This window comes from Barbus barbus (assembly GCF_936440315.1).
Source record: "Barbus barbus genome assembly, chromosome: 27".
In the NCBI taxonomy this organism is placed as follows: Eukaryota; Metazoa; Chordata; class Actinopteri; order Cypriniformes; family Cyprinidae; genus Barbus; species Barbus barbus.
The window spans coordinates 4,796,082-4,867,848 of record NC_136755.1 but is presented as its reverse complement, the minus strand read 5'-3'; the positions used below and the strand labels follow the sequence as shown (position 1 = coordinate 4,867,848).

The 71,767-nt window shown below is 37.4% G+C and overlaps 5 protein-coding genes across 10 annotated transcripts; 1 reads left to right on the top strand and 4 right to left on the bottom strand.

Moving 5' to 3' along the window:
- Positions 1 to 4,962: 4,962 nt before the first annotated feature.
- Positions 4,963 to 16,595, bottom strand: LOC306847036 (syntaxin-12-like). 2 transcript variants are annotated; one of them, XM_079380774.1, is made up of 11 exons: positions 16,538 to 16,595; positions 15,534 to 15,720; positions 14,029 to 14,098; positions 13,843 to 13,942; positions 13,551 to 13,688; positions 13,202 to 13,245; positions 13,002 to 13,107; positions 12,079 to 12,151; positions 6,119 to 6,201; positions 5,912 to 5,962; positions 4,963 to 5,802 (listed from the first exon to the last, which is right to left on the bottom strand). In XM_079380774.1, the coding sequence occupies exons 2-11, from the start codon at positions 15,628 to 15,630 to the stop codon at positions 5,695 to 5,697; spliced, it is 870 nt and encodes a 289-aa protein (XP_079236900.1). In that variant the 5' UTR covers positions 15,631 to 15,720; positions 16,538 to 16,595; the 3' UTR covers positions 4,963 to 5,694. The 2 variants fall into 2 exon arrangements, with proteins under 2 accessions (XP_079236900.1, XP_079236901.1); XM_079380775.1 differs by having other exon boundaries at positions 5,720 to 5,962.
- Positions 16,596 to 18,335: 1,740 nt separating this feature from the next.
- On the bottom strand, positions 18,336 to 24,306 carry LOC306847004 (tRNA selenocysteine 1-associated protein 1-like; the record flags this gene model as incomplete). The annotated part of the gene is made up of 7 exons (XM_079380738.1): positions 18,336 to 18,444; positions 20,472 to 20,591; positions 20,647 to 20,778; positions 22,789 to 22,841; positions 22,974 to 23,073; positions 24,070 to 24,167; positions 24,283 to 24,306. 7 exons carry the CDS (start codon positions 24,304 to 24,306, stop codon positions 18,336 to 18,338), a joined length of 636 nt encoding a protein of 211 aa, XP_079236864.1.
- Positions 24,307 to 27,179: 2,873 nt separating this feature from the next.
- LOC306847433 (SH3 domain-binding glutamic acid-rich-like protein 3) lies at positions 27,180 to 31,959 on the bottom strand. Its single transcript, XM_079381385.1, has 3 exons — positions 31,758 to 31,959; positions 30,163 to 30,330; positions 27,180 to 29,085 (listed from the first exon to the last, which is right to left on the bottom strand). The coding sequence occupies exons 1-3, from the start codon at positions 31,800 to 31,802 to the stop codon at positions 29,020 to 29,022; spliced, it is 279 nt and encodes a 92-aa protein (XP_079237511.1). The 5' UTR covers positions 31,803 to 31,959; the 3' UTR covers positions 27,180 to 29,019.
- Positions 31,960 to 33,112: 1,153 nt separating this feature from the next.
- On the bottom strand, positions 33,113 to 37,425 carry paqr7a (progestin and adipoQ receptor family member VII, a). 2 transcript variants are annotated; one of them, XR_013782154.1, is made up of 3 exons: positions 37,366 to 37,425; positions 34,054 to 35,592; positions 33,113 to 33,999 (listed from the first exon to the last, which is right to left on the bottom strand). XR_013782154.1 is itself a non-coding variant. In XM_079381384.1 (2 exons), the coding sequence occupies exon 2, from the start codon at positions 35,557 to 35,559 to the stop codon at positions 34,471 to 34,473; it is 1,089 nt and encodes a 362-aa protein (XP_079237510.1). In that variant the 5' UTR covers positions 35,560 to 35,592; positions 37,366 to 37,425; the 3' UTR covers positions 33,113 to 34,470. The 2 variants fall into 2 exon arrangements, 1 of the variants encoding a protein (XP_079237510.1); XM_079381384.1 differs by having other exon boundaries at positions 33,113 to 35,592.
- Positions 37,426 to 44,547: 7,122 nt separating this feature from the next.
- On the top strand, positions 44,548 to 66,451 carry LOC306847699 (NACHT, LRR and PYD domains-containing protein 14-like). 4 transcript variants are annotated; one of them, XM_079381815.1, is made up of 12 exons: positions 44,548 to 44,838; positions 48,350 to 48,431; positions 50,676 to 50,764; positions 50,939 to 52,439; positions 54,525 to 54,692; positions 59,746 to 59,919; positions 60,103 to 60,279; positions 61,324 to 61,512; positions 63,905 to 64,060; positions 64,999 to 65,172; positions 65,495 to 65,541; positions 65,625 to 66,451. In XM_079381815.1, the coding sequence occupies exons 2-12, from the start codon at positions 48,361 to 48,363 to the stop codon at positions 66,248 to 66,250; spliced, it is 3,372 nt and encodes a 1,123-aa protein (XP_079237941.1). In that variant the 5' UTR covers positions 44,548 to 44,838; positions 48,350 to 48,360; the 3' UTR covers positions 66,251 to 66,451. The 4 variants fall into 4 exon arrangements, with proteins under 4 accessions (XP_079237941.1, XP_079237938.1, XP_079237940.1 ...); XM_079381812.1 differs by having other exon boundaries at positions 50,676 to 52,439; XM_079381814.1 differs by having other exon boundaries at positions 44,577 to 45,462; positions 48,291 to 48,431; positions 50,676 to 52,439.
- Positions 66,452 to 71,767: the final 5,316 nt, after the last annotated feature.

The following is a 71,767-nucleotide window of genomic DNA, read 5'->3' as shown; positions in this document are numbered from 1 at the left end:
CTTGGTGCACTCACTGAAGTAGATCAAACAAGCGAGCACTCTGGGCTCATGGTGACAGCTCAGCTGGAGGTTTGGAGCCAGATTAAGCAACAGATGCACATAAGGAGAGCCGAATATCAAAGTCTTGAACCGTATCCATATCCATTAACCAGCCTGATGAATCCCATTCCATTTCCAGGATTCATTTGAGGATGCGGCCCAGCTATGGGGAGCATGAAATGAGGGACATGAGCTATGAGCAGCACTGATGGGAAATCTCAGACAAGGTTGATTAAGGTCTTCCCTGCAGCAGACAGGCTGTGTAACCAAGCCAGGAATTCCCCCTGTTGTATCGTCATTTCACAGCCTTATGTTCTGCTTCATTGAATTTTATCATGTTCATACCTGCTAACCTGACCAACACTTCAAGCAGGGCCAATCATTTAGACCAGGGGTTTTCAATCTTTTTTTGTCAGCTGAACCCCTTTGACATAAATTATTTACTTAAAGTACCCCCTGATATTTATAAGTAAATATTTAAATAATTTAATGGCACATTTGCATGTTTAACTTTAAAAACATTTATTTTTATCAGTTTTAAATTTCAGTAATATTTATATAGCTATTGTTATTATTACACAAATTATAAAAATTCATATTACTTTAATTTAAATTTTTTCCACATTTTTTTAAATAGCAGGTTGTCCAAAAAGATCATTATTTTTATACATTTAAGATTTTACATTTACATGACAATTGTATAAACTTGTAACATTTGAAAAACTTTTAATTTAATTATTATTATTTATTTTTTTATTAATTCGCTAACTCTGCAATTCCCTCACGAACCACCTTTGGGAAACCCTGTTTTAGACAACCGGTGATGCTCTTCGAGCTGTAATCATATCCATCCAATTTATTCACATTGGACAATATATATATATATATATATATATATACATACACATACACTCACCTAAAGGATTATTAGGAACACCTGTTCAATTTCTCATTAATGCAATTATCTAATCAACCAATCACATGGCAGTTGCTTCAATGCATTTAGGGGTGTGGTCCTGGTCAAGACAATCTCCTGAACTCCAAACTGAATGTCAGAATGGGAAAGAAAGGTGATTTAAGCAATTTTGAGCGTGGCATGGTTGTTGGTGCCAGACGGGCCGGTCTGAGTATTTCACAATCTGCTCAGTTACTGGGATTTTCACGCACAACCATTTCTAGGGTTTACAAAGAATGGTGTGAAAAGGGAAAAACATCCAGTATGCGGCAGTCCTGTGGGCGAAAATGCCTTGTTGATGCTAGAGGTCAGAGGGGAATGGGCCGACTGATTCAAGCTGATAGAAGAGCAACTTTGACTGAAATAACCACTCGTTACAACCGAGGTATGCAGCAAAGCATTTGTGAAGCCACAACACGCACAACCTTGAGGCGGATGGGCTACAACAGCAGAAGACCCCACCGGGTACCACTCATCTCCACTACAAATAGGAAAAAGAGGCTACAATTTGCACGAGCTCACCAAAATTGGACGGTTGAAGACTGGAAAAATGTTGCCTGGTCTGATGAGTCTCGATTTCTGTTAGAGACATTCAGATGGTAGAGTCAGAATATGACGTAAACAGAATGAGAACATGGATCCATCATGCCTTGTTACCACTGTGCAGGCTGGTGGTGGTGGTGTAATGGTGTGGGGGATGTTTTCTTGGCACACTTTAGGCCCCTTAGTGCCAATTGGGCATCGTTTAAATGCCATGGCCTACCTGAGCATTGTTTCTGACCATGTCCATCCCTTTATGACCACCATGTACCCATCCTCTGATGGCTACTTCCAGCAGGATAATGCACCATGTCACAAAGCTCGAATCATTTCAAATTGGTTTCTTGAACATGACAATGAGTTCACTGTACTAAAATGGCCCCCACAGTCACCAGATCTCAACCCAATAGAGCATCTTTGGGATGTGGTGGAACGGGAGCTTCGTGCCCTGGATGTGCATCCCACAAATCTCCATCAACTGCAAGATGCTATCCTATCAATATGGGCCAACATTTCTAAAGAATGCTTTCAGCACCTTGTTGAATAAATGCCACGTAGATTTAAGGCAGTTCTGAAGGCGAAAGGGGGTCAAACACAGTATTAGTATGGTGTTCCTAATAATCCTTTAGGTGAGTGTATATATATACAGGTGCTGGTCATAAAATTAGAATATCATGAAAAAGTTGATTTATTTCAGTAATACCATTCAAAAAGTGAAACTTGTATATTAGATTCATTCATTACACACATACTGATATATTTCAAATGTTTATTTCCTTTAATTTTGACGATTATAACTGACAACTAATGAAAGTCCCAAATTCAGTATCTCAGAAAATTAGAATATTGTGAAAATGTTCAATATTGCAGACCCCTGGTGCCACACTCTAATCAGCTAATTAACTCAAAACACCTGCAAAAGCCTTTAAATGGTCTCTCAGTCTAGTTCTGTAGGTTACACAATCATGGGGAAGACTGCTGACTTGACAGTTGTCCAAAAGACGACCATTGACACCTTGCACAAGGAGGGCAACACACAAAAGGTCATTGATAAAGAGGCTGGCTGTTCACAGAGCTCTGTGTCCAAGCATATTAATAGAGGGGCGAAGGGAAGGACAAGATGTGGTTGAAAATTGTACAAGCAATAGGGATAACCGCACCCTGGAGAGGATTGTGAAAAAAAAAACATTCAAAAATGTGGGGGAGATTCACAAAGAGTGGACTGCAGCTGGAGTCAGTGCTTCAAGAACCACCACGCACAGACGTATGCAAGACATGGGTTTCAGCTGTCGCATTCCTTGTGTCAAGCCACTCTTGAACAAGAGACAGCGTCAGAAGCGTCTTGACTGGACTGCTGCTGAGTGGTCCAAAGTTATGTTCTCTGATGAAAGTAAATTTTGCATTTCCTTTGGAAATCAAGGTCCCAGAGTCTGGAGGAAGAGAGGAGAGGCACATAATCCACGTTGCTTGAGGTCCAGTGTAAAGTTTCCACAGTCATTGATGGTTTGGGCTGCCATGTCATCTGCTGGTGTTGGTCCATTGTGTTTTCTGAGGTCCAAGGTCAACGCAGCCATCTACCAGGAAGTTTTAGAGCACTTCATGCTTCCTGCTGCTGACCAACTTTATGGAGATGCAGATTTCATTTTCCAACAGGACTTGGCACCTGCACACACTGCCAAAGCTACCAGTACCTGGTTTAAGGACCATGGTATCCCAGTTCTTGATTGGCCAGCAAACTCGCCTGACCTTAACCCCATAGAAAACCTATGGGGTATTGTGAAGAGGAAGATGCAATACGCCAGACCCAACAATTCAGAACAGCTGAAGGCCACTATCAGAGCAACATGGGCTCTCATAACGCCTGAGCAGTGCCACAGACTGATCGACTGTACATGCTCATACTTTTCAGTTGGCCAACATTTCTAAAAATATTTTTTTTTGCATTTGGTCTTAATTGATATTCTAATTTTCTGAGATACTGAATTTGGGACTTTCATTAGTTGTCAGTTATAATAATCAAAATTAAAAGAAATAAAAATTTGAAATATATCAGTCTGTGTGTAATGAATGAATCTAATATACAAGTTTCACTTTTTGAATGGTATTACTGAAATAAATCAACTTTTTCATGATATTCTAATTTTATGACCAGCACCTGTATGTGTGTGTGTGTGTATATATATATATATATATATACATAAATATATAAACACACACACACACACATACAGCACCTGTATATACACATAATACACTCACCGGCTGCTTTATTATATAAAGTGGCCGGTGAGTGTATACATACATACACACACACACACATATATATATATATATATATATATATATATATATATATATATATATTCATAGTTTGCAGAGTTATGACTATTTTTTTGCAAACATCATTTTTCACTGACAACAAACTAAAAGCAAAAGAACAGCATTTCTATAATAAAACTGAGTGTTTCCATAACTATCAGTCATTTGACTGCAAAGGGCAAGCAACTCCTTGGCATTAACCACTGACGGCTCTACCACAGAATGTGAGCAACACATCCATCATGGGTTCTGGGTTCACGCAGAGGCTCAGTCAGAATAATATTGAGTCAACTGATGAGAAAAATTAAAAGGTTAGTCATTTCGTTAAATGGCAGCAAGTCATTTGGGTTTAAGCATATGCATTTAATTCTAAGAGTTAAGCTGACATTACTATTTCAGGTCCAACAGAAAGCTGAACTTTGTTAGAAGGAATTCTAAAATAATCACACTGGTAGCAGTTTGCTTTGTAACATACTACGTAACTTTGTAAGACATACATAATGGCAATGCTTGGCTAGTACTATGGGTTATACCCTCAGTAGAAGCAATGTCTTAAATCCCAAAAAACTTGTTTTACACTGACATCTGCTGTTGAGTCAATAATATTTCTATTATGCACATGCATACCTGAATGTATATAGCAACTGCATTTGCCATGAAATCAGGGTATTGCCATACATTTGCATGAATGGTTTAAGCAGTTTTTATGCAGCTGCTAAAATGTGCCAGTTAGTTGTTTCTGGGCGGCTTCTTTTTATGGTCCACCAGATGACATTTCTGGATGTCTGATCCCTTAGAAACATGTCCTCAACAAGCCACAGAATTTGTGGTTTCATTCAGGTCCAAAATCAAAACAGTTATGCTAGTTGCCTGGCAAAGTTTGGCTATTTTAATGGTAAGCCTAGAGGGTAATAAAAGCCCTAAACTTTAATTAGCACACACAACCAAAGCCAATCAACAGACTGCAGAGAACACTGGGTTAATATAGTGTACACAGTGTGCTTTCTGAAATATATAGCATATCCTGACTGCTCACATTCACAGTGCTTATTTCACCACTGCTAAATGTGGCTTCAACATTTCTAAGAGAGAATCAGAAGGGCAGGTTTGATTAAGACACATTTCTTTACTCACGTATTCATAGAAGTCATATAAATCAATTTTTAAAAAAGAAAAAGGACAATCATTTTTGCATGTTCTAAAAGTATGGGTGCAAATCTTTACATAATTTTAAATGTACTGCGCAGACATTTAACGTTGTAATATACAAATCAAGTTCAGCCATAATATTGATTACGAGTTCTTATACAACACATTTACAGCTATATGACCACCATACAATAGACCTGTATAATAAAGCTATGAGTTAACACCAGTAACAGTGTTGAAATTGAAGTTGAGACATGTTTGAGCTTTAGAAATCATTGCTGCTTCATATTTGCAGTTCTACTATTCTACTGGTTTACGGTATCAATAACATGGTGTCTAAGGTATGATTAATTTTGTAACATCTAAGCAGTTTGTTGTTAAACTTTGGAGTGACTTGACAAATCTGAAAGAGCCGAAATGTACAAAACATCTAAAGCCAAAATTGTATTACAGTAAGATGTAAAAAAAAAAACCTTCAGTCATCAAAATGTCATTTTTACACCTTATCGCAATCCAATGAAATTCTCAAAATGAAATAACCTGGATTTATTTAGAAATGTAAAGTAGTGTTAGTGCTAGAAATATATCACACGAATCAAAATCAAGTCTTTTATCACTTTTTTCCCCACCCCATCCGTGAGCTCATCCAACATCATGAATTAAAAGGTCCGGAGGGGAGAGTCTAGGGAATGTTACATTCGCTTAAGCCACTTCATACTGTATATAACCCTGCAAAACCACAGAGATGGACCTACAGGTGCTGCTGAGAGTCTTTGACCTCCCTTCCCATGTGGATGGCACTGCGTTTGAGAGCGAGAAAATAAATTAAAGAAATGAGAGAAAAAGGATGAGGGTAAGGAAGGCTCTTCACTTTGTCGACGCCCAGATGATAAGGGCGATAACACCAACCAATAAGGCAAGGACCACTGCCAGGATGCACATCTTCTTACGAGACTTTTGCTACAGTGGAAGACAGAATATATTCTCATTCTCATTCCATTAAATAGCATGCATGCTACATGCGTGGTTTTGGATTCTACCATTTTGCCACATTTTTGATACACATCTAAAATGCCATAGCTATGTTTGGGTGTAATGCTGAAGCTCTTGCTGTACCTGATACTGAGCAGCTGTCTGGAGTTGCTCAGCTCCTCTCTCCACATGCACTTCTGCACTCTCCACATTAGCCTCTATGCTATCTGTAAATCACACAATTACTTGCATTTAGGTTAGAGATTACAGGGTGTTTTAGACAATATGACAACCTTATGTTAAACATGCTCAGTTTAGACTATTAACTTATACTGATATAAGTGCATTTCTTGATTCAGATGCGTTGACAGTAAAGCAAACTCAGTTGTGTCAAAGCAATTTAAACCTGTAATGCCTAAAATGTGAAATAATTTAAAGAAACGGTTCATTGCTCCATGTCGACAAAAAATTTTAATTAAAAAAAAAAAAAAAAAAGTTTGCATGTTTATGGTTGAGAATATGGGGGGGGGGGGGGGGGGGGGGGGGGGACTACCAATTTTTACAGATTAACTTTTTTTCTAAAAATGAGGTATGCATAATCAAGTAAACCTAATTTGCTTCAATCCAGTAAGTGATAATCTTGAAATATTATTAACAATTATATTTACTTTATAAAAATCAGTAACGTTCTCACACAAGACATAAGAACCATAACCTTAAAGTTGAGGAACAACAGTTTTTTTAAATAATTTTTTTTTTTATCATGTTGAGAATTTAGAGGCCTTAGCAATCTGCATATCTACTACAATAATACTACAACGTAATATGATTAACCTGTAGAATGCACAATAAATTTTAAACGCTGCTAATAACCTAAAACTTCTGCCACCATTGTACCTCCATCACCACCACATTGTTCCAAATCCATATGATTGTAGTTTAATCCATTTAATTGTAATTATATGGGAAAAAACATCCAGTATACACACGTGGTCAGAATTGTTGGTACCCTTGGTAAATATGATCAAAGAAGGCTCTGAAAACAAACCTGCATTATTAATCCTTTTGATCTTTTATTTAAAAATAAAACCTTTCGTTGAACTAAAACAATTGAAAATGGGGGAAAATCTCATCATGAAATAAGTGTTTTTCTCAAATACACGTCGGACACAATTATTGGTACCCCTAGAAATTCTTATAAGTAAAATATCTCTGAAGTATATTCCCATTCATATTCACAATTTTGAACACTCCAGCCATGACTTCCTGTTTCACAGAAATATAAATAGGAGGGAAAACAAAGCCCAAATTCACTTAATCATCCATCACAATGAGAAAAACCAAAGAATATATTTCTGATGTGCAGCAAAAGATAACTGAGCTTCACAAATTAGTGAAGTGGCTTTTAGAAAAGAGCTAGAGCAGTGAAAATTCCCATTTCCACCATCAGGGCAATAATTAAGAATTTCCAATCAACAGAAAATGTTATGAAACTGCCTGGAAGAGTTTGGGAGGGTTTCAAGAGAAATTCTCCTAGTTCATCCAAAAACAAACTCCAGCATATTCAGTTATCAGACAGGACTGGCACTTCAAATGGGACTGGCTTCTATGGTCAGATGAAACTAAAAAATGAGCTTTTTAGCAGCAAACACTCAAGATGGGTTTGGTGAACACAGGGATAAAGTACCCCATGTGTACAATGAAATATACTGCTGTATTTGTGATGTTGTGGTCCTATATTTCTGCTGGAGGTCCTGGGCATCTTGTTTAGACACATGACATCATGGATTCTATCAAATACCAACAGATAAAAAAAAATCAACAAGTGACTGACTCTTATCAGGGCTCGCAAAATTTCTAAATCCCTGGTAGTCCTTCGGGCAGGTACTCTTCAGATTTTGGTAGCCCGAAAATTAAATTTAACTAGCCCAAATAAAATAAAGACCATAAATTTCAATCAAAAACATTTTCAATACACAAATATCAACGAATATCAAGGAAAGAGTTTTATTTGACTATTTACAAGGTATTTGCAGAATTCTGAAAAATCTATTTAAGGCAATTTGAAAAATTATTTATTATACCATTTAATGTATTTAAAACTGTCTAAGGCCTTAAAAACTCTTCAATTTAGTTGTATCAAATTTAAGGACCCGTGGGAGCAATGTTCCCTCTCATTTGTTTTTCTTGCTGAGCAAAACTTTTCTCTTTTGGTCAGACATTTCGGTCACCTGAGCAAAAGCATTCTTTATACCAGACCTGTACAGCGCACACACAAAAAAGTGTAACTTTTAACTTTAATGTGCTTTTTTATATTTGATTTGACCCTTGATGTAAATAAATGATGTATATTTTAGGTTAAAGAGAAAACATTTTTACTGAACAATACACTGCAGTTCAAAAGTTTAGATCAATAATGTTTTTTAAAGACGTTTCTTATGCTCATCAAGGCTGTATCTATTTGATAAAAAAATACTGAATATTATTTCACAAAATTATATTGTGAAATATTATTGCAGTTTAAAATAAATGTTTTCTATTTGAATATACTTTAAAATGTAATTAATTCCTGTGAAGCAAAGCAGTATTTTCAGATTCTTTAGAAGTCATTATAATACGCTGATTTTTAATCAATGTTGGAAACAGTTGTACTGCTTTTTTATTTTATTTATTTATTTATTTTTATACTGTATTTTTTGGGACCTGTGATATAAAAAAAAAAAAAAAAAAAGTTAAAAAGAACAGTGTTTAGTCAAAATAGAGATTTTGTGTTACAATTAGGGCCAGGACTCGATTAAAAAAATTAATCTAATTAATTAGAGGCTTTGTAATTAATTAATTGAAATTAATCGCATTTTAATCGCATATAAATATTTGACCTGAGAACAGTGAGAAGTAAGTTTTTTTATATGGATTTTTAAATTTCCCATCCACAGGGCCAACCAAAGCGGTCTCATCAGCTTCTTTGTCCATGTTCACTGTGGTTTGTGTTTGGCTGTTTCTCAATATGCGTTCTTCAGCGATCTTGCGTCCTTGTGTTCTCGTTCTACGTCATCATTAACCGTCGAAGTTCAGTTCCAATTCTCAAGAACGCAAGTACAGAGGATGCATGAAAGTGCCCGGATATGTTCTTGAAACTGAGGATGCATCGAGTGCAGACTTAAGAGAATCGAGCCGTTAGAAATCCCAGAAAACGCTGTGGGCGGCCGGTGTACGGAAGCCTGTAAGCTTTAAAGTCGCTCTCACAAATACTTAACGGCTCTTCAAGTTGAAAGTAAACATTTATCGTTTTGTTTTGGATAATTTTAATAAAGTTATAAGACCCGGAGAAAGTCTGCATTTTTATTGGCATATTAAAATTAATCTTAACAGTAAAACATATAACGCTGTAAAATAAAACAATACAATTATATGAAAGTAATATCTATAATAGTATGAAATGTTTTAATAAGTTATGACATTTTGTAATATTTATTGTTCATTGGCCGTTTCTTATGCTGAGACTATGCGGTCAGTTAAGCAGGAACGCAGTAAGTTACATCTCAGTTCTCATAAGTGTGCGTTCTGTGTTCTCGCGTCCTTCCGAGTTCGTTCTTCCAAGGAAGCTTGGCAAGACCGGTCTCCACGAGAACGCAAGTCCGTTCTGACGCTAGTTGGTGCTCCAGTATAATCGGTCCGCCGAAACTCATCCAGTGAGAAACGTTCCGCGGTGCAAAAATAAGTGCGATTAAAATGCGTTAAAAATAATTTACGCGTTATTTTTGTGTAATTAATTAATCTAAATTAACGCATTAAAGTCCCGGCCCTAGTTACAATATAAACTATTCAAAGGTGTGGGGTCAGATTTGTTTTTCTTTCTTGTTTAAAGATACTTTAAAAAAGTTTAAAGAAAGTTAAATAAACTTTATTCAGCAAGAATGTGTTAAATGGATAAAATTGATGGTAAAGACTTCTATTGTTAGGAAATATTTCTATTTTGAATAAATGCTGTTCTTTTAAACTTTTGATTAATCAAAGAATCAAAGAAAAAAGTAACACGGGTTCCAAAAAATATGAAGCAGCACAACAGTTTCAACACTGATAATAAATCAGCATCTTATTATGATTTCTGAAGGATCATGGGACACTGAAGACTAGAGTAATGATGCTGGAAATACAGCTTTGATCACAGAAATAAATGCTATTTTATAGTATAGGTATTAAAATAGGAAACCAATATTACAAATTGCAATAATTTCACTATATAACCGTTTTTTTCTGTATTTTTGAAATGAATACAGCCGTGATGAGCAAGAGACTCAAAGTCCAAGACTCAAAAACAAGGTCAATTATTTATCAGGTTTATAATATAGCCCTAACATAATATATTATCAAAACAAACTATTTAAATTGATAGAATAGAATACAATACAAACTGAAGCAAAACTTAAGCTGAGATCTGTAAGTTAAATATAAAAACAAGAACATGAATTCTTCCATATCTGTCTAAACATGGTTATGAAGTATAGTTTGTACAATACTCTTGTGTGTGACTGAACATGTCTCAGAGTTTTGTTACCCATCCTCTGCTATTTCCAGCACTTAATCAAGCCACTCTTCTTTAATACATGAGGATGTTTTATTTCACATGTCATTGTGTTTGTGTTGTCTCTCGTGTTGAGCGCACCGCAACCATTGAAGTATTGAGTTTCTACAGCGACTCATTTGGTGCACATCGTTCTCTTTCTATGAAACCGGTTCTAACTCTGTCGTGACATCAGCTCTATAGCGCTTTGCCCGAGCCTTGCTATTCTTTCCCTTTTACTGGCGGCATTCAATCGAATGGCTTCCCAACTCATTTTTTCTGTGCGCGAGGCACATTATTTCTTCTGCGTGGCCGCGGTGGAAGAAGAGCGCGCTCAGCTTAGAGGGAACATTGCGTGGGAGCCCTGTATTTTAAGATAGCCCGTCGGGCAGGACAGTGATACATTTTGGTAGCCCGACTGAAAAACACAATAGCCCCGGGACGTCGGGCTAGCGATTTTGCGAGCCCTGCTTATAATGGGCCATGTTTGGATCTTTCAACCGGACAATAATCCAAACACAAACCTCAAAAACAACACAAAAAAATGAGTCACTGAGCACAAAACCAAGCTTCTGCTGGCCATTCCAGTCCTCTGACCTGAACCCTGTAGAAAATGAGTGAGGTGAACTGAAGAGAAGAAGCACCAACATGGAGCTGGGAATCTGAAGGATCTGGAGTGATTCTGGATGAAGGAATGGTATCTTATCTCTTGTCAGGTCATCAGGTATTATAGGAGAAAATGTAGAGCTGTTAAACTGGCAAATGGAGGTTTCAAAAAGTATTGAATAAAAGGGTGCCATTAATTGTGGCCAATGTGTATTAGAGAAAAACATTTATTTAATAATATTTCCCCCCATTTTAAATTCTTATTCTCCAATGAAAGGTTTTTGTGAATTTAAATAAAAGATCAAAAGGATTAACAATGAAGTTGAATTTTCACAGCCTTCTTTGATCATATTTACCAAGGGTGCCAATAATTCTGTCAATAAGTCATACAGGTTGTGTGAATAATGCATGAATAAATGACAGAATTTTAATTTTTGGCTAAATTATCCCCATTTAAATAGCAGAGGTGTGGAGAAGTATAGTCAGGGATCTCTAACGCTGCTCCTGGAGAGTTAAGGCCTGGGTATACTTCACTTTCCGCGTTCCGTTCCGTCTCGCACACAGCCGCGTCCGCACAACTTTCAAATTTTCACCTCACGCATGCTCTGTTGTACGCACACAATCTGCGTGGTCTCAAAAAATTTCCTGCATGCGGACGGGGTGCGTGGCTGTCTGCGAGCCCTCCTGATGACGAAAATTACGTAATGCGGACGGTGTGCGGACGCGGACAGCCGAAGTATACTTTGGTCTTTACCTTCCTACAGACTTTGGTTTCAAACCTGCTCCAGCACACCTGCTTGTAATTATCAAGTAACTCTTAACACCTTGATTAGCGGTGTTTGAATGGGGTTAGAGCTAAAAATCTGCAGGACGGTAGCTCTCCAGGAGCAGGGCTGGAGACAGCTGGTATAGATTAGAGACAGATTGTACTCACCTATCATTTCACCCTGATCATGGATCATCACTGCAAGATCCTTGAAAATCTGATTCACATCCAAAATGTCCGACTACAATCACAGCAGGGGTACAAAATTACAGACAACAGCACAAATGTGAAATTTATGAACACAGAAAAGCACTGTATTTTAACAGCAGGTGACAGCTATTGAAGACTCTCCCTCTTAAACCTTAAGACGGTATTTTGCATATTACAGGTCAAAAGTTTGGAATCATTTTTGAAAGAAGACATTTTCTGATTTTGGTGCTTAAGAAACATTTCTTATCATTATTAATGCTGAAATTAGTTTTTGCTGCTTAATATTTTTGTTGAAACCATGACACGTTCATAGGTTTGGGATAAGAGAAAGCATTCAATTTAGAAAGCTATTTCAAATAAATGCTGTTCTTTTAAACTTTCTATTCATTACACAATCCTTAAAATATGTCATAGTTTCCATAGCAATATTAAGCAACAAAAACATGCGTTTTCAACATTAATAATAAAAAAATTAATAATTTAGCATTAATAATAACTGACAATAACAGAGCAGCTAATCAGCATGTTAGAATGATTTGTGAAGGATCATATGACACTGAAGACTGGAGTGATGATGCTGAAAATTCAGCTTTGCATTAATTTGCAGCAATTAATTAAATGTAAAATATATATACTAAAAATACAAAAGAGTTTTTTAAATTGTAATTTTACTGTATTTTTCATCAGATAAAATAGAACATAACAGACTTCTTTCAAAACATTAAAATTATTCCAAACTTTCGACCGTTAGTTTAAGCTCTTCAGCACTTTCTGTTTCAAACACAGATACTATGAGACATCGATTAGGCAAAAAAGAGGAAGAATGGAATATGTGTGAATGTGTGTGGGAGGCAGTGAGGGAAGGAAAAGAGGAAACTAACCTCAAGTTGTTGAATGGCAGTTTCTCTTTCTTTAATGAGCTCCAGGTCCTCCTCTGTTATGGCCACGTCCTCTGTCTGAGTGATGGTCTTACTCCAATCATCATTACTGCACACACACACACAGAATGTTTTCAGCTCCAATGCGTTTAATCAATGCTGGGAGCTCATAAACAGGGACTGAGACATGCTCTGAGACATACTTATCAAAGGAGACCAGCTGATCTTCATAAGCTCCATCTTCAGCCTGCAGTAAATCACAACACAAAACCACTTCACTGAAGAGTACTGTATTAATATTTGAAGCATTAAACAGCATCAGCATCCCATTTTACTAAGTGACGTTTCGAAGAATCAGAATAATCATGCGTAAAACGTAATAAAAAAAGTGCAGAATTAGCTTTATCCACTGGATATCATTTATTTTATTTCATTGCGCATAGAGTTGTAAGCTTATCACTGTCACTGTAAAGGATGCTGCCTGTGTAGATGGTTCACTAAGTTTAGGATCAGAGCTAAATGGGGAAACATTAATATTAGAGTGTATCTTACTGAGAGTCGAGACCCTGCTCGGGCTCTGGCCACTGACTCCTTCTCTTTCTCTGCGGCTCGACGCTGCACTGCCTGGAAGTTGTTGAGAGCTGCGGAGAAATCATTCATCAGCCGGTCCTTCTGGATTTTCTGCTGTCTCTGTTTAAAGAACAAATTCACTGAGTAAGGATAGACAATTCAGGTAATATAAGAACTTCAACAAATAACCTTCCCGTGTTATTTTCATTTCCTTATGCGTTATGTAAACACGTTTCTCTGGAGGTTAAAAGTGAGCCTGCACATACAAGCGCACCTGTTCGGACAGGGAGGCGGGTAGAGAGAGTGAGCCGAGGTCTTTCAGGTGTTTGTTGGTCTCCTTGGCCTGCTGGTTTGTGTAGTGCTGCACCTGCTGACTGTAAACAAATCACACATACTGAGAATACACAAGAGCAACAGGAAATGCACAGCCATTAATAAATCAAGAACTAAACACACTCACAGTCTCTCCCGCAGGTCACTGGTGTCTTGTTTTGTTCCCAGTTGGTTTACCATGCTCTTGATTTGTGCCGCTGAAGTAAAAAACACAAATGTAAACTAAAATCAGGCTGTGACGGCAGTGCAGGTTTATCACAGCATGACAATATTGTGAATCTCATGAAGAAATTTCCAAATTATATTTCACATCAAAACAGAAATACAAAAAAAAAAAAAGAAAAGAAATTATAGTTTGTGTAAGAAAATTGAAAGATAGAAGAAAAAGATCAGCAAAATATATATATATATATATTTTTTTGCATAACAGTAATGAGAATAGAGAGCAGCAGTCTGTATAAAAGAAAATAAAAAATAAAAATCTCAATCCCATTTATAATATATTGACCCCCGGTTTCACAGACAAGGCTTAAGCCTAGTCCTAGACTAAAATGTAAGTCTGAGCTGTTTAATCTGAAAGAAACTTGCACTGATTGATCTTAAAACATATCAATGCATTTGTTTCGTCTCAAAAAGCACCACCAGTAATGATTTTTTCTAAGCACATTTATAAAAATTACTATAAAATGTCTGTGAAACCAGGCTTTAGTGATCCATGACTTATGCTGGCATTCAAAAGTTTAGGATCATCCCTTTTTTTCTTTTGAAAAATGAATACTTCTTTCAGCAAACTTGTATTAAATTGACCAATTTGACAGTAAAGACATTTAGAACGTAAAATAAATAAAAACACAGTAAAGACAGTACTATTGTGAAATATTACACCGAAGAATGTTTGTCTATTTGAATATATTTATTTTAAAATATAATTTATTTCTGAGTATCATTACTCTAGTCTTCAGTGTCGCACGATCCTTCAGAAATCATTCTGATATCCCGAGCTCACTTCTTATCAGTCATCAACTCAATTATGAACGATGGTTCTTATCATCTATGTTTTTGCTGCGTATTTTTGTAGAAACTAATTTTCAAGAATTCTTTAATGAATGAACATTTCATTTGTTCTTTTGTAACACTTTAAAAGTCTTTGCTGTCAATTTGCTCAATTTAATGCATCCTTGCTTCATAAAAGTCATCTTTAAGCATGCTTACCCTAAAAGTCTGCACCACAGTTCAATAATACTTTACAATATTACTGTTTTTACTGCATTTTGTTCAAATTAACGCAGTATTGGTGAGCTGAAGAGACATTTTCAAAAACCTTACCAACACTAAACTTCTGAGCAGCAGTGCACGTCTCAACGTGTCAGATTATTATGAGCCACTACATAATCTCAGTGCTGGCTGACTTGTTTCATGGATCAGAATTGCTTATTGAACAAATGTTTGAAATCGCAATGTAGATTATTGTACGGTAGGTTATTTCCGTGCCATAAATAATGCCAAAAATGCCTTTATATAAAATACGAAGCTTCATCATCATGAACCTTCCACTGATTTGATTTGATACTCCCTGCTGATACCGTTATTGCTACTAACTAGCACTCTCAGATCACAGATCCAGACACTCACTGTTCTGTGTGATCTTTTGGATGTTGGAGCTGCATGTCTGGATCAGGCTGCTGAAGTCCTTTGGCGGGGTGCGCTGCTCTGTCCTTCCGTACGACATGACTGCGAGATATTTAGCCGGCTCTGACAGGCGTCTCGGGACAAAGGGTGGAGGAAACTAGATCAGGAAGCGTATCCGTGCCTGAAAATGCTGAGGACAGAGAAATATTTCGTCAGAACATCCACAGTAATATTACAATGACTTGAAGCAGTCAGCAGTTACTATAGCATTATAGTTTATAACACCTTGCCCGCCTGTGCCTTTGACTTCATGTATAAGTGACAGTGTGTAACATCACCTCACATGCTTGGCATTGATCAGATAAACACATCATGACAGTAAACAGCCCAGATCACACAGAGCTAATCTAGGTATGACAGTGCACTTAAAAGCTTACATACTGTAATGTAAATTGACTGAACTCCTCTCACTTGCCGTTACAGTGAGCTAGTATGCTTATTTAGGAATATTGGGAGTAATTTATGTAAGATTAAGCCATTAAATAAGATCATGATATATGTAAATAATCATATTATTAATATATAGAGCTTTTAACGCGACTGTAGTAACAATTAATGGTCTTTTTATGTTATATTACTAGTATGTGTTACTTTTTGTATTTTTTAAGTGAACACACAACAATAATAAAGAAAAACTGTCAATGCTAGTGAATGCTAAGCTAGTACGCTTACTAACTAAACACTCACACTAAAGTAGAATATCACTGGAAACTGCTGCTTCATAATTAAATGATTATGTTTTATTTATTTCAACTCAGCCGACTGGTTTAGTAACTCGTAAATAATAAAGAAAACTACAGTCAAAAACCCGTTAACAGTATTAGCATCACACGCTGAGTCGCATTAAACCTCGTCGGACATCTAAAGACGCTTTCGTAGCCTTTCAGAATATATATATTTAAGCAGTTTTTGCTAATTCTGATGAATTCATATAATGATGATCTTACTTCAGTTCAGGGCCGCTCCTCACTCGGGACTTCCGGTTTGATGTACTTTGTACTTCCGCTAAGGGGCAGAGCCTTCAAGAGCACGTGACGCTCTTCAAACCACAAAAACCAGAGCCGTTGAGACACGGAGTTGCGACACGCTTTGATCTCGCCGCCGCGCGGTCACGTGGTTCATGGAACGCTCAATAGTTCCAAACAATAGGTTTGAATGGGATTAATCGGGTCAGACAACAGCGGCTTTACTTGCAGCATTTCCCGGCAAAAAATTAAGACAAAACGTCCATTGATTCATTCGTTTAATACACTGATAGTAGCATTTTGTCTGTGGAGTTTAATGGAAATAATATTAATGGGTTTATTCCTGTGGATGTGCAGACCAATGAGGAAATAAATTATGTTTATTTAAAGAGTATAAGAAATCGAATTAGTATGTAAAATGTGTTATTGTATAAATATATATTTCTTCATCTATGGTCATCTATTATTCACATTTTAATACAATATAATGTTAAAATATAAGATACAAGTCAATATCAGTGAATGCTAGAAATGGTTTTCAAAAAAAAAAAAAAAACATCTAAAGACCATCTGACTAAATACTAGCACTTACCTATTCTATTTATTTATATTTATTTATAAATCATAGCTATGTGAACTGTGCTAGACTAACTGATACTTGTGTTGCTCTTTCGTTGGTCTGTTTGCAACCAACTGCATTCATCAAAATATTTGATTATATAATATAGCCACGTTATCTAACTGCAAATATAGCATATACTGCCTATTATGTAAAAATAAACATTAACTATAACGCGTTTCATAAAATACAACTACTGGTCAGATTTCCGCGAGGTGAACTAATGCGTTAAAATGGCAAAAAATGCTGTAATTTCCTCAACTTTCTGGCGACTGTGTTTGAGAAGCACTGAAATGAATGGGCTTCGATGCTGAAACTATCGGTTGTTTGGAAGTATCGGCTGCTCCATGACACGCTTTACTTCTGCATTCCTAAGTTCCTGAAGCCTATGAGAGTGTCGCAACTCTGTTTCTCAACAGCTCTGACAAAAACTGTACAGAGTCTCTTTCTCAATCTCTTTAAATGTATATAAATAACTGAAAAATGTAATTCGGTGTCGTTATCTATCAACTCATATTTCATCATGATTAACTTCCATGTAGTTTTGGTGAATACACTGTCCTCAAGCCATAATAAATAAATAAATAGTGGTCAAAATGTGCCTGGTCTTAAATTAAAAGAAGTTACTTAAATGTTTTTGTAAGAAATTATACTACTATTTTTTTTCCTTTAATTTATAATACATAAATGAAACCTTTTTAGCATTTTTATTTAATAACTTTTATAAAATTTGGATTTTGATTTGTTGGATGAATAAATCGACATGGACAAAAAAAAGTAATGTTTTACATTTTTTAGGGGAAATGTTTTTTTAGATTTGTATCCTCTTTGGATGTATGTATAAAAAAAAATATGTAATGCTTTAAATATTGTGTAATGGAAAAACAAGACATTGCTGTTTAAACCAAAACTGTGCGAGAATCAAGTTATTTCAGTTATTTATTTTATTAAACTTATGGTGTACTATACACTTCCCATCAAACAAACCTAAATTCATTTCATTTATACACATCTACAAATCACATACTGCATAAGCTGCATTCTTAAAAGAAAACAAAAAAAACTAATGTTATTATTTTTAATTAATCCTCAGTAACCTTAATAATTGGCCCTTTGTAATATAAACAAATAGTAAATATGAACAAATGAGAATACATATACTCAGTCCATCTCCTCATACTGATAAATTGGCTCTGGGAGGTAACATGTCACGCTATAGGTGACCCCGTCCCATGACTCAGGAGGCTGGAAGAAACAACCCATCAGAGCACTGTAATTATGATGATATCATACTATAATTAAAAGCTGTGGAATATTAATCCCAAAGAGTAAAAAGAAAAACGTATGATCTAATATGCAAATAAAACTTACATTCTAGGCCATCATCTTCTATCTCTTCAACCTGCAATTACAATTGTTTGGTACAAACTTTAAAATATAAATATGTATTAGACATTGAGGCAAATGATACTGGCTATAATTTATGCCAACTGATAAAGAATCGCTGACAGTTAAAGGTGCCATAGAAGGGAAATCTGTATTTACCTTGGCATAGTTGAATAATAAGAGTTCTGTACATGGAAATTATATACAGTGAATCTCAAACACCATTGTTTCCTCCTCCTTGTGTAAATCTCATGCGTGCAAAAGACCACTGAAATATAGGCGAATCCCAACATAACACCAGTCTGGATCATTAATGTTTACGCCCCCAACATCTGCATAACGTATACCAGCCGTGTTGCCAGATATTGCAATTAAAATAAACAAAAAAACTAAATTATTTCAAATCTTTTGCAATTAAGATAAAGATATGGCTGATCCTAAACTGCAATGTGCTACTTTATTAACTTTCTAGAGTGTCAACAAAAGTGGAAAAGACAAGTCCAAAAACCCATATAACAGCTGGATCTGGCAACACAGAGGCTGCGTCCTCGCCCTCACTCACAACTCTCTCTCAAGCCTCGTTCACTCCACCAGCGTCTCGATCGCAGCGATCATGTTCATCCCACGGACGCTAAACATTCTTGCAAAATCTGTATCTTAAGGTTGGACGCCTAATCTCTCCATTGTTCACGCCGGACAGAGATCTGTTTGCTGTGTGAGCTACTGCAATGAGCCACACTGTGAAACAGCCAATCAGAGCAGAGCTCAACATTATTATTCATGACCCTTCCAAATAAGGTAATAACAGACCACTTCATTCTAGGGAGAAATCCTAGGGTTGTAAATGGACATGTAAAACCGTTTCTGGAGAATTTTTGCCCTTACTTAAGCCACATGCCTTCTATGTATACGTAGATATCAGAGAACAATTAAAAATATTGTATCAATGCATTCTATGGCACCTTTAATGAAACAGATTTAACAAGACATGGAAAAGCATGCAGAAATAAAATCACATTCACGCGATGTTCTGGGAAGGATCTACACAGTTGTAATCATAGTTCCAGTCATATGTAGACAAACGGCTGACATACTGAGAGTAATAATACTGGTTCAGATACAAGTTATGGCTGTTGTAGCTTTCTGCTTGGAATTGACAATTTTGGTTCTCAGACGACTCCTTCTTTGTGGATGGAAGGATTGGACATATTAATGTCAAATTTGTGTAATCATATACTGTAAGTATTGCTCAGACAGTACTCAAGGTTAGGGATTTGTTTAAACTCCCAACTCATTCAACTTTTTCTACAGACATTAACTGAGTAATTGTCATACACCATTCAAAAGTTTGAGGTCAGTAAGATTTTATTTTAATGTTTCTGAGAGATGTCTTGATTTGATAAAAATAGAGTAAAATACTATTACAATTTAGTGTTTTCTAAGTTTGAAAAAAAACCTGTTTTCTATTGTAATATTTTTAAAAATATAATTTATTCCTGTAATCAAAGCTGTATTTTCAGCATCATTACTCCAGTCTTCAGTGTCACATGATCTTTCAGAAATCATACTAATATGCTGATTTGCTGCTCAAGAAACATTTCTTAAGTTAAAACAGATATTGTTGAAACTGTGGTACATTTTCTTTTTCAGGTTTCTTTGACAAACAAAGTTCAAAAGAACAGCATATATTTGAAATAGAAGTCCTTTTAATATTATAAATGCATTTTTGATCAATTTAATGTGTCCTTTCTGAATAAGTCTATTCATTTCTTTCAAAACAAACTCTTACTGCGCTCAGAGTTTTTAATTTTATTAAAAGCACAGTTACTGTCAAGAATAAAGAGAAAGGAATGCAACCACACTGATGTAAATGCCCTCGTCACATAAGTTCCTCTCATAACAAACACTCACAATTTATTTGCAGCCAGACTGAGGCGTAAAGGTTTCCTCCCGAGTCCAGAAGCACCCTGGAGTTCTGCCAGAGCCCGTCTCTGCTCTCTCTCACTCTCAAAGCTCACAAAGCCACAGCACCTACAAACTACAGCCATCAGCAGAGGGAAATCATTAATTATTCCTTCATTCTCACTTTGAGTATCCACTGCTGTCCAGAACGATCTTCCCACTGCAGCAGGATGACAAATGATAATGAAAGAACTCATACAGCATGCCATCATCCACATCCGGGGTGAGATCCGCGACGAAGAGGGAGAAAGTAGAGCTGTGGGGACCAGCAGTGATACGGGGCTGAGAACATACATTTAATGCACAGATCAAGCTAAAGAAGCTAATTGAGCTCTTCTGCTATAGCAATTCATTGACCTTCACCTAATTCACTGAACTCTATTTTCACCTGTGGACTGTCTACTGATGACCACTGATGAGAAACAGGTGAGTAAAGACTGACCATCAACTGTTTAATGTTCAGAAATGATTATTTCAAGACATTTATGCTCGATTATGTGTGCCGTCCCAAGCATGGTTGCAATGTGTTCGCTGCTTGTGTTTTCAATGCTTAAAAAACGCCATTATTTTTTATATATATGAAGTGACATACTGCCAAGTATGGTGACCCATACTCGGAATTCGTGCTCTGCATTTAACCCATCCAACGTGCACACACACAGCAGTGAACACACACACACCGTGAACACACACCCGGAGCAGTGGGCAGCCATGCTGCGGCGCCCGGGGAGCAGTTGGGGGTTCGGTGTCTTGCTCAAGGGCACCTCAGTCGTGGTATTGAGGGTGGAGAGAGTGCTGGACATTCACTCCCACCACCTACAATCCCTGCCGGCCCGAGACTCGAACCCGCAACCTTTGGATTACGAGTCAGACTCTCTAACCATTAGGCCACCATATACATAAACCAGTCAAATCTTCTAAATAAATAAGCTTTCAATTGATGTATGGTTTGTTAGGATCGGACAATATTTGGCCGAGATACAATTATTTGAAAATCTGGAATCTGAGGGTGCAAAAAAAATCTAAATATTGAGAAAATCATTTTTAAAGTTGTCCAAATGAAGTCCTTAGGAATGCATATTACTAATCAAAAATTAAGTTTTGATACATTTATGGTAGAAAATTTACAAAATATATTCATGGAACATGATATTTACATAAAATATTTTTGGCATAAAAGAAAAATTGATAATTGATAATGTTTTTGTTATATTGTTTATTTAGTGATATTTAGTGTATATTTTTGATATTTATGAGTGAAAAGTGTCGCCCATTCAGTTAATCATGTATAAAGGGTAGGCATAATAAGCAAGGCTTCTGCCTGCTCCTTTTTCGGTAACAATGTATTTTATTTATTTATTTGTTGAAAATTATAGTTTGTGAGGACCGGAATAAAATTATTATTGATTGATTGATTGATTGATCATTTTGACCCATACAATGTATTTTTGGCTATTGATACAAATATACCCCAACGACTTAAGACTGGTTTTGTGGTCCAGGGTCACATATATTATTTTATTGACAAAATATTTCAGTCTTGTATATTTTTTTCATGAGATCAGATAACATTTTAAGCTGTCATATGGTCATGAAACGTGCCCCTCAGATGTTACAATGTACCCCACCTACGGGGCATGTTGTCACATTTCACTTCCATTTTTTGAGTGTAAATAAAGAAAAACGTAATTACGAAACAAAGTGACATATTTGTACTAGACCAGTGTGAAATTACTGTGGATAAAAAATGATATTCTGAACCCCATGTGGATTTACACAAACTGACAAAGTCAAAAAGTGTTACGTTGTGGCCCGCTCTCCCCTACAACACAGCCAAGAACTTGTCATTTTGGTATCGGAGTTACAAGATACTACTAAAGCCAAAGTTAAAACAAGGATGATGTAAATACATGGCAACATGACACCCTTTTTTGCTTTGGATTTGCAAAGAATCTTAAAAAAGCAACATAGAAATCCAATTCTTATACTAAAATTAAACCCTGAGCTCAAAAGCTTCTGGAAGTAGCACATCAGAATTCATTCTGGCATTGAGAATTATTATTAAAGTAAGCCGAAAGTGTCTTCCATATTCATCTTCTACAGTCTTGCAGTGCTATATTTATATCTAAGCTTCACTTCTTCTTTCTATCCACACAGGATGTTCTTTGAATAGTTGGTTGCTTGCAGCACTAGTTAGCAGCAGTCATTTCAAAAGCTATTTTAACCCATAGCAGTCTACCAAAGAAAGAAACAATGCATTTCTTACCAGCTGTCCCCATGTTTCCCGTAGGTGGCACGACTCAACTTGAACCTCTTAGGCTGTAACATCACATTATAATTAAAGGTTATGATAGTACAGTCTAACATTTTATTGCATGAAATTGTCTGATATATTGCATATGAATTGGTCGACACTTAAGGTGAGCATAATAGTGACTTGTGAATATTTACAGGAGTGGCAAAAGGCAAAGGTTTTCCATTCACTTTGCGGAGGCATCTCTCTACTGATGTTTCATCTATCAGCTCCACAAAGCCATAGCCTGCATTTTGCCTGGAGAGACCAACAACAACCTGACACTAAATGATGCATAGACAGCAGTGCTGGGGGAGTAACTAGTTACATGTAACAGAGTTACGTAATTTAATTACAAAATAAATGTAACTGTAATACGTTAAAATTAATGTGTAATTAAATTACAGTTACTTATGAAAATGTTAACAATTACAAAGGGGGATACATCTGAATATTTTCACCCACACACACACACACACACAGATTTGATTGATTTAATCAAATTGCATTGACTGCTTTAAATTACGAGACAGCATTGTTTCAGGAATTTAGGACACATGCTTATTTGATAACTGTTTGGGTTTATGTATATGCTTTTTTTTTTTTAAGATGAACTGTTTTTCCCAAGGCATTGTTGGATGCCTGTCATAGCTATGCAAAGATTTGATTTCAAAAACAGCATCATAGCTATTAAACGGTTTCTTGTTATGATTTTAAATCTGTATTTAACCTCAGAATGATCTCAAAGTAAAAAAGAGGTGCTGAAGTCAGATTTTGTGCTGCTTTAAATGTTTTAAAATGATTAACAGTTGAAAACATTCATTGAAAATTTAAAAAAGTAGGCCTCATCAAAAAGTAATCAGTTACATTACTTTAATACAGTAATTGAAATAGTTAATTACCCTATTGAAAAAACCAGTTTGAGCTGGTTTAAGCTGGACTTTAGCTGGTCATGAGCTGGTCCTGGAACCAGCTTAGGACCAGCACATGACCAGTTTAAACCAGCTCAAACCAGCACCCATGCTTCAAAACCTTCCTAACACTCACTTACTGACAGACTGACAGACAGACAGACAGACAGACAGACAGACAGATAGACATACAGACAGACAGACAGACAGATAGACATACAGACAGACAGACAGACAGACAGACAGACAGACAGACAGATAGACAGATAGATAGATAGATAGATAGATAGATAGATAGATAGATAGATAGATAGATAGATAGATAGATAGATAGATACTTTACCCAGTTATTTTGTCTCGGATCAGTCTTACACTCATCACTGTTTCTCCCATATGAGCAAAAGCTCTGGAGATGAACTCTTCATCCATGCAGGGCTCCAGCTACACATACACGCATCACAAACATACAGCCTGTTACTGTTTATCTGAGTTCACACTTTAAACAAGTCCTAGTGCTCGTATGATATATAAGAGATTCTGTGTCTGCCGAACTCACGTTGCCCATCCAGATGCTGTTCATTTTTGCGTTCATACGTTCTTTGGGTTTCTTTATTATTTTTTGTAGAATGTGTTTACGGTGCCGTCGAATAATTAATTTGTTTTTCCCAAACCGGCGTCTTTTTTGATTTATTGGTTAGATGCAAAAACAAGTTGAGAGACTCACAGCACGTGCAGGTGTATATAAAAACTCATGCTGTCCTACAGCGACATCTAGAGTCCAGAACAAGAACTGACCTGGCATTAGTATCATTTTCTATATAGCCTCCCCTCCCCATTTATATATTTGTAAAAATAAGACTTAAATGGACAACTGACACATATTTACAAAAATCAAATTCATTACTATAAGAGGCAATATAAAGAAATCATGTAATAAATTATTTTATTTTATGATTATTATTATTATTTTTTTATTCTACATGTTTTTCGTCCCTTTATTCTGTTCATATCATTAATGTCTGTATTTTACTGTCCACACGTGTTAAGATAAAGGCAAATTAAGGTTGAATTGTCAAACCCAAAACAATCAATGCCGAACAATCCATGGTTGGTTTGATATTGGCATATTTCAGCAGTGATATATGATTTATTTTTATGTATAAAAAATCATAGAATTATAATTTTTTTTTACATTTTCTGGTTTGATCTTCAACATCTTACATTTAATGCAATAAAAAGATAAATTTGTATACTAGCTGTATAAACTGAAACATAACCAAGAATAGAAAATAGTTCTGAAATATTCAGCTAATGCAGGGTCCAAAAAGTGTAATAAAACATGCATAAAGATATGTATTTTTTTTTTCTATATATTCTACCTTTTCTGTTGTGTTTCGGTATTGGTCAATTTTGGGGCATTGTTTAACATTTGCAGAAATTGTGAAAAAACATACAAAGATTCTAGTGTTAGTGTTATATACGTCACACAAAGCTGTTAATAAATAGGGATTTTGGCCATGACGTTTTCATGTTTTTAAAACCAGTGTATGACTTCAGCTAGGTCTAAGACACTGCTTTCATCCTTGAATATATCAGATCCATGGAGTAAGTTCCTTTCACCATTGACATTCGCCCTTGAGGATACTTTTCAGCTTCTTTTGTGATGAATGTGTCGATCTGAGTTACTCTGCATGGAGACTGCCATCTAGTTCAGAACAATTTACCTTCACCTTGACAGGATCTTGAAGAAAACCCTTAGAAAGAGCCCCTTCTCAATCTGGTCAGTGGATTAATGGACATTTCAGCATCTATGCAAATACCTGCTCCTTTTTGCCCCCTCTGTGAATCAACCCACTCTTAACTTCACTCAGATTCAGGTAGCTTTACTGGCATGGAAATACCAAGGCTTTCCATTGCCAATGCATTAGTGACTTTAATCACTGGCCATTAGATAATTATTTCATTCATTTGAAGTGGATGGTGGAAAGTGGATATCGCTGTTATCATATAAATGAATGTGCTTTCCCAATCAACCTATCTTTCAATGGAAATGTGCATGAATTTAATTTTTCTAATGTCAAAATAATAAGAGCCTGTCAAATTTGACTTTTAAATTTTAAGCAGTAAAGCAAAGAATGAAACTTTTAAGATCATTATTAAATTAAATTATTAAATTTACATTCAATATCCACAGAGGCATTCATGTGTAATTATCAGGCAAGTGAATCTAATATAATTCTTTTGGCCTGTTTCAGGCCACTTAATACTGTAGTAGCGGCAGTGAGAGTGCAGAGCTGATAGTGGGGATGAATATTTAACTACAGCTCCCTGATCATGTGTCAATATATCCTCCCTTCAGGTTCAGGTCCAAAGATTATATGCAAAGTAAGAACAAACCATGCAGAGTGCGGTGGTATAAGACACTTCATTTAATGTCAGTCTTGAGTTACACACAGTACACTAAACCACTACTGGTGTCTTCAATCCTGATGATCACATTCTCCAGCAAGATTTTACAATGATTCAAAGAGCATCCTGAGCTTCAGTGGAAGCACGAACATCTTAGAGTTTCCCTGATGAGTGCTCAAAAAGCTTTAGTAAGCATTACTTATGCCTTATAATGCATTGTATGACCTCATTAATAACTGTAATCACAGTTATAATACATATCATTTTTTTTAGAAAGTACAGTATAACACATTAACCCACATGACAACCAATTTCAGATGAATCCACAAATAACAATGCATTTTAACTTTGTTTACAATTATTTATGATAAAATATCCATTACATTATTTATAACTTTATAATGCATTATACCGGCTTCAAGCAGTGTTACAAAACTGTTTTACCTCTTTTTTTAAGTTTTATTTTTGGCTTTATTATGACAGAGCAGTGAAACGGGAGAGAAAAAGAGGCGGGATCGGGAAAGGTCCTTGAGCCGCGATTCGAACTCGGGACGCCCATAGCGCAATGGCGCTATATTTTTTAATAAAAATCCTACAGCTGTTTGTTTGTAGGGTTGAACGGCGTTATTTCAGACTTTTGGCTGTATATTTAAAACAATAAATTCAACTGATTCAACACTCACCTAACCTAATGTATTAACTAATACGAACAAACAATGAACAATACATATTACACTATTTATTAATCTTTATGTTAGTTCATAAAAATAGGGTTGTTCATGTTAGTTCACAGTGCATTAACTAATGTTAACAAGCACAACTCGTGATTTTAATAATGCATTAGTAAATTATGAAATTAACTTTAAGATTAATAAATGCTGTGGAAGTATTGCTCATTCATGCAACTAATGTAGTTAATATTAACTAATGAACCTTAAAGTGTTACCAATTTTTTTTTCTGCAGTTTTTGAATGAAAGTATGTTCCCAGCAAATAAATTTAAGCATCCTATGTCATCAATATAAAAAAAAACAATTGAAAAATAATTGTCTTTTGCACTTTTTATTTGACCCATACATCACAATTTCACCATCTTCTTGGAAGACAACAGCGTTTCTTTCCCTAATGATCATTCTTTTATTTTGGCCAAAAGGGGCGTTGATCCAAAAGCAAAGCAGTACAGCACAAAGAGACTACAAGAAATCGATACAAACAATAATGACAGAGGAAGATTCACAATCATTTCATGAGCCAGCTGTCTGTGCGTGCAGGTCCCAAATCCTCAACTTTGACCGCAGAGAACAACAGAGGCATATACTGCAAACAAGGCCAACTGGGAGCAGCAGACATTACCGATGCCAGATTACTGTGCCAAGTATACAGTATAAAAATTAAGTACCAATATGATCAACATAACATGCTAGAGGATAACATGCTGGAGATGTCAATGCTACAACCTCCAGTGAGCTCAATTTGATGGCAATAGACACTTGATGGAACAGCATGTACATGTGAGCTAACGCGTATGGAGTGATTCGGCTACTAGATGATGCATTTCGTGGTTGCAGCTGAAATACTGAGCTAATTAAGAGCTCAGGGAGGGTTTGCATTGCTCATCACAGAAACACCAACATTTAGTGCATTACCAGAATGAAATGAGATTAAGTTCTGCGGCATAACAGGAATGTGTTGGAGTATATTGCCCACTCATTGGGTTAAGCAGTTAAGCAGATCGCTCTCATTATTCTGCTATTAAATTTATGGTTGAGCCTGTCATATTCATCATATTTCATCCTAAAATCAAAAGATGAAAATAAATTATATTTAGCAAAATTATGCCTTTTTTGTTGCATTTTGAAATTATCATCATGACAATTTAGCATAATTATCGTTATAGCAATGCAGATCAATTTAAATGTAAAATTAAAATTATCGCATTTATATGTAATACTAGTATTATATATGCCACTAATACATTAAAGGTTAACGGTCATGAAAGAAATATCACAATGCAAAAATAAATATTTTTTTACGCTAAATATGATTTCTGGTAAAATATGACCAAAACATTGTGGGATTCATCCTTAGATATTTCAGACTTTGGAACAAGGTTTGTACCCAGAGGACCGAGGAAAATGCTTGCATGGAAAACACATTCGTACAGACATTTATTGGCACAGTTTAACGCAATGGAACGTTTTTTCAGTCCCTGAATGTTAAACGGAAATTTGTCTCGGAGAGCATACCTGTGGCTTCAACACTGCTAAAAACACACAACACAAAGCAGTGTGCTTAATATTGTATCCAGTGCAGCTGGTTCACATCATGCTGGAAATTAGGGCCTGTGTTTTTAAGGTACCAACACATAATAAATGTCAGCCCATGGAGAGTTAACCATTTCTAAATGATTCATCAGTACTAAGAGTGGGAATATATGAAGGCTATCTATACAAATTGGCAATCTGATTAAACTACCGGACACAAAATGATTCCCGTGTTTCTTGGAATGTGGATTAGTTCAATCTGGAATAAACATAGGGTCGCTGCCCAGATTAGGTGACCTAATTACTACACATCCAAGCGCTCTGATCCAAACAAGATTAAGACATATTAGAGGCATTTAAGTGTCGGATCCAAAGAGGACACAAGAGAGGAAATAAACCAGATCATTAAAACAAAAGCATGAAGGAATGAAGGAGTGAATGGATCTTAGTTTGAGGGTAAATATGGTGGTACAGATTAAGTTTTTGGCATGTGGCATGGCATTGAGACATCGAAGGCAGGCACCGCCAGCGGAGCAGAGGGGGACAGGCAGGCCTCCCTTTGGGAACGTAGACATGGACCAAGGAAGGGAAGAGGATGATGGTTGCTACCAGGTTTGGCTCTCATGCAATCTTCAGAAACTGTTCCACCGTGTCTGCCTCCACCGCCTCAGAAAACATCTCGTAGTTCTGAAAGAAAGAGAAACACACAAAGTATGAGTTTCAGCATAGCTATGCAGACCTGAAACTAATCTGATCAAAATAAATAAATAAAAAGGAAAAAATACTGTAAGTTTGTTATTGAATATCTTTGAATTCTCATTAAGATGGAAGTCAATGGGAACCAAAACAAACATTCTTGGTTACCAACTTTCTTCAAAAGTTGCAAAGAAGAAATAAAGTCACAGGTGTGGAATGACAAGAGGGTGAACATGATGACAATATTTCTATTTTTCTGTGAGCTTTCCTTTTAACAAAAGCCGTTAACTCAAAATACTCATGCTGTTCCAAGCCTGTGTGGCTTTCTGTGTTATGTGGAGCAAAAAAAAGAAGATATTTTGAAGAATGTTTCGTTCCCCAAAAAAAATGGAAATCAATGGGAACCAATTTTTTGGGGATATCAACATTCTTCGAAATATCTTATTTTGTGTTCAGCACAAGAAAGCAAGTCATACAGGTATAAATAAATAATAATTAATGATGAAATCACATAAATTCACCCATTATATATGAATAAAACGTCAGATTTTAATTAAAAGGATTATTATTGCAGCTTTCCCTAGACAACAGTGTATTTAAGAAACTCACAAATGTCTGCTTTGCGATGTCTGAAACCTAAAATTATTTTACGTAGTTTAAAACACTGAACAGTTGTGATATAGGCTCTGAAAAGCACGGAGCGCGTCTCTGGCTCAACGCCAGGCAAAGTGCGAAAGCACGTTTGATTATAGCAGTGAATGCTCTAAATACACCGGTATTGAACAGTTAAAATCAATGCATTTCGGGGGGTTGGAGGGGGTCAAATTTAATCAGAGGTGGCACAATCAGATCTGAGGGGTATGCCTCGCTCGAAATTGTATTCGGTTTAGATTGCTTTCCACGTTTAAAATGGTATTCCGGGGGTGGAGGAGTGGGTTTCCTTCAGATCATTGCAGAGGGGCTTCAGAACGTCTGCTTGGAGGCAAGAATTTGAGTAAATAATTGCGTAATTCTATTGCTTTAAAGTTTTAAGTTCAAACCAAACCCCCTGCTGTCAGTCCTCCTTACCCCACAGTACTGGTCTTCATTGAATATCTGAGGTGGGATTGCAGTGGGGTTTCCCGATTTACTCCTCATCTCATCCCGAACAGTACTGCCCACCGAGATGTCAATCAACTCATACTTGATGCTCTTACTTTCCAGGATTCGTATCACCTCGGCCTGCTGAGACTTGACCTGAGAAACAAGGAAAACGGTCAAGGTCAGGCAGTAAGTAAATGTGCTTTTCTTTCCTGGCACTGCTCTTATGTTAAATAACTGAACTGAGCTGCTGTATCATTTGCATTTTTCCAAGTCACCGCTAACATTATTCAGATTTAGCTCAAGATTCAAAGACTGCTACAAGATACAGTCTAATGAAATTAAGTGTTTCGGCTATATTAAGGCTAATAGCAATACAAATTTGAACGCATCTTTACACTACTTCCTGAAAAGTCAAGTGATCATGAGAGAACATTATTTAGGAAGTGTATGTACTTGTGTCCATGCAGGAAATGCATTATAAAACAGTTTAGTCTTATCATCTAGTCTTTTAATGTACCAAATCAAACCATGCATTGCATGAATAGGTGTAGAAAACTGTACTTTGCCTTTAACAACTACAAAATGCTTAGTTGATGATTAATAATGAAACCCTATATGACAAAGCTATATTCAGGAAGTTGGGTCATATCTGCAGAAACCACACCTTGAACAAGACAAGTGTTAAACATTAGCCTACATTAAAATGGTCAAATATTATTAAGGCTCAATAGTGGGTTTCAATGCAAATCTCATATATTAAACATGTTTCCGCACTGGGTGACCCATTAATATTTAATACACCGGCCTGCTGTAAACTCTCTCCTTGTTGGCTTATTATAATATTATCCCATTTGCTTTATGTGTGTATTACGCATTGGTTGCAAGCGCTATATTCTTATTTATTGCTATTATGATTAATACTAATAAGTGTAAATTGCAACATGACCGAAAATTCCATGACATGGTTTGTCATGTGATCTCAACATGGTGGCACCCATGAGGGGGCGACCCCACTCCATGTAGAATAATTTATTTTAATAACATTTCTCAAAAGTGTTGTTTAATGTGAAAAAAAACATGCATTTTTATACCGGTGATTATAGAAATACAACAAAATCAGTTGTAAATTTTCTTTATTCATAACAGATGTGCACAGACTCAAAGCTGCAATGCAACTGTAGCGTGCAGCAACTCAAGTATCGATTCAATCTCATTTGCCATTATGTCCTGTACAGGATTTAAAGAGAACGTTTTTAATTACGTGCAAAAACAAATACTTTATAAAGTCACACTAATGCAACATTAGTGAGAGAAGAACTTCATTCAACATGACTTCCGCTATCAAACCAATGCACATCATCGCTACAAAACACTGCGCTTTGCAATCACTTAAAAGGTCACAATAATGCATTTCTACGCGTTCTATGTTGCAATAGCGTTTAAATGTGGCTAGATGCATGGTAACGGAGCAGCTGGGTGTGTCTAGAAGCCTAATCCTCCATTTCAACTCTATTTAACTCTGCTTTCTTCACATGCATTGCTCGCTTACCGGGTCCACAAGGCCACAGGTTTATTCTCACCTCTCTCGATGCAGTGACGGTGGTATAATACAGTTTGATGCCCATTGCGTTGGTCGTAATGTCCCTTTGTGTTTCTGGAGGCGATCAGTCGCTGTTTAACCACAGACACCCGCCAGTCACTCATTTAAAGAGACAGCGACGTATTTCTACATGAGGAAGTACTGAAGATTAACACTGGCATGCTTTTGTATCCCTCATGAACAGTTAGTTTAGCAATACTTATTAATAATAGACAACATATTTAGAAAAAAATAATAAAATGCATTCCATTTTTGTCTTTGTTTACTTTGCTGTTCTCAAATGTTGCTGTATTAGCAAATATAGCTAGTATTTTGCATTTAGAGTATTCTCTGTTATATTTGAATGGACATAATGTTTTATGTAAGGGACAATTCATCATTTTTTTCATCCCCGGGTTTTTCTTCCGTTGAACAAAACAGAAGATATTTATAAGAATGTATTGACTTTCATACTAACGTTACTCTTATTATTAGAAGTCAGTGGGGCCATAAACTGATTGATTACACAAATTCTACAAAATATCTTCAGAAAAATTAATTTTCTTTTTTAGATGATCTATCCCTTTAAGATATGCATCAACCCTGTTACCAAAGTCCCCCTTGTTAAAATAATGTACAATAAACAACAACTCTTATCACTTCATCTCATTCATGTTTTTTGACCTTCTCATATTTGAACCTAACATAAAGCTGACCACTCCAAAGAAAACACAAGAGGGCAGTACAGCCTCACTTTGAGTGTTTACTCAAATCACATGATCATCTCCAAACAACCTGGCCTTTCTTTCATAGACTGTTCTATTGCCCAGATTTGCAAGATATTGGGATAAAAGCACCTACATATGAATTAAGTGATAGAAATGTGTCAGGAATGTGCAGCATTGTGTGTAGCATACCACTATCTCATTAAAATGTGTTTTATTTTTTAAACTGCAACTTTGTTTGCAGGGTTTCCCAAACTATTCTGTCATTTATTCAACTATACAACAGCACAAGTTCACAGTTCTTTGAAGCTAATGGTCAAATGACATGAATAAATATTATTTTCAGTGTTTTATTTGGATTGTTTTTATAATGATTATTTCGTACATTTTAATTTTGAGTAATTAATAATGTAAAAATGAAAAGAAATTATAAAAATACTAATAAAATATTTATTTACAAATTCAAAAGTTTCCTCCTGAACCCTTAATGAGAAATCCAGGTGTTATTTACTGTTCAGTATGTAGTAGGTTAGAATACCATTCAGGAATGTTTTCATTATTATTCGATCAGGATGCCATTATATATACACAAAACTGTGATGCACAAAAATTTGGCAACAAAGTAGGAGTTGGTTTTAAATATTTATTTTTTTATCATTGCATTCTAATTCATATACAATTTAAACTGTAGTAGGCATTATACACTGTGGAACATTATTTAGTCCTTTAATTAAGAACAGACACCGCTGGGTGTCCCTTTTACATAAAAGGTAAACGTAGCAACACTAGAAAGGAGAATACTTAGTAAAAGAGAATAAAAGTGATAAACTTTGACCTGGTGAAAGCATAAATGTGCATCTGCATTGCTTTTCCCTTTAATTCCCAGATAAATTACCCTGGTTTATACTGTAAGTAGGCACTAGTTTGTGCAAAAATCAGTACTGTCCATTCATCAAATGCAACCATCTCAATAATATAGTGCTACTGTTTGTTATCAGTTACACATGTGTGATGAGAATACTGAGGTTCATCTAAAATGCTCATTAAGGCACAGCAGTGATCATGATTGCATTGGTAATACTGGCCCTCTTTATAGGTCATCACTGAGAAATTTAGACCGATTGTAATTATTACGCCACCCCAAAACCAATATGATGATCATGTTATAACATTGTGTTCTGTCGTTTAAAAAAGGACAGCATTCATAACTAAATCTGCAATACTTCTGGGAAGAAAAAAAACACCTAAATATTCATATATTTTTCAAATACTGTATTCTGGCTTCATTAATGTTTGCTGGCTGGTGTGTAACAGACGTACATCACAAGATCAATATTAAAGGGATAGTTCACCCTGACTTAATTTACTCACCATCATCTCATTTCAAACCTGTATGACTTACTTTCTTCTGTAGAAACGAAAGCCAATGGTCAAAACTGTTTGGTTACCAACATTCTTTAAAACCTCTTCTTTCTCAACATTCTTTAAAACCTCTTCTTTCTCAACATTCTTTAAAACCTCTTCTTTCTCAACATTCTTTAAAACCTCTTCTTTCTCAACATTCTTTAAAACCTCTCTTTTTTGTTCCTCTTTATAAAAAAGAAAGTCATTCAGGCTGAGCAAATGATGACAATTAAAATTTTGGGGTGAAGTATCACTTTAACAAAAGCACTTCATTCAAAATACATTCAAGAATACTAACACAAATGCTCAGTTAAATGCATTAAGCATTTACCTAAAGTTCAGTCCTTGAACAGCACGTGTAAAACAAACACTCAAAACATGATCCCTACCTAACACTGTAAAATCTAATTTGTTGATAGGAATGTTGTTATAGCACCAACAAGAATATTGATCCAGAAACATGCAGAATTACTCTTAGTTAACGGCTACATGGGCTTGAATACACTTTTACATCACAAAATGCCCATAACTCTAATGCGTGTCCAGATGCTGACCATCCAGCATTAAGGTGCAGGACAAACTATTCTATTCTTTACTTAGTTTTTCCTTGTAACTGACTAATCTTTTTACTTTCACAAGCATATACAATGCTATCAGAGTAGATGTGAAGAGTGTTAAAATAAAGAGCGCAACAAAGAACAATGCCTCGCCATCGGCATGGAGTTTCATATAGAGGTCTCTGCGGTTGAGGTAGTCCAAATATGAAGCCTGGATCTGGCAGACCGTACACAAAACCATCAGTACGTGGAATACCTGATGACCCTGACCTAAGAAGTCACAGTGACCTGGGAACCAGCGCTCGGGAATGGGCTGAGTGAAGAAAAAAGCACTGGAAAGAAAAAACGCCACTTGGCCGAAGTGAAGGAGCAGAGCAGGACTGCTTCTGAAGTCGCCTCTCGTCCAGGACAGAAACCAGACGATAAAACGATGAAACACAGGACTGGTGTCCCAACCGTAAGCGACAGATGAAGGCACCACTTGGCATACTTTACGAAACCAGGAAGGAAGACTGTAATTGCAATATTTCCCGTAACAGCAGCCGAAGCAAGACAGGCAACACAAGAAGCTAGCAATAGGCATGAAATGACCTCGTACAAGTGTGTGCCAGCTTTCCTCAATGGCGTAGTAGTAGTGCACCACTGCACTGCCATACTGATACAGCGCCACTCCTACGTAATCCAGGTAGAAGAAGCTGTAATGGCAGAGTTCAGATTTCGCCGCAAACAGGTGGGCCACGGTGCTGAAGGTCAAGTAGCTCGCTGAGGACAAGAGCAGGATGAGAAGCGGCCAGGAATGAGGGTCGTTCATGAAATCGACGGTTTCGGTAAACTGTGAGGTTTTCGCAAGGACAACTAGCGTGCCGATTAGGTGCGTCCAAACGTTTATGGTCTCGTTGTGCCGCTTAAAGAGCGACAGGAAGTAGTAGCGCCAGTTCTGCTGGAGCGGCCGATAGCCAGAGTGAATGTAGCGTTCACGGAAAAACCAGGGCACCTCCGTGTCACGCAGGATGTCGGCCGTGGATTGTTGAGTCTCAGTGAGCATCTGGGGAATTCGCCTCACCTGCTGCAGATTAATGAAGAGTCGGCCAATCCGCTCCATAACGATTGTCGCCATGGTGATATCAGAACTGAGGACACACTGGCTTATCTGGGAATTCAAAGGAAAAATATATGTGAAAACATAAATATTGTTTTGGTCAGAGAATTAATATTTTGCTCATTCTTATGCATCATTTAATAGGAAGCTGACAAATAACATCATGATATATATACCAAAAAAAGGTATATATAATAGTCATCAGTGTTTTTTAAAGTAATGCATTATTGTGTTACTCCATGAAAAAGTAACTAATTACGTTGCTTAGTTACTTTTAATGGAAAGTAACGCATTATGTTACTTTTGCATTACTTTTTGTCACCTGGGTTGGGCTTGCTTATTTATTTTTAATAACAGAAAACCTGTAAAGGCCCTTTCACACCAAGAGTGAAATGAATAAACCTCAGGCTGAAGAAAGCGTCTCTGACTCTGCACTTACTCCCAGTTTCTCTCAACACGGAGACAGGACAGGTGTCAGGGAATAAATAGGAAAATTAAATAACTTGCGTTACTTATTTGAAAAAGATATTTTCTTGTTAATTTGAAAGTAATGCATTAAATACTAGTTACCTGAAAAAAAGTAATCTGATTAAGTAAACAATACAGTGAAACAATATAGTTGAAATCACTTTCAGACCATTTTTTCCAGCTGATGAAACGGTAAAAGCATTGACAGCCAATCAGAATAAATCCAGCTTAAAGAGCTTGAGCTTTTATATCCTGACAACATAACTGCAGCGTGTGATAATAATAAAGAGAACGCTTTCATCCGCTGGTGTGGACGCTATAGCCTATCATTATAGTTATATTTAATATTCATTCTTGGAGTGAACAGGCCTTAAGATGGTTTCTGCTTGATTTTTCATGCCATCTACCCAAGCTTTACAATTTCTTCATATGAGGATGTTTCGATAGCAGGCAAAAATAAAGACAAACAGGAAGCATCATTTCCGACAAGGGTGTCAAACTCACTTCCTGAGGGTCCCAGCCCTGCTCCAACACACATACCATGTAGTTTTTAAATAAGCCTGAAGGAGTTGATTAGCTGGATCAGGTGTGTTTAATTAGGGTTGACCCTCCAGGAACTGATATATGACATTCAACCCCACTTCCTGTTAGTCATTGAACTGAGGGGTTTTGGTAAACAGAAACATCTATTTTAACATCTATTATTGCAGATATAAATTAAAACTATCATTAAACGTCTTCTTTCATGTTCCATTTAAAATAAGAAATAGGCACTTTACCGGTTCAGTTCATTAACATTAGCTCTTGCTTTTTTTAAGAAATAACTAAAGAGGAGATCTAAACTTTGAGTTAGTTTGCAATAATTACATGTTCATGTACATAGGCCTACTATAAAAGTGTTAAGTAAATAGGCTAACGGCACAATTTGCATTAGGCTAACTTAACCACACCATTAACACATTTTCCTTTTTCTATGCATTAGCAACAGGTGGTCAAAAAGTTACACTGTTCCTTTATTGATGCAAATCATATTCAGTTCTACATGAAATCACTGGTTCTTGTGGTGAAACACGTTGATAAATAGCCTATATATCTTTTTTTTTTTCTTTTTTTACCTGCTGATAAATATTCCATCCAGCATGTCATTCGTGTGTAAACAAGAGCTGAATACTAACAAAAGCACAGTCATATTAAATCGGGCTTTCTGAGTCCTACATTGCAGTCGGATGAAATGTAAAAAGCAAAACGTTCACGAGAGCTCATCAGGATTGAGATCAAACAAGCACGCAGAAGCGCTAGTCCAGCATCAAAACGACCACAGAATGGAGCGCCCTGCAAGAGGCAAATCATGTTTACCTTCCCTGGTGTCTTCCCGAGTCCGGAGTGGGCTGGATATTATGTGTCCGAGCTGTTCTCTTCCTCCTGTGTTTCTCGGCAGGCACGCCTCTTGGGCAGAGACTGAGAGAACATCATCAACATGTCAGCTCATTTCTGCTGTAATGCATGCTGATGAGATTTCGCTCAAGGTTTACAGAGAATATGTACAAAAAAATATATAAATATATAAAGTGAGAAAGCGTAAACACTACCAATAGCTATAGGTCATTCAATGGGAAATGTCCATTTTTTACTGTCCCTAGCCTTTATAGAAATATTATACTTGAAAAACACTTTCTTTTTTTATTTTAAACTGAAACAATATGTTATTTGAACAATTAGGGGAGAGTGGGGTATGATGAGCCATTTGTGCATAGCCATTATTTTCAGAAGTGAGGGGGACATATATATACATGTAGATGTGTGTGTGTATAAAACACCACAATATGCACATTTCTGTAATATATATATGTATATATATAACCTACCAGTCCAAAGTTTTTGAACAGTAAGATTTTTAATGTGTTTTAAAGAAGTCTCTTCTGTTCACCAAGTCTGCATTTATTTGATCCAAAGTACAGTAAAAGCAGTAATATTGTGAAATATTTTTACTATTTAAAATAACTGTTTTCTGTTTGAATATATTTTAAAATGTAATCTATTGCTGTGGTCAAAGCTGAATTTTCAGCATCAGTCTTCGGTGTCACATGATCCTTCAGAAATCTTTCTAATATGATGATTTGCTGCTCAAGAAACCTTTTTTAATTATTATAATTATCAATATTTAAAACAGTTGTGTGCATTTTTTTTTCAGGATTCTTAGAAATATCTAAAGATCAGCATTTATCTGAAATAAAAAGCTTTTGTAACATTATACACTGTACCATTCAAAAGCTTAATAGACTCGAATTTTTTGGAAAATAAATTATAGAAATTAATAATTTTAATTAGCAAGGATGCTTTAATCAAAAGTGATGATAAAGACGATATAGACATGATATAGTTTCTATACTGTAATAAATGCTATGTCAATTATCACTGCATTGTTCATATACTTTATTTATTACCAGATTACTTGAAAAACACAAATAAACCATATATTGTGCAATCGTATGTTTAATGTCTTCATGTTTCCAAATGTTTCTGTTTTTCTGTGAAAACAACAGTTTTCATACAGCGACGCTCGACGCTTTTGCCCATATTAGGGATTTCCTGGTACAACTTTCAGCGAGAGAGCAGGGGATAGCTAGCTTACCAATTCTATTCTATTCTATTATCAATTATTTGCATGGTTTTATATGTTGTTTAATCACCTATATGCATTTGACTTTAAGTGTATAGTTGCCAAGATACAGGGTCAACTTACCCCACTCTCCCCTACACCTTCTTGAGCCATCAATGTGGCAATATTTGTTTTTTAATTAATTATGTAGAATTCCAATCACCACAAAACTGCTCGTCCCCACAGCCAGAGGGAAAGTGCTTTATATCAGAAATTTTCTCATTTATCTCATGATTTCATTTGAAGCTTTTAGTTGATCTCACTGGCATGATATACAGTTCCTATAAAAAGTCTTCATTTTTTCACATTTTGTAATGTTGTAATGTTAAACTGCTTTAAATTATTATTTTTTTTCTCCACATCAATCTACACTCTATACACCATAATGGCAAAGCAAAAACACATCTGGGGAAGAGTTCAGAAAAAAATTCTGCTGCATTGAAGGTTCACAGAAGCATGTAGCCTCCATAATCCATAATGGAAGAAGTTTGGAACAACCAGGATTCTTCTTAGAGCTGGCCTCCTGGCCAAACTGAGCAACTGATGGAGAAGGGCTTTGGTTAGACTGGTGACCAAGAAGCTGATGGTCACTCTAGTTGAGCTCCATGATCATATGTGCAGATAGGAGAAACCTACAGAAGGACAAACATCACTGCTACACTCCACCGATCTGGGGTTTATGGCGGTGTGGCCAAACTCAATCCTCTCTTCAGTGAAAACACATGAAAACACACTTGGAATTTGCAAAAAAAAAAAGGCAACTAAAGGACCGTGAGAAATAATATTCAATGGTCTGATGAACTTCAATTTCAAGCATCATGTTTGAAGGAAACCAGCTCTGCTCATCACCTGCAGAGTATCATCCCAAAAGTAAAGTGTGCTGGCAGCAGTCTCATGCTGTGGAGCGGTTTTTCAGCAGCAGGGACTGAGGGACTCGTCAGAGTAGAAGGAAAGCTCAATGCACCAAAATATTGAGATAACTTTAATGAAAACCTCCATTCAGAACCTAAGACTGGGCAGAAGGTTTACCTTCCAACAGGACAAGGACATCTAAGCACACAGCAAGAGTGGCTTATACACAACTCTGTGAATGTCCTTGAGTGGCCCAGCCACAGCTTGAACCCACTCAAACATTTCTGGAGGAACCTGAAAATGTGCATCTGCCCTCATCCAACCTGACAGAGCTTGAAAGGTGAAGAGATGAGGAGAAGAATGGCATATACTTGCCAAATTCTGATGTGCAAAGCTTGTTGTATCACACCCAAAAATACTTGAGGCTGTAAAGGTGCTTCAGTACTGAAGGGTATGAAGACTTATGCAATGTACTTATTTCAGTTTTTTTATTTTTCATTAATTTACGAAGTTGTGACAATTCTGTTTTTTTGCTTTGTCATTATGTATGAGTGTAGATTAATGTGGAAAAAAGTAATTCAAAGCAGTTTAACATAAGGCTGCAACATAACAAAACGTGAAAAAAATGATGGGGTATGAAGACTTTTTATAGGCACTGTACTTATTGTTAGAGAATTATAAAAAACTAGAATACAAATGGATATTAATGGGCAAATGAAGTCTTGTGAAGCAGAGACTTTCCTCTAACTTTTTCGGGAAAAGATTCAAAGTTTTGAGTGTCCAAAACAGCTTTCTGGTGGTTAGTAAAAATATAAAGCAGCCAAATGCCTGTGAATGAAGCTCCGTCAGACCAAGCATTCACCACAGTCGACTCATGTTATGTGCAGAAATAAAAGCCTAAGTCAAGTCTGCTTTATTGTCTAACAGTGTGTGTTTGGGTTTGTTCAATTTCTGTCTCCGATCATTTAATTTACCCATTAAACTGTGGCATTTCATGCCAGTACGAATATCAATATGATAGGCCTAATAGAATAGAATGTACACATATATGAATTGCATATGGCAAATATTAAATTTTCTTGAAATAATTTGTATTCTTCATATTATGTAATTGAAAAATCTGACTGAAAACTGAAAACTTCAAAGTAAGATCTGGGGGTTCAAACTTTTTTTTTTTTTTTTTATGCTTTATTGATTCAATGCCACAAGAACAAGAGGTATTACATATTCACATAATCAAATTAACATTCGCTGCCAGAGAGAGAGAGAGAAAAAATAAAGGAAGAAAATTACATAAATTTCAATGCGTTCAGAGCATTACATGTTTTCAATGCTTTTTTGTTTTTTGTTTGTTCCAAGAGATTTACATACAATTTAAAGTCATTTATAAAATGTGCAAAATTTGGTTTACATTGAGCCCACTTCTTTTTATGCATATGCAATTTTCCTAACAAAATAAACAAATGTATAATATGTTGTTCTTTATAATTAAAATTTTTTGTATAAAAAAGTACATCAAATATACATATTTCTATCATACACTTTTTCTGTTAATATAGAATTCCAAATCCTTCCAAAATAATCTTGAGTAAATACAATGAAAAAAAAAAAAAAGATGCAAAATAGTTTTCTTTGTCATTGTTATTAATACTCCTTTGGTCAGGTATGGCTAAACTGATTGCAGCTGAGAAGCAGTGACTTTGGTCTTATGCATGTCACTGGTGATTCACTGAGATGGTCCTCACTGCAGAACACAAGATCCAGGGGGCGTGGTTGGATCTAGATCCAACTCCTCCCACCTTACATAGACTTAAACCTACCCGTCTCCTCCCCCTGATCCCTAAACCCACCCATCCCCACCCCTAAACCTACCAATCTCCACCCCCTAGATGTGGATCTAGCCCCGCCCCCTGGATCTTTGTTCTGCAGCGAGGGGCTACTAGATTCATTGGCTGCATCCGAAAACTTCTTGCTGCCTCACTGCCTTATAGGGCAATAGGCTTGTTCGAGATGAACTGCACTAGTCTGCCACCGGCTGGAGAGAGTAGTCTCCGGCTGGAGTGTTTTATGATAAACATGACTCAAGATAACAGTGTGACTTCACTAAAAAAGCTTTAACTGTTATAAAACCACAGATTTGTGAGCACTATTGTGATTGAATTGTTAGAATAAACACACAACACATGTGAATGCATTAAAATGTGAAATTATTATTTTATTTTTTATTTAGATTTTTTTATTTTTCTTAAGTATATTCATTGAGATATAGGCTAATCCATGCTGCATACTCCGGTACAGTAGGTGGCGGTATGCACCTGATAAGTCAGGATTGCAATCCGCCATAAAACTAATAATAATAATAAGAGGAAGAACCAGAATGCATTGTTTTTGTCAGGCGGCAGCCGATCTTTTATGAAGTATGAAGTCGAACAAGCCTAATGACTTTGCAGGCAGCGTTTTTGCACTAAGGCACCTCACGAAACAGGCTCACAGGACAGGCTTCTGAGGCAGCAACGGTTTAATGATGTACAACAAAATAAAACGAGTTTTGGTGATAGCTAAACAAATATTACTATAAATTCTATAATACTATTTTCTCACTAGAAATAACATCAAACATGCAAAAAGTTAATCAGAAATATACCTTTAAACACAAACTAACCAAATGTAACTTTCAGACGCCCTCTTTATTTTTTTTAGCTCAACCATAACGGAATGGAACGCACAGGATTGTGGGATATCAAAGGCAGCGCAGGATACATCTGCTTCAAAAATCGATCAGATGAAGGTATCTCATGAGACAGGAAGTGAAGCTAACTTTGGATTGAGACGTGCCTTGATGCCTTCCTACCTTGGCATGTGTCCTCTGAAGGCAACATTTTTCAGTTTTCGGATGCAGCCATTGTGTCACTGGTGTTACTGTGATTTTTTCTATAAAACCTTTATTTTTGCCAAAGAAGTACTGTAAGGTAACACCAGTAAAAGTAAAATGTAGGGCTGCAACGATTAGTCGACATTATCGACAACGTCGACAATAAAAAACTGTCGATAAATATTTTTGTTGTCGAGTAGTCTCATATAGTCTCGCGTAGCCAGACCTGAAGGTCTGGAATAGATGGCTTTCATTGGCCAAGGCCCGCCCGTGAGGCCGTTTGACCGACATGTCAAACAAACAATCATCGTTCGTTTCGTTTAGCGTCACGTTTAGGGGTGTGTAAATGTTGCCACAATAACAAACTGGTGTGTGAAACTCTCGGATGTATTTTAAAGATTATATGCCGCGAACATTAAATATTTCACACACTTTTGAAAATCCAGCGTTTAGTTGACCCTGATAAGCGCTCGTCGTCACAGTTGTAAACACAACGGCTTTCTTCTTTCGTGAGGGGGTTTGGCGTCATTGCATTTTTGTTTCCCAGTGGACCGAATATAAATGCGGCACTCGCGCCTCCCGGAAATCCGGTGTAATTCAACCAGTCAGATGACGACTTCGACATTCCTGAAGTGTTTCCTGGAAAGTGTGCCATATGCATCAGACGTTTATCCAACGGTCCGTGGGCATGACGTCTGAGGCTGAGACCAACCCTGCGTCCCAATGTTCATACTATCCATCCTAAATAGTATGTGAGATTACAAGTGTGTCCCAAAGCATAGTATGTTGAAAAGAGTATGCCAAAATTCCCCGGATGGTCTACTATTTCAGGTCGATTTTTGAAGTGTGGATCCGTGCACATTCTAATGGCTAAAATTGCCCACAATCCATTGCGCTTTGGCGAAGGATTAGGATTAAGGGCTGAGCTATAATTCAGCCCTCCTGGATGCAATTCAATAGCGCTTCAGAGAAAATGCATCCGAACTTGAGCGGCGTTTGGATGAATATGTTAATATATATTGCACGCTTTCCTCTCAGTAACGAAATGAACACAACAAAAACTGACAGCAGTGTGAAAGCAGTAGTTAAAAATACATCTAATTACAACAATGTGGATGTTTGCATGAGCTCTACAGTTGAGTAACGTAACGTTACTCCAGTAAAGTCCGGTCACATCATGTTTATTTATATAGTACTTTATGCAATAGATAGCCTTAATTCAAGGAGCTTTACGGTATTAAACATGAACACCCAGAGTATGTGCAGCTTTCAGTTAGAATTACAACTTGATTTTCTGTTATAGAGCAGCTCTCCACATCTATTTGTATAAAGAAATGGTCACACTTTACAATAAGGTATCATTTGTTAACATTAGTTAATGTATTAACTAACACGAATGAACAATGCATTTATTACATTTATGAATGAATCTTTGTTGATGTTGGTTAATAAAAATACAGTCGTTTATTGTTTGTTCATGTTAGTTCACCGTGCATTTACCAATGTTAAAAAACACAACTTGTGATTTTAATAATGCATTAGTAAATGCTGAAATTAACATAAACTAAGATTAACAAATGCTATATAAGTATTTTTGTTTCAAATGTTAGCTAATGAAACATATTGTAGTGTTACCAATTAATTGTATAATAATTGTAATTACATAATATGCTTTTCTAAAGCTGAAGTGACTTTTATGTTAGAATATGTATAACTTAATATTTTAACTAATTGCAAATGCTGAATACTCAATCGAAGTCTACTGATTAATCAGTGAAATAATCGACGATTAATCGATTATAAAAATAATCGTTTGTTGCAGCCCTAAAAGCAAGGAGTGTTGTAGTATAACCAGCAGGAAGTACAGTGTGTTACAGTAAAGTTATTAACTATTCTTCATATTAAACAATGTGGCAAAGCAATTAATTGTGTGTTACAGTAAAATTATTAATTATTATGCCTAATAACAGTGAAGTTATGAACTATTTTCCAATTAATTGAAAAATGTGCCAAAAAGTAATTAATTTCGGAATGAGTATTGTAGTATAACCAGCAGGAGAGCAGTGATGTTTGAACTGAATCTGGTGACACTACAGTGTGTTACAGTAAATGTATTGAATATTTTATTAGTAACATTTTTCGCGTTTCGCACTTTGCAGACGGTCCCTTAGGACTTGTCTCTCAGTGTGTATTTTGTTCAGAGCGGAGGAAAACATCACTATGAATGAAAAGAGGCGTTTATGTGTCCTAATAGACTGTAAGGTTAAAATATAAGATGCGCCACTAGCGCCAAAACATGGCACAGCAAGAGACGAGTTATTTTTTTCCTTTTAAAAGCTGACTGCGTTCTTAAACCGAGCTGTTCTGCTCCTCCTGTTCCTCTGTAGTCACATCGAGATCCGGTGAATCCTGTCGAAAACAATCAACATATCATCGCATTTCTGCGGTAATCCATGTTATATATTTTTTGGTCAAAGTATACAGAGAATATGTAAAAAACTAAAGTAGTAAAAAGTGAAAGCAAGAAGGCGTGAACACGGCTTAGATCGAATATTAGCTATACTTCCTGTAGCCTATAAAACTGCGCGTGACTCACAAACTCCCCATTTCCGCTCAGCCTCTGTTTTTCTGCAACAGACTGAAGCTTGCTTTAGCTAATAAAAGAAAAATGCTGCAATATTCTGGTGTTATTTTATTATTGCTGGGGCAGTCAGCTATATCTTAAATTTCTTAAAATACAGTTCGCTCAATACAGTTTTAATCACTGCATAAAAAATTAAAAACAATAACTTAGGCCTAATCTTTATCTAATTCTGATTGGGTGGGCACCGTGGGCTTAGCCCACCCCTGCCCATGCCTGGAGCTATGAAGTAGCTATATAAAATAAAGATTTGGTTTAGAGACAGATTGAATTTACTTTTGTGCTCTTAATGCAAAAATTTAATTCTGTGTTTCAGAATAATGGCCTAACACATTCGGTATAGATTAATATTTGTTGTTTAGTGTCACAGGTGTGACTTAATTTCAGTGATACCTGTCAGGTATTTGGGACATTTATGTGTAGTTTAGTGTAGCACCCTCACCGCCTGGTGAGGGAAAATATTACAATTAATAAAGACACAGGGCACGGAGCTGCTGCTTCATCTTCTGAGTCTGTATTGTTTTTTTTTCATTAATGCAATTAGTTCTGCATATTCATGTATCAATGAACATAAAACACAGGAACATCGCCTTAGCAGAAGTCACAATCTACAGAACAATCTGAAATTACTTAAATACATATTCTCATCAGGTTATGTTTTACACCAATTAAACATATAATTGTAGTAAACACTTGGAATGCAATGTACATTATGAATACTAATGCATTTATGGCATACAATACCCATACAGGGGTAGACAATAAGGGAAATTTGCCACTGGCCCTCCGGGCCAGTGTCTTTTGAAGTTCACTGGCCCAGGTCAACGCGTCGGGTATTGATCCCAATAATCACGAAAAAGAACAGTTTGCTTGAACAACATGAATAACATTAATTTTTTTTGGTGGGCGAAGATAAAAATCTTTGTCATCATTCTATCTTTCTTATTAAAAAATAAGAACAAAGATACACATTACAAATACACATAATATACAAATAAAACAAACTTCTTCATTTTCAGGTACAATAGGTGTATTTAGCAGAGCATTCAATGAAATTGAATGAACAAATATAAAAATAAAACTCTACATAGACTGATTCCTAAAGCAACTGTATTAAAGTTTTTCAGTCAAGAATAGAGTGATTTTTCTCTTTGCGTTTTGTTGTTTTGTTAACGTTAAATGAATAGTTCCCCCACAAATTAATATTCTGTCATCTGTCTGTCAATTCTGTCATAATGTTTTATTTTTATACCATCATTTACTCAAAAGTTGTTTTAAACCTGAATGAGTTTCTTTCTTCTGCTGAACATAAATGCTATTTTGAAGAAGGTGGAAAACCAAACAGTTGCTGGTCCTCAGTGACTTCCATAGGATTTTTCTTTCCTACTATCAAAGTCAATGTAGACCAGCAACTGTTTGGTTACCCTCATTCTTCAAAATATCTTCTTTTGGGTTCAGCACAAGAAATTAATAGAGGTTTGGGACAACATGTGAGTGAGTAAATGATGACAGAAATTAAATTTTAGGGTGAACTATCCCTTTAATGACAAGCGGCAGCATGTTTAGTGTCCTGTCCCTTTAAGAGCTGCACGCATCTAATATACAGGCACGCATCCATTTCTCTCTTAACTATTCACTTTCATTTTAGAGATAACCAACTGAGTCTGTATGTAAACCTTGTGTGTTTTGACAGTATTAGCGCAGAAGATAAGTTAGTTGAGTAATCAGGCGCTGTTAGACAGGCTTTTTAGCGCGCGTGCTTCAGGTGTATGAGCGCACGTCAGACCAGCGCGTGAATTAAACATTTAACCAGCAAGGCTTGTGTGCAAATAATGTACTTTTGCGATCGCGAATAAGTGCAGTGTCCTGTCAGAGTAACTCTACTGCTGTATGTCCTGTTGTACAGTATATAGAGACCGCGGCGCCAGAACTGTATTTGACAGAATGTGTGCTGTAGCACGATACTACCATATTTCTTCAAAAGCAGATCGTGGAGACATTTTTTATCGTCCAAGATCAAAAATCGTCATATCGCACACCCCTAAGCCCAGCCAATTCCAGCGGTCTCGCCACTGGGGCTGAAACTTTCTCTGCCTTTTCTTTTCGTATTCCCTTTCGCTTTCCCTCAATTCCTCTGGTGATTTTCTCTTCCTTGCCTTCTCTTTTTTACCCGGCGTTTGGCCGGGTGATGGGGGTTTCAGAAACATGTAGCCTAGCTTAATAGTAGCTATAGGTAGGTGCTGAGCAGCAGTGTGCAGTTTGCGCGCGTAACCGCGGGAGCGAGCATAAACCCGCTGCATCTGTAAGGCTGTCGGGATCACGTAACCTGCTAGCGGTGGTTACCGAGACGATTTAACAGAAATCAAAACACAGAACCACAGGTAATTAATGTGAAATTAGACTTTTTTTTTAATCGAGGCATTATTTTTACTGGCCCCACCGGGCTAGTGGTTGGAGCGATCTGGTGGCCCTGACGGTTTTAAAAGGTTTTAAAAGTACGTCCGGGCCACCGGGCCAATTATATTGTCGACCCCAGCCATATATGAAACTCTGTTTAACATTTTAATGTATGTACCATGTTCCATGTCTTCAACTCTCTTAAACTACTTATATGAGCTCTGGAATTGTAGCACAGGTTAGCAAAAATTAATTATATCTTTTTACATACTATTTGCACAAACACATTCAGTACATTTTCTCAAGAAGCAACTGATTTCTATTTTTAACACATTCACTTGAAACTTATAACTCTTATATTTTATATTAACTGTCAAAACACATTATATATCCGTAAATTCACTCCATTTTCACATTTCTGTAATCACGTAATCCGCCATTAGCACATGGAGCGCGTGGTACTCATGTGGTTGACCCGAACTTTTTAAACATCTATTTACGGACTATTTACACTCTTTAGTGTATGACATTTGCCATCTTCACAGCACTGGCATACATAAAACGAATTTCAACGACAGTTTATACACTTCATACCTGGTGAGGGAAAATATTACAATTAATAAAGACACAGGGCACGGAGCTGCTGCTTCATCTTCTGAGTCTGTATTGTTTGAGCAGCGCGCCCCCTCCCCCAGCAGGTGAACGAGTCCCAAAGACAGAAGTAATCGATCGTCCATACCAATCTTGGCAGGAAATATTAATCGTTATCCACAAAGATCAGACTTAGTTAATACACAACATAGGTCACACATTAATGACATTTAATTTCTTTTTTTTCAAATTTGTAACCACTACACTAGCATCTTTAAAGAGATGCTAAATGAGACCCTGTGTATTTAAGTGTGTTTTGCATTTGCAGCGCTGACTACGATGGCATCAAAACTAAAAGAAAATGTTCTTGAAGACCAAACAAAAATGAATACTCAGTCCACAGAGTCGTGGTAAGTCTTGTTGTACACTGTCCTGTCTAGTCTTTTTGTATAATAATAATAATAATAATATTTTATTTATAGTGCCTTTCTCAAACACAAGGACATGTTACATAATATAAGGAAATTACACAAATAATACACTCAGGGAACAGGCAGTCAGGCGTTGATCATTTAACATACAAGACAGGGTACGAATTGAGTCAAGGTGTGACAATCAGTTAGCAAAACATATTGTGAATGCTTTTCAGTTTAGTCTTAAAGGATACAGCACAGAAGATTTGGGGAAACTTCCTCCAAAGCTTAGGAGCTGAAATGCTGAACGCTGTACCACCAAAAGGCATTTGGGTATTTCAGGCAAATTCTCATAACTCGGATCTGTAAGTTGATGATACACAGGGCAACATTTTGAGCAATGTTGCCGTCAACGGGCAACCAAGTGAGACACAGGGCCCACAACTGATCTAAATTATCCAGGTAGAAATTTGTTACCCATTTTCAATGTGAAAGTGCTCAAGCAAAATTGCTTGAAAAAGCTGCCCCATTTATCATCTTCGAAATCCATGCACCACTTTAGAAACTAGGACAAGTATTTTGAACTGAATGCGATACGAGCAGCAGCATTTTGAACTAATTGCAAAAGATTAAGGGCTTTAATGGAAGGAAGAGGAAAAACAGAATTGGGAAGTATAGATTAAAAAAAGAAGTGGACCAAGAACAGATCCTTGAGGTTCACCACAGTAAACGGTGACAGTGCAAGCTTTGTGTTTGTTGGTGATTATAAATTGTTGCCTGTCTGAAAGATATGAAGTTAAACACTGAAAAGCTGTACTAGTGATACCAATAGAACATAGTCGAAATAGAAGTACTGAATGGCAAACAGTATCAAAAGCTGCATTCAGATCCTGGGGCCTGTACCATGAAGCCGGATTAGCTGGCTAGCCAGGTAGATTTCAGTTTAGTTTGCACCAATCCTGGGTTTTAGGTACCATGAAAGTGGCTTGGCTTTTAGCTGCATTAATTTCCATAGTTACTTACACTCCAAGCTAACCTGCTTATGTTCTGAGTAGAGATTTCAAACTGAAATTTGACCAGTCAGATGAGAGCAAAATGACTCATGTCTGACACAAAAAAAAAGTCACTCCCCCAGTTTCTCTTGCTTCCAATTAAAGGTCACTAGTACTAAAAAAAATGTCTGGCTTTAATGATAATTACTTAGAGTTATTTCATATGATTTATATAATTATATGATTTATATTATTATTAATCCATTACACACAAGCAATTTTAGTTTTTATATAGTTATTATAAATCATTTATTTTAAATGAATGTTAATATATACAGATCGTATGTAATATAAATAAGTTGTAGAATCAATAGGTAACGCTTTAAAAATGACTGTGACCTTACATGTTCGAGTCTCTATCGCTGTATATTTCCAACTATATAAACTAGCTTAACAAGTTTCACTTGTGACTGCACTGATAAAGCAAGATCATTTATTTTGTTTGTCCTCTTTCATGAACAAGTACTTTTTTCATTGTAAATGCATTTAAATTCATCATATTCTTCAATCTCTTAACCTTTAGCAAAACCTTTAACCTTTAACCAAGGCTCGTGATTGGCTCTTCGCCAGTGATGTCACACATTCATGTGCACGTGCTCCACAAACTCAGGATCAAAGCCTGAGTTGACAAAGAAAGTTGATGATCCGCATCATGGTACCAACAGAGCCGGATTGGAGTGGTTTGGTTTTGTCAACTCAAAACTAATCCTGTAACTCTGAATTTGTTCATCTACCATCATGGTACAGGCCCCAGGAGGCTGAGGGCACCAGAGTCAGAAGCAAGAAGGAGGTCATTGACTACTCTTAAAAGAGCAGTCTTTGTGCTGTGGAGAGGATGAAAACCAGACTAAAATGGTTCATGCATATTGTGTTTGTCCAAATGAGACTGTAATTGTATGGTGACCACATTTTCGAACATTTTAGAAAGAAAGGGAAGGTTGGAAATGGGTCAAAAGTTACTCAGGACTATGTTATCAAGACCAGGTTTTTTAGCACTGGGGTTATAGCAGCTATTTTTAGTCTAGATGGTAAATAAACTGTAGCAAGGGATATGTTTATCATGCTCTTTCTGATCGCGCACATGATAAACAGGTAGAATGAGATTGGTATAGGTAGAATAATGTATACAGTATGGTATATTGTTATTTTGTATACAATCTCACTGAACACATTTCTGACATATTTCCAGTTCTTTACTTGCTGATGAAGAAACTCCTAAAGAGGATATCCAAACTTTGAAGTCTTTACTGCAAGAAAACTTAAGAAAGCGATATGAAGGTACTCTAAAGGCTCCAAATGACATTCCACTGAAGATGTATGTGTCAAACAAGACACATTTGGATGGCCAAATGGCCCATGAGATGCGTGAGCTGGAAAGACCCTACAATGAGGACATTAAAGATGAAAATATGATTAAATACGATGATCTCCTGAAGCCTCATTCTTCTACAGATGGCCGTATCCGCACCATTATGATGAGAGGAATATCTGGATCTGGCAAGTCATCAGCTGTGAGGAAGTTTGTTTTAGACTGGGCACATGGCAGAACACACCAGCACATTGATTTTGTGTTTCCTCTTCACCTTTGTGAGCTGAACATACTACATGACAAGAAATTCAGCCTGATGCAGCTCTTAGATTTGCTCTTTCCAAACTTATTGAAGCCAGAGATGCTCAAACGGTCTCAGATCCTCTTTATTTGGAATGGACTTGGTGAATTTAGATTTCCTCTTCATTTTAAGTGCACTAAGACATGCACTGACCCAATGACACAGGTTTCTGTAGGCTGCATGCTGGTGAATCTTCTCAGAGGGAACCTTCTTCCTTCTGCCCAGATCTTGGTCACTTCCAGGCTAAAAGATGCAGGTTTAATTCCTCCAGAACATATACAGAAGGTGGTTGAACTTCATGGGTTTGATGACTTGCAGTGGGAAGATCATATCAGAAGTGAAGTGTGTGACAAAGCCATTGCCGTGAGAGCGACTGTTCACATGAAATCATCCAGAACCCTGTACACCATGCGCTCCTTGCCATTCTTCTGTCAGATGGTTTCTACTGTTTTGGAAGAGCTTTTCAGTAACAGTAACAACACAGATCCTCCTCTCACCCTGACAGAGATGTTCACACATTTTCTCCTGATTCAAATGAAGAGACAAGTGGAAAAGTCCACTAAATCGGGTGCTGGGGAGATCCTTAAGTTGGGTAAGCTGGCTTGGCACATGCTGGAAAAGGACAAGCTGACCTTTATTGAGAAGGACCAGAGAGAAACCAATACTGATCCTCTTCTTCTTGTCAAACTCTCTGAAGATTGGCCCATGTTTTTCAAAAAGCAGAACCTGATGGGTTTAGGGGAAATGTACCGCTTCACGCATCCCAGCGTTCAAGAGTTCCTGGCAGCATTGTATGTTGCTGTGCATTATGAACCCAGCAAGGGAAATGTAATGTCTTTTACACTTGCAGAAAAAGCAAAAAAGTTGCTCAGTCCTACAGAAGTACCAATTGATATGCACAGAAGAGCAGTGGACAGAGCTTTAAGGAGCAAAACTGGCCAACTAGACATATTTCTCCTCTTTCTCCTGGGAATCTCTGCAGGTCCAAGCAACAAGCTCCTGTCCTGCTTTTTCCAAAATACATCTCTTCATGTAAGGAAAGAGGATATAGTCAAAAATATTTTACAGAAAGTCAAGGCAAAGCCATTATTTGAGATTTCAGTTAATCTCTCTCGCTGTTTGGAGGAGCTTGACGTTGCCCTGCCTGTGGTTGAGAATAAAGGCCAGGTTGAATTTCAAATAGATGAGGATGTGCACGTTACTCCTTCAGAGTGGTCAAATATAGCAACTACTCTGCTGACCTCTAAGGATACATCACTGGTATTCGATGTCAGGAACTACGCTAATGCAGATGAAGCCATTATGAGACTGTTGCCTGTCATGAAGATCTCCAGAGTCCTCAGGTGTGTTTAAATGTGTGTGTTTATATATATATATATTTGGACACTGGCACAATTTTCATAATTTCAGCTCTGTATGACACCAGAATAGAATTAAAATAAAACAATCAAGACTTTTAGCGTTAATTCAAGGGGTTGAACGAAAATATAAAATGCTTAGGAATTACAACCATTTTTAAACACAGTCCCCCCATTTTCAGGGGCTCAAAATGTAATTGGACAAATAAATATAATCATAAAAAAAATGTTCATTTTTGATATTTTGTTTAGAATCCTTTGCAGGCAATGACTGCCTTAAATCTGGAACTCGTGGACATCACCAGAGACTGGGTATCCTCCTGATGCTTTTCCAGGCCTTTACTGCAGCTGACTTCAGTTATTGTTTGTTTGTGGGTCTTTCTGCTTATAGTTTTGTCTTTGGCAAGTGAAATGCATGATTAACCGGGTTGAAATCAGGAGATTGACTTGGCCATTGCAGAATATTTCACTTTTTTTACCTTCAAAAACTCTTCTTTTTCTTGCTGTATGTTTGTGTCATCGTCCATTTGTACTATGAAGCTCCGCCCAATCAACTTTGCTCCATTTGACTGAATCTGGTCAGAGAGTATATCTCTATACACTTCAGAATTCACCCGGCTGCTTCTGTCTTCTGTCATGTCATCAATAAACAGCAGTAACCCAGTGCCACTGGAAGCCATGCATGCTCACTCCATCACACTGCTCCACCATGTTTCACAGATGATGTTGTATGCTTTGGATCATGAGCTGTTCCATGCCTCCTCCATACTGTTTTCTTGCCGTCGTTCTGGTACAGGTTGATCTTAATTTCAGCCGTCCAAAGAATGCTTTTCCAGAAGTGGTCTGGCTTTTTTATATGTTTTTGGCAAAGTCTGGCCTTGTTTGCACCTTGTGGTGAACCCTCTGTATTTGCTCTTGTGAAGTCTTCTCTTGATTGTAGACTTTGACAGAGACACGTCTACCTCCTGGAGAGTGTTCTTCACTTGGCTGGATGTTGTGAAAGGGCTTTTCTTTTTACCATAGAGAGGATTCTCCGATCATCCACCACTGTTGTCCTCCGTGGACGTCCAGGACATTTTATGTTACTGAGCTCACCAGTGCGTTCTTTTTTTCTCAGAATGTAACAAACTGTTGATTTGGCCACTTCTAATGTTCCTGCTATCTCTCTGATGAATCTGTTTTGTTTTTGAAGCCTAAAAATAGCCTTTTTCACGTGTATGGAGAGCTCCTTTGACCGCTTGATGTGGGTTCACAGCAACAGCTTCCAAATGCAAATGGCACACTTCGAATCAACTCCAGACCTTTTACCTGCTTCATTGGTGTAGAAATAGTGAAGGAATAGCCCACATCTGTCCATGAAATGGCTTTTGAGTCATCTGTCCAATTACTTATAGTCCCTTGAAAAGGAGGGGGGGGGGGGTACATATTAAAGAGCTGTAATTCCTTAACCTTTCCTCCAGTTGTGATGAGAATACCCTCAAATTAAAGCTATTATATAACTGTAACTTTAATATGTTTTGGTCAGCAGCTAAAATAATAAAGATTGTGCCTGTGTCCAAATATATATGGACCTAACTGTATATAAAACAAACCTACAGTTTGTATTGAAAGGAGGCTAATGGCAATTGGATTCTTCATGTGAAAAGTTTTATTCAGCAAATAATAAAAAAAGTAAAATTAATGTGAATATGCAGGATGGATAAGCTTATGGGAAAATATCAAAAAGTGAGGAAAAAATGGTTAAGATTCAGAATATATCTTTTAAAAATGTTCATAATGATATATAAAGACTTCATCATATCATTAGCCTAATTATAGTTATTTATACGCTGCACCTTCTCTCATGAAATATACAATCACATTTCTGTAATATCAGCCACCACTGCCATATCAGGCAGTGCTACATAAATAAACAAAAAATACAGAGTATACCTTTGAGATAAATGAAAATTCAGGATGTTCAGTGAGTGTAAACAAATGCCTAAATAACACGAGACATCAGTCATATTTAGCATTTTACTTAGCATTTCACGTCAGTTAACCTATAAATGATCTTTCTTTCTACCTAAGACTGGATGAGGCCACAGATCTGAGCTGGGCACTGATCGCCTCAACTCTGAGATCACCAGCCAATCGTATCAGAGAGATTGACATCGAGAAAAAGGCCCACAGTAAAATAAACCTGAGTCTATTAGCCGTTGGTATGAGAAGCCCTAATTGCAAAGTGGAGATACTCAGGTGAGTTCATACAACAGCAAATGAAACGGGAACAAATTGTGTGATAAATATAAAAAATAAACACTCATACACAGGTATTCTTTACTTTCATTACTTGAATTATAGGGGCATTCTAACTTAATTCTAATAGGCTTCATCATGTAGTGAATGCTTTGCGACTTAGTGTTCCTAATCTAATATGTTACAGAATGTTCTATCTTGTGCCCTTTGCTGCAATCCTGAGAATGTGTCATTATGAATTATTGTCAGCACACAATTTTGCAACACAATGCACGCAAACCCAAAATGGCTCAAAATTGTAACTGAGTTGGCCTTAGTTTCTAAGCTAATGATGCAATGCTTAAATCAAAAATAAATTTCCCGTTTGGTGAGAACCCCACACCTCACTGTCATAGAGGGCAATGGTGCTCAATTACTGATTCTAATATTTTCAGCCAAATTCTAATAGGGATTTCTATAGGACACTGCCGTTTTATGGCGTAGAAGGCCCTGCGTGTTTTATCTCTCAGTTCTGTCACAGCATGGTTAAAGTTTCCTGTGGATGTGATTTTCAAACCCAGGTAGTTGTAGTGTGATGTCATCTGGTTAGTGCCTAATGTAAATGTGTGTTGTGTTCCCTGGGATCTGGATCTTTTCTGAAATATTATAATTTTGGTTTTCTTCAGGTTGACTGTCAGAGTGTGGCAGTATTGCTCTAGCAGGTCCAGGTTCTGCTGTAAACCATGTTGAGTGGGAGACAGCAGAACCAGATCATCTGATCTGTGAGTTGTGTAGAGTGAGGCCAGGGGCTGCAGATCGCTCCAGACTGAGTGTCAATACATTGATGTAAATGTTAAATAATGTTGGGCTTAAGCAGCAGCCCTGTCTCACTCCACGCTTCTGGGAAAGATACCTTGTACGTTTGGTGCAGATTTTTATGCCACATTTACTTTCAGTGTACATTGATTTGATAAGGTCATAGGTTTTACCTCCTATGCCACTTTCAATAATTTTGTAAAATAGTCCTTGGTGCCAAATTGAGTCAAAAGCTTTTTTGAAGTCGATAAAACATGCATATATTTTACCTTTATCTTGGTTAACATGTTTTTCAATTAGAGTATGTAATGTATAGATGTGATCAGATGTACGGTAATTTGGTAAAAATCCAATTTGACTTCTGCTCAGTACATTGTGTGTGATGAGGAAGTCTAATAGTCGAGCGTTTATTATGCTACACAATAACTTTCCCAGGTTGCTGCTCACACAGATGCCTCTGTAGTTGTTAGGATCAAATTTATCTCTGTTTTTAAAGATTGGTGTTATCAAGCCCTGATTCCAGATGTCAGGGAAGTAACCTACACTCAGAACCACATTGAATAGTTTCAGAATGGCCAATTGGAATTTACTGCTTGTGTGTTTTATCATTTCATTTAATATCCCATCAGGTCCAGATGCTTTTTTGTGTTGGAGGTTTTTGATTTTTTCTTTAAGTTCTTTATCAGTTATTGGGAAATCTAATGGGTTTTGGTTATCTTTGATTGTTAATTCTAGTTTTTCCAGTTGGTTGATTGTTTGAATTTGCTTACAGTTTGTGTTTGTTTGTACTTTATTAAACAATGTTTGGAAATGACTTTCCCATATTTCTCCATTTTGGATTGCCAATTCTTCATGATCAGTTTTTTTCAGATTGTTCCAATATTCCCAAAACTGGTTTGTGTTCACTGACTTCTCGATTATTGTCAGTTGTATGTTTGTATTGTTTTAGTGTTTCACTGTAAAGAGGGCGGATCTCTGCATTATTTGGATCTTTGTGTTTCTGATTTGACAATGTTCTCAGTTTTTTGCGAATAGTTTGGCAGTCCTGATCAAACCAATTTTTGTCATTTTTGGGTAATTGATTTTTTCCATTTTTTGTTTTCAATTTGGATTGTTTTTAAATATGTAATTTATATCTCTGACAGCAAGATTGACACCTTCATTGGTGTGAGCATAGCTGTTATTTAGAAAGTTATCTACCAGCGCTGGTATTTTTTGGCTGCTAAGTGCTTTCTTATATTCTTCAGCGCTGTTTTCTGTTTTCTGATGTTGTACAGCTTACTGGGCTTACTGTTATTTTCTGACTTTTTGAGATACACAGTGATTTGACTGTGATCAGACAGAGGGGTTGGTTCTCTAACAGTGAATGATCTGAGAGATGAAGTATCTATGTCTGTTATCATATAATCAACTGTGCTATTCCCAAGAGGTGAGCAAAATGTGAATCTCCCTAAAGTGTCTCCTCGTAACCTACCATTGATCATATTCAGACCCAGGCTTCGACAGAGCTGCAGGAGGACTTTTCCATTCTTATTTACTATATGATCATGGTTATTTCTGTGGATATGGGAGAATGTGTTATTAATAACAGTCAGTTTGTTGTGCGTCGGTGAAGTCCGGCTGGAGTCCTGTTCTTGCATTCAGGTCCCTGCAGATGAGCACGTTTCCCTGGGCCTGGAAGTGGCTTGTCTCTTCCTCTAATGTGGAGAACATGTCTTTGCTGTAGTAGAGGGACTCTGATGGCGGGATGTATATGGCACATATGAATATATCTTTCTGGATGGGAGCAGTTCCTTGTGGATTTTAAGCCAGGTGTAGTATTTGCCTTGCTTTACTGTGTTGATGTGGTTGTGGAAATTTGTACAAGATTATTTGTCCTCCTGAGTCTCTTCCCTGTCGCACTGTGTTGAGTTTTTGTGATGGTTGGATGATTTCTCTGTAGTTGGGTGGGCAGTGGGTGATGGCGTCTGCCTCTCCTGTAGAATTATAATATCCATCTCTTTGATGCTCTTCTGGAATTCTGTGTTTGAACTCTTTAGTCCAAAGGCTGTTGAATTGAAGCCTTGAATATTCCACATTGATATTGACAGAGTCATTTTAAGTGTGTGTTTGTGTATATTATTTGACAAGTTTGGAGCAGATGATGTTGAGCATGTGTCTTATCTGATTGAGTTCGGCGGCTGCAGGGTTCTGTGGCGTAGCTCTGTGATGGTGCTCCAGGGGTCGAGTCCTGTCTGGTTCTTGGAGGAGGATGGACGTTTCTTTGTGGTTGGGAGCTGCTCTTGCTGTGTAGGTTTCTTCTGTTTTCTGTTTTACCAAATGCTGTGCTTTTCAGCACTCTTGCGAAGAGTTACTCACTAAATGCTAAAGTGCCAATAATGTAAGCCACGGGGAGACTGTAGACAGCTGTAATTGCATTAATAGAAAGCCAAATAATATAAAGAGTTGCAATACAAAGTATTTTTAAGTTTTATTAGTATTTTCGTGCCATGACGATGAGGGCAGGAACTTGTGACATAGCCAAACGCACTTACTAGACGGTTTCATTTTAGCGTTTTATGCCTAGGAGGACTCTAGCCTACAAGACTCTGAAGGACTGAACTAGGAAGGACTCGGATGCAGCCTTCTATTTGAGAAGCACCCTTTATCTGTTTTATGATCATTTGCTACCTGCCTTGACCTTCGCTTGTTTTTGGATTACCCTTTTGGATTACTTTGTTTGCTACTGTTTGCTGGTTCTGGACCCTGCATGTCTGATTACGTTTTGTATTAAAGCCTGCATTTGGATCCATATCTCTGTTGTCACGATTCCCTCACATTACAATCTGTATCTTATGCAGTGTAGGGAATAATGCTTTACAAAAGTAATGCATTACAGTAACTGATTACTTTTTGCTGTAATGCAGTAGTGTAGGGCATTACTAATCAATTTTCAGTAATATTTTACTCGGTACATGTTCAGTAATGCTTGCGTTACAACACACTTTTAGCCCCATTTTGTATTTTTTTTTATTTAATTTAAAGTCGGGCTCCGACTTTTTTATGTCCCTAGGGCCGGGCTTTGGGCCAATATTAACGTCATAGTTCAGACGTGGGCCGGGCCTGTTTTAGGCTTCTCCTTATCTTTATATTTTAGACATCCATCAATTATTGATGAAAAAAATGGCTGCGCTGGTGGAAATAACATGAGTCCGTGCTGCCGCGACTGTCAAGAGCGACTCGACGGTGTTTAGTGTCCCGCAGCAGCAGCGAGCCGTCAGCAAAGCTGAAGAGTTCTGCGTTCAAATACACGCAATAAAGCAAAAGTCCCAGCAAAAATAATTACCATGAATGTGTCCGGGGAAAATAGTAAGGATTCACCATCTCCTCGTTAGACGCGCCTTTAGAGAGAAGTGCATCTTCACGGATAACGATTGTATTAAATAGTTTTTGTTTTCATTAAGTAGTAATTTAAAGCTTTCTATAGATATATTTATCATGTCTGTGAGGCATGTATTTGCTGACTTTCGGTTCATTTTTGTGAAGCGCTCCTGTTCAAGATAAAAGCACGACGTTTTGTTGATATTGTGAGTGCACACAAATAAAAGTAGACCCTTTACAGTTACGAATGATGTATTACTCTTACCTTTATGAGCAAAAATTACGGCGTAAGTTGTTTCCATTTAAAAAAAATTGCAATTGATTGCGCTGGTGCCTCCATGTCCTGCGCTCCACAAACTACTGATGCAGCGCACATTTATCTAGGTTTAATGTTTAAAGATCGTTATATGCTTGAACTGTTTTAGTATATCTATAGATTTTATTTTAGGCAAGTCATGATGATTTGAGAAGGCTAAATTGATCAAACATAAGCTATAATTGGTCTGCCGCTGGCCGCTTGGTCGTTACTTTAAGAAAGAAAAAACTTATTTAATGAACAAAAAATGCTCCAAACGTTTTTTCTAAATGAAAAGCCGGAACGAAATATAAACACTTTGCCATTAGGGCAGGGCTCTAGTACATGTTGTCATTTTAGAATGATAAGTTCTACTTCTGTAGATATTTTGGTGAAAGTAAATATTGTAAGGTAAGGAATTACTTTTAAATAACAGTAACAAGTAATCTGTAATGTATTACAGTTTGGAAGTAACTTGCACAACACTGATCTCATGTCATATTATTTATTTTAAAATCATATCCAGGTGGTATTTCACATTCATTCATCTCTAATTAAAACATTCTGTACCTGTATCATCATTCTTTACAATATTCTCTTTAGCACACCACAGTTTGGTTATCGTATGAATGCTGATCCTCTGCTTTCTGGGATTTTATTGAACCCGACCCATTTGAGAGAGCTGAAGCTGCTGGATTCATTCCGCAATATTGACAGGACAGTGGAGAGCATCTCTCAAATCTTAATGAACCCGGATTGTCATCTCGAGAAACTCACGTTAGTAAAAAATGTTACATTATTTTTATTAGTGATCATTATTTATCGGAACGAATCACTAAATCTAAGAATTAAACCTCCATTTGTGTTAGAAACATGATAGAAACAGACTTAACATGGTGCATGATACTATTAACGTACTTCCATTCATTATTCATTAATATTGTGTTTTGTGCTCCCCAGTTTACAAGGAATAGAAACCTTAGAAAGTTGTAAGATCTTGGCCGGAGCTCTCTGTAGCAGTTCCTGTCATCTGCAAGAGCTGGACTTGAGCAGATGCTGTCAGAGATCTGAAGATCAGGCTTTACAGCTTCTGTGGGAGGCATTCAGACACCCAAACTTCAAAATAAAAGTTCTGAGGTAAATCATTTTTGAAGTTTTTGAAGCACAGATTTGTTTCCTTAAAGCTGAAGTGTGTAATTTCTGCAGGTTGAGGTACTCAAACAGCTTTTTTTTATATTGTTGAGAATCAACTATTTGTGTGTTTACTAGTGTCCCTGCATTATAAACTGGGATAATATCTAAATAATTTTTTAATTAAGAATTAAAAATAAAACTTTTGCTTTAATAGACATGATATACGAAGAATATTTACATTTTGAAATCACAGATGAGAGGGTTTCTTTTAAGTTTTCCAAAATTCCACCACTAAGAAACTACTGTCACTTAAGAACTGAAACACATTTTCCTGCACTGTAAATGTTTAGTACAGTAATCTTATTCAGATTACCCTTTTACCAGCACATCAGTTAGATAAACTGGTATTGGCTGAGTTAAACAGGTCATTAACTGTATTTTTTTTAAATTATTTTATAATGTTCCCTATTATGTAAAAAAAATATTACATCAAAAAACATCATAATTTAGAAGTTTTTGACTGTCTCTGCAGAACAGTCTGTTTTTGTAGGTGGGAAGCCTTTAAAGACACAGATGTAAACGGCCACTGCTATGATTGGCTAACAGTTTTGCATTTTAAAATAATTGATGGATGCTGTTGTGACGTACTCTGAAAACAGCATGGGTAATTTGGGTTAAAACTGTATAAATGCTGAGTATATATTAAACCATCTGGAACAGACAATGCAATAGTAGTAAAAACATGTTTACTCATTAGATTCAATATAATCAGACTCAGCACTGACCTAAAACACCCAAAAATAAATCAATCAAAAATATATGGTTTTAATATAAGCTGTTTCTGAACTAATTAGAGAGTTTTGAAATCTGAAACTTAGAGGATGTTTTTATAGCATGCTGGCCTGTTACATGTAAAACGAAAGATCAAGGCAAATTCAATTACACTGTTCATGACCCCTCAGATGTGCTCTGTGCTCACTCTTAAACAAGAATGATATGAAATCTACAGAGAAAAGTTTACATTAACTCTCCTAACTCTCTTTGCAGGTTGGAATTCTCTTCTGTACAGCAGGAAACATTATCAGCATTATTCTCTGCTTTTCAAAAGAATCCTTCACATCTGAGAGAGCTTGAACTAAGATTCTTTATACCACGATCTCCTGAACTTCAGCAACTTTTCTCTTTGCTGGTGGATACTCACTTCAAACTAGAGACACTGCGGATAGTTTGCCCACAGTAAGATAAGTAGTCCAGAAAAAACACTTTACAACAAAATATTATGTATGTCCTGTTCCAGTACTCACTTTCTTGTCCTGTTCCAGTACTTGTTCCTGTTAACATTGATGAGGAGCAGCTGGTAGATCCAGTCACCTAGATTAGGACATGGAGGAGCACAGAAAATAGGCCAAAACATACAACAAAAACTACAACCCGAATTCCGGAAATGTTGGGACGTTTTTTTAAATTTGAATAAAATGAAAACTAAAAGAATTTCAAATCACATGAGCCGATCTTTTATTCACAATAGAACATAGAGAACAAATGTTTAAACTGAGAAATTTTACAATTTCATGCACAAAATTAGCTAATTTTAAATTTGATGACTGCTACAGGTCTTAAAATAGTTGGGACGGGGCATGTTTAGCATGGTGTAGCATCTCCTCTTCTTTTCAGAACAGTTTGAAGACGTCTGGGCATCGAGGTTATGAGTTTCTGGAGTTTTGTTGTTGGAATTTGGTCCCATTCTTGCCTGATATAGGTTTCCAGCTGCTGAAGAGTTTGTGATAGTCTTTGACGTATTTTTCGTTTAATGATGTGCCAAATGTTCTCTATAGGTGAAAGATCTGGACTGCAGGCAGGCCAATTCAGCACCTGGACTCTTCTACTACGAAGCCATGCTGTTGTAATAGCTGCAGTATGTGGTTTTGCAATGTCCTGCTGAAATACACAAGGCCTTCCCTGAAATAGATGTCATCTGGAGGGGAGCATATGTTGCTCTAAACCTTTATATACCTTTCAGCATTCATAGTGCCTTCCAAAACATGCAAGCTGCCCATACCGTATGCACTTATGCACCCCCCATACCATCAGAGAGGCTGGCTTTTGAACTCAACGCTGATAACACTCTGGAAGGTCTCCCTCCTCTTTAGCCCAGAGGACACGACGTCCGTGATTTCCAACAAGAATGTCAAATTTGGACCATATAACACTTTTCTACTTTTAAACAGTCCATTTTAAATGAGCCTTGGCCCACAGGACATGACGCCGCTTCTGTACCACGTTCACATATGGCTTCCTTTTTGCATGACAGAGCTTTAGTTGGTATCTGCAGATGGCACAGCGGATTGTGTTTACCAACAGTGGTTTCTGGAAGTATTCCTGGGCCCATTTAGTAATGTCAATGACAGAATCATGCCGATGAGTGATAAAGTGTTGTCTGAGGGCCCGAAGACCACGGGCATCCAACAAAGGTTCAGTTTCTCTGAATCTTTTGATGATGTTATGCACTGTAGATGATGAGATTTGCAAAGTCTTTTTAATTTGACGTTGAGGAACATTGTTTTTAAAGTATTCCACAATCTTTTTATGCACTCTTTCACAGATTGGAGAGCCTCTGCCCATCTTTACTTCTGAGAGACTCTGCCTCTCTAAGACATCCCTTTTATAGCTAATCATGTTACAGACCTGATGTCAATAAACTTAATTAGATGCTAATTAAGTCCTCCCAGCTGAATCTTTTCAAACTTCCTTGCTTTTTCAGCCCTTTGTTGCCCCCGTGCCAACTTTTTTGAGACCTCTAGCAGAGCTCAATTTGAATTGAGCTCATTTAGTGGATAAAAGTGTAAAATTTCTCAGTTTAAACAATTGTTTTGTTCTCTGTGTTCTATTGTGAATAAAATATTGCCTCATGTGATTTGAAAGTCTTTAAGTTTTAATTTTATTCAAATTTTATAAACGTCCCAACGTTTCCAGAATTCAGGTTGTACAACTCTTAGCAGGCCGTTGGGTCCACTGGCAGCACATCAATGAATTACATGCACCAGGATTATAAAATACCAATTCATATGTCCTGGAATGTAACACTGGTCTTAACACCCCCAAAAAAGCATGTCTTAACCCATTTTGCGTGTGTTGCTAGTAGATTACAAATTAACATCTGATGATAATTGGCTCTTCTCTGACCCTTCGCTGATTTCCGCTGCTCTTCCCTGTTAAAAAAAAAACAGCATATGCTGGTTAGGTATGTTTTGAAGCATGGCAGCTGGTTTGAGCTGGTTTAAGCTGGTCCTTAGTTGGTCATGAGCAGGATCTAGTTGCTTAAGACCAGTTTAGGACCAGCACACGACTAGCTTAAGACAAGTTCAAACCAGCTGCCATGCTTCAAAACATACCTCACCAGCATGTGCTGTTTTTTTTTTCAACAGGCTTGGTAGATTGCATTGGTCATTATGGAAATGTACTGGCTGGGCCTTAGTGTGAATATCCCAGGAATCACCATGTTATTACATAACATATTGAAGAGGTGGAAGTGAACTGAGAATTTCCACAGCTGAGGAAAAACACTTACCAGTGTATTATCCTCACATGTAAATAAATTTCATGTTTTTGTTGTTGTTTTTCGTCTCAGTCATTTACAGGCTGATTCTCTTAAAACTCTGGCTTCAGCTCTTGGATCTTGCAGCCTCAAATCTCTGGATCTCAGCATGTGTGGCCTGACAGATTCTTCTGTGGAGCTGCTTTCTGCTGGACTGAGCAAACCTGGCTGTAAACTGCAGATGATCAGGTGAGCAGAACATAATGGATGAAAATAGACCAGTAATTAAAGGTTCCTCCCACAGCCCAAATACATGCAAGTTAGGTGAAATGAAGCCCCCCCCCCCCCCCCCCCCCACACACACACACACACACACACTAGAGTGTATAACAGACTTGTGTATAGATCGACTTGTATACGGATTAACTGGTTCTGGTTATGAATATAGCCATAGATGCTGGAATTGCATTAAGAAAAAAATAAACAAAGAACTAGTAATTAAAGGTGTGCAATTGTGTTTTCATTCAAATTTACTGTTTTACTGATCTTAAATATTTCACATGTACAAGATTGACAAGATTGTTAGTAGATCATGGAATGACAAAGGAGAGGAAACACTTCTGTTTATCAAAATGGATATCAGTGAATTACAGTATTATCAATATTAATGAAACATTAATGTCAAATTGACTAATTGGCATCTAATGATTAGAGTTTATAACTAATAAAAAATGATTTTTTTTAACAACAGCTGTATGTTTAAAATGGTGTACACTCACATTCTAATTAATTAAATGATGTGCTGATTAATTTTGGTTAAAATAATTCTAAAAATGAATATTGAAATATACATTGATTAAAAAATGAAATGATACTATAAATATGAAACTAAAACAGGCAGTATGTGGCAACAAGTCACGTCTTAATGAATTGAGTCATTCCACTTTGTTCAAATGACCGATTCATTCAGAAGTGAAGTGAGCGGCCGTGTCAGGATCTGAATACCATGCTCCACACACAAGACATCACAAAGCCCAGAGAGTGCACAACCCATCAAATAAAAACAGATTTTAAACATAAGAAACTTCTTTAAAAAAATCTTACTGAGCCCTGAACTGCTGAACGGTGGTGTATTTCATCACTTTATGATGTAGGAATAAGTGAATATGAGCTCCTTTTCCCTGAAGGATGACACACTGCAGCATCACAGAAGCAGGAGCTGCTTGTTTGGCGAGGGCTCTCTCTTCCAACCCATCACACATGCGGGAAATAGACTTGAGCATCAATCCTGTTAAAGGCCCAGGATTTGACCAGCTCAGATCTGTTTTGGAAGATCCAGCAACCCAACTAGAGAAATTAATGTGAGTCTAAAAAAATAGTAGAAGCTCCGTCTTTTTAATTTTCTGGTAAAACTATAGGCTAACAACATTATTAAAAACAAACATTGCATCTGTTAATATTATTTAATGGACCCGAGCTAACATGACCAGTTGTATTTTTATTAACTAAGTGTAACAAAGATTAATAAATACTAAAAAAAATGTTTTGCTCATTGTTAGTTAACATTAGTTGATAATGCATTAACTAACATTAGAGACCTTATTATAAAGTGTTACCGGATTTATTTATATTATCAATTAATTTATCTTCAAATTTGACTGTTTAACTAACATTTATCAACAGTGTGGACGGTCTAGAGGAGCAGCGGGACATGGAAACTCTATGCCAATGTTAGTCTGCTGTTTTCTACTTCAAATTGATATTGACAGATCAAATTGTACGATCAGAACACTTTATTTTACTTTGTTTTCAGATGCGTGCCAGCTGACTTGGGATCCCAACACTGCTTCTTCAAGTGTGCAGGTGTCAGAGAAAGATGAGGCTCTTGTGACTCATCGCAGAAATCTGTTAGAACCTGTTCCACATCATCCAGAGAGGTTTAAAGTCTCAGAGCAAATCATGAGTCGGGAAGGTCTTAGCGGCCGTCATTTCTTCCAGCTGGAGTGGTTTGGCAGGTGGGCCACTATAGGAATGGCCTATAAAGATATAAGCAGGAAGGGAAGTTCAGCAGCCTGTAGCATTGGACTTAATAATAAATCCTGGGGCATTTTTGTGAGCACCCCTTTTCCCATCTGTAATTCTCTTCATGGAGGAGTAGAGAAGCGGCTGCCTGACTGCTCACCCTGGAGAGTTGGTGTCTATCTGGACTGGGCAGCAGGAACTCTGTCCTTTTACAACACCACACATGACAAGGCTAAACTCATCCACACTTTCCATGCCAAGTTCACTCATCCTCTCTTTCTGCTGGTCAGTATTAGTGCTGGAGTTAAGATCTTACCGGATGTGCCGCCTTCTCTCTGTATTCATGACCATGATCCCTGGGATATGTTTAGGGGCTGCAAGGACTGTCAGGGATGTAACGGATCAAAGGCTTGCTAGATAAACCAATGTGCTCCCCTTTTGTGTAAGAGCTGATGATAGTGTTTGTATCTGTGTATGCAGGATTTGCAGACATATTAAAAAAAGACTTCATTAAATGTGCTTTGATAGAGAGAGACCAGTTGATCCACAAGAGGGAGCCATTCTCTTAAAAAAAAACCCTGATCTTGAAAAAAAACAAAAACAATCTGTTACCATTTACTCACCCCTCATGTTCATTTTTGTAGTGAATTATCCCTTGTAGTGAAATATCTTCTTCTGAGTTCTTCTGTCAGTCACACAGGTTTGGAACAACATTAGAGAATTATAACAGAATTTTCATTCAACAAATGTCTCACTTTCTCACAAATAGTGCATTTAGTAGCATTTTTGCTTTCAACAGTTTGCAACAAGTCTTGTATTATCACTTAATCAGCAGAAAAAAAGATTCCTGTCTTCCCCTGAGTCAGTTTACAACTAATTGTTCTTAAGATTAAACTTAAGATTATTTTATGCCTAATCTTTTTTCCCCTTTTCCACTCTGAAGGTTGTAAGTTATACATTTTAAATACTTTCTTTTGTCATTAAAAACAAAACCTTTTGACATTTGACTGTTTTATTATTTTTACAAGTGCATTAAAGCACATACAGTACAAATACATATATATAAATTTTAAAATCTTTATTCATATATAGTTCAAGAAACACTGTACATTTGAAGTCATCAAATGTGGTGATATTAGGCCTTTTTTGCAAAGATGCAAGACTGTAAGATCACAAGCCCTGAAGATCTTACAATTTCAAAATTGTGAATTTCAAAAAACCTGCCAAACTGTCTGGGTATTTCCGCCCCAAAATCAAAAGAAAGAAATAACAAAATTTGATTTTGCATAAAGAAAATAAAGCCTTCTTTGGTTCTTTAAGATTTACCCCAAATATTTATTAGCACAATGCACAGAAGAAAATTGTCTTGTTACAAATGTAACCCTGGTTCCCTAACAAGGGGAAAAATTGTGAGTTCTACGAGGACATGAACACTTTTTACAAGTTGGTATCTCGTAATCAAGGTCATTACAATATGGCGTGAAATACACCACAAGGCACCGCATCTGAAAAAATGAACTGTGCGGCTTGGACGTGGTGTCTGTCAAAAACAGCCTAAGTGCCTATCTTTAGCGAAGCAGCACGGAGAGCCGCTTCTGGGTTGCTTCTAAAACATGCTGCAGCACGTCTGGTATAAATGCAAGCCTTAACTAAAGTGGCCGCAATCAGCTCTGGTGGCCGTATCAGAGCAGTAACGTGACGCAGACATCACATGTGCAGTGTAAATAAGGGGTTACAGGTTTGGAACAACATGAGGGCAGTGTTGTCAAAAGTACTGACCGCGATACCAGTCTGTACTGAAATTTTAAAAACATCCATTTCCCACTGCACATAGATGGATCTGCTGATTTATGCAGCTTCCAAATGCTCCCATTTGCTTCTGTGTGAGCACTCAGTGAATGGTGTAAAGCGATGGTCATTGTAGCCAATAATAGCCATATCAACAGTGCTCAAATGTTCCCAGGAAATGGATGTTTTTAAAATTTTTGTACCGACTGGTATCAAGGTCAGTACTTAATGACAATTTTCATTTTTGAGTGATACTATCCCTTTAAAACCTTCCTCCCTTCTTTACCTGGCCAGGCAATTCAGTGCCCATCCCAAAGGCAGAGCTCAAATGTTTGGTAACACTAGCCTTCTATGCTATACATTACCTTTAATGTAATACTGGCTAAGGAAATAAAATTAATTCTCCTGCCTGTCATTATGTCTAAGGGGGAGCAACCTTAGACATAATGGCCTAATGGAAGTCGTGGCCTAATGGTTAGAGAGTCGGACTCGTAATCCAAAGGTTGCGGGTTCGAGTCTCGGGCCAGCAGGGATTGTAGGTGGGGGGAGTGAATGTCCAGCGCTCTCTCTCCACCCTCAATACCACGACTGAGGCACCGAACCCCCTACTGCTCCCCGGGCGCTGCAGCATAAATGGCTGCCCACTGCTCCGGGTGTTCACGGTGTGTGTGTGTGTTCACTGCTGTGTGTGTGCACGTTGGATTCACTACTAGTGTTTTCGTCCCGGCTGACAATAGGCAGAATCTCCAGAGAGCCCTTAATGTGCTTGCCAAGAGGATAGGGTGCTAATAAGACAAAAAGGTCACTTCTCATTGGCTCATAGACGTGATGCCCTGGGGGAGCAGAGGACTCAGCATGACAACCCTCGAGAAGGAGGGAAGTGTCACTCTGCACTCAACCCTTAAAGATTCTCTCACCAAGGAAAGCTCATAAAGCACAAGCTACCAATACTCAATGAATATGTTGGGAGGAAGTGACTCCAGAATACGGACCAAGCTCAGGGAGCGGAAAGCTATTTAAAGTTATCCAAATAGTGGGATGGATATATCTACACTCAACTCAGAGGTACTGCAACTCAAGGGGAGAGCTAGGCTACATCACACAGAAACTGCAGTCTCTAGACAAGGTCTCAAAATTCCAGCACTCCCGAAGGTGCCTAACAGAAAGAAGGGTTTGCAAACTTGGCTAAATTCCACTTCTTGCTGGGTACTACAGACCAGCCTGAGCTTCTCAGGTGCACAAAGGACCCTCCAAGAAAGGTATCCTGCATATAAACTGCATGTTTAACCCTGAAGTCCAGGTGTCACGCTGATCTCTCACAGGGAGCGGAGGAACTTATTTAAAGTTCCCTAAGAGGGGAAAGGTACTACTCTACATTTGACCCTAATCTCAAGACCAATAGGGGAGCTCCCTACATAAGCAACCCTAATATCTGAGGGAGGCAGCTTCATCCTACTTTAAGTAGCATGTAGGAGCTTCCTACTTAGGGGACCCCAATATCTGGGGGAGGCTTCAACTTCATTACTATAGGAGAGTTTCCTACTTAGGTGAACTCTAGTCCTAGAGATCAAAAGAGCTCAGCACAAGGAAACAAGGAACCTACTATAAGGCCCGGCATTGGGGAGAATACTGCCCTAATTTCAGTCCAAACACAAGGGAGCCTCCTATTTAAGGAACCTCAACAACAGGGGAGGAAGCTTCAACCTTGTTCTTATAAGGTAGCTTCCTACTTAGGGAATCCCCATATCTGGGGGAGGCAGCTACAACTTTATTATTATTATTAGGGAGCTTCCTACTTAGAAGACCCCCCCAAAAAAGGGGGAGGCAGCTTCAACCCAAATACTATGAAGGAGAAATACTATGAAAGAACTTCCTGCTTTAGAGGCCCCAAATGTCTGGGGGAGGCAGCTTCAGCTTCATTGCTCTCAGGAAGCTTCCTACTTAGGGGACCCCAGTGAGGGAGGCAACTTCAACCACAGCACTATGAAGGAGCTTCCTACTTGGGGGACCCCAATATCTGGGGGAGGCAGTTTCAACTTCATTAATATAGGAAAGCTTCCTACTTAGGCGAACTCTAGTCCTAGAGATCAAAAGAGCTGAGCACAAGGAAACAGGGAACCTACTCTAAGGCCCGGCATTGGGGAGAGTACTGCCATAATTTCAGTCCAAACACAAGGGAGCCTCCTATTTAAGGAACCTCAACAACAGGGGAGGAAGCTTCAACCTTGTTCTTATAAGGTAGCTTCCTACTTAGGGAACCCCAATATCTGGGGGAGGCAGCTACAACTTTATTATTATTATTTGGGAGATTCCTACTTAGAAGAACCCCCAAAAAGGGGGAGGAAGCTTCAACCCAAATACTATGAAGGAAAAATAAGAAACTTCCTGCTTTAGAGACCCCAAATGTCTGGGGGAGGCCGCTTCAGGTTCATTGCTCCCAGGGAGCTTCCTACTTAGGGGACCCCAGTGAGGGAGGCAACCACAGCACTATGAAGACGCTTCCTACTTAGGGGACCCTAATATCCGGGGGAGGCAGCTTCAACTTCATTACTATAATGGAGCTTCCTACTTAAGGGACCCCAAACTCTGGGGAAGACAGCTTCGACCTTGTTATTAGGGAGCTGCCTACTTATGGGACCCCGGCTGTAGGGGAGGGAATATATATATATAAATATATATATATATAAATATATATATATATATATATCAAAATGCAATATAACTTGACAACAGTAAGAAGAAACAAGAAGGGAAATGTGGAAAAATGGTGAACATCCTCACTCACACAGAAAAACAACATCAAGACTGATTTTGCTCTTAATGCTCACAGTCACGTCATCTGCCAGACCTTTCAGAAGGCAGAATATGTTTTCAGCAAAATTAATCATTAAAATTATCGGTCCAACTCCAGGGCCTGATGTAAGTTTGTGAACAATTTCTTGGGGAAGAGGGGGGGAAGGTGTTGCGTTTCAAATCTCTTCCTCTGAATCTCCTCTCTCAGTTCTTGCTTACTCTTCCTCATGTCACAACTTTTCTCTGTCTTACTCCTAGGAGGAGGAAGAGCGCAGGATGCGATGCTCACCTTCTGATCCTGTCTTTGCTCCTCAAACCAAAATGAACCAGGACCTACAGAGCCCTGAGGAGCAGATCTTTATTGCAGTATAAACCTTCTGAAGGCCACAGACTGTGCCTTTGCCTCCCTGAACTTACTGACCACCATCTCAAAGTATGTGTTGAAAAGCTCAAGCGGAGAAACTGGCGCACTGAGAGGAAAGCTTTTCTCTTTCTCCCCAATGTCAGCCAGGTTCAGCCGCAGATGTCTCTCCATGGCCACCATTGCTACCATCTATGTCTGTCTATAATCTATGTTTAGTGGGTCACAGAGTGAGATCTTTGGTGCGGCATAGCTTGGCCGCTGTCGCAGGGAACAGACCCAGACCCTAAACCAGTTCTTTCAGCAGATCAGCCTGGTACACCTGTAACACAGCCATCATGTGAAAGCCCCACCGGCCTGACCTGTTGCCATTCAAACGGGATGTTATATGGTCAGGTTTGGATGACAGGGTCTGAGTCTTCAATGATGATGCCTCGCCCATTAGGAGATAGTTAGCAAACATATCTTCAATTGGGGGCATTAACTCATATCTGTGCTCAAATATTCCTTGTACATTCATGTAATTTGTGTTCGAGGAAACAAATGAATGTGGGACAAATATGGTTTATTTTATGACCTCTCCACCTCAGATTCATGGTAACAGGGTGGTTATGTACAGACAAAAACCGCTTCTCATAAGTGGGATGGGAGGGCTCCATTGTTTCTTTTCCCTCCTCAACCACATCCTGCTCCACCTGGGTTAACGCCAGTAGAGCATGTCAAAGAAAGAACATCTGGATCAAGCAGCTTGCCCAAATCGTTTTTTGTTTTTTTTTTACTTTCAAAGAGGGGGCTAATTTATCAATAATATATGCCTCAAGTCTTTCTGCATTTAATGCCTCAGAATTAGATATTCAAAATTGTCTTTCCTTCTTTAAGAAATTGATATGAAAGAATTAGAGTTAACAGGAAGAGTTCTGAAAGGGAAAGCACTTCCCGTCCGACGACTCCTCTGCTCCACCTACAATTCCTGTTTTTGATCTCTCCTCTGG

What these genes read in the sequence shown, in the direction of transcription:
- LOC306847036 (XM_079380774.1), bottom strand. Translation starts at nt 15,630, where the DNA reads ATGTCGTACGGAAGGACAGAGCAGCGCACCCCGCCAAAGGACTTCAGC. An exon ending in CCAAAAGATCACACAGAACA is followed by an intron (nt 14,099 to 15,533) that starts GTGAGTGTCTGG and finishes TTTTTACTTCAG; the next exon opens with CGGCACAAATCAAGAGCATG. An exon ending in CAGTGGTCCTTGCCTTATTG is followed by an intron (nt 5,803 to 5,911) that starts GTTGGTGTTATC and finishes TCTCAAACGCAG; the next exon opens with TGCCATCCACATGGGAAGGG.
- LOC306847433 (XM_079381385.1), bottom strand. Translation starts at nt 31,802, where the DNA reads ATGGGCATCAAACTGTATTATACCACCGTCACTGCATCGAGAGAG. An exon ending in CCGTCACTGCATCGAGAGAG is followed by an intron (nt 30,331 to 31,757) that starts GTGAGAATAAAC and finishes CTTGTTTCTCAG; the next exon opens with GTCAAGTCTCAGCAGGCCGA. An exon ending in ATGAAGACCAGTACTGTGGG is followed by an intron (nt 29,086 to 30,162) that starts GTAAGGAGGACT and finishes TCTTTCTTTCAG; the next exon opens with AACTACGAGATGTTTTCTGA.
- paqr7a (XM_079381384.1), bottom strand. Translation starts at nt 35,559, where the DNA reads ATGGCGACAATCGTTATGGAGCGGATTGGCCGACTCTTCATTAATCTG.
- LOC306847699 (XM_079381812.1), top strand. Translation starts at nt 48,361, where the DNA reads ATGGCATCAAAACTAAAAGAAAATGTTCTTGAAGACCAAACAAAAATG. An exon ending in TGTCATCTCGAGAAACTCAC is followed by an intron (nt 59,920 to 60,102) that starts GTTAGTAAAAAA and finishes TGTGCTCCCCAG; the next exon opens with TTTACAAGGAATAGAAACCT. An exon ending in TGTAAACTGCAGATGATCAG is followed by an intron (nt 64,061 to 64,998) that starts GTGAGCAGAACA and finishes TTTTCCCTGAAG; the next exon opens with GATGACACACTGCAGCATCA.